Source organism: Nicotiana tabacum, chromosome 24, assembly GCF_000715075.1.
Source record: "Nicotiana tabacum cultivar K326 chromosome 24, ASM71507v2, whole genome shotgun sequence".
NCBI classification, from domain to species: Eukaryota; Viridiplantae; Streptophyta; class Magnoliopsida; order Solanales; family Solanaceae; genus Nicotiana; species Nicotiana tabacum.
The window spans coordinates 27390550-27462638 of NC_134103.1; the positions used below are offsets into that span (position 1 = coordinate 27390550).

The 72089-nt window shown below is 36.4% G+C and overlaps 1 protein-coding gene across 1 annotated transcript in view; it reads left to right on the forward strand.

Annotated features, from left to right (window-relative positions):
* The window catches only part of LOC107794645 (protein NRT1/ PTR FAMILY 2.13), a 9993-nt gene extending 8424 nt beyond the window's left edge, over window positions 1-1569 (forward strand). Inside the window, exon 4 of the mRNA XM_016617161.2 lies at window positions 672-1569. Coding sequence (XP_016472647.1) covers window positions 672-1554 — 883 coding nt within the window. The 3' untranslated portion in view covers window positions 1555-1569. The remainder of the gene's footprint in view (window positions 1-671) is intronic.
* Window positions 1570-72089: the final 70520 nt, after the last annotated feature.

Consider the following 72089-nt stretch of genomic DNA (forward strand, 5'->3'; position numbering starts at 1 on the left):
CTCCCTTTAACCAATAAGTTCAGGTAATGCATCTCCTCTAATACAATTCGTTTAATACTTTATTTAATTGATTACCTAGATTCAGCTTTTGAAATGTTTTAAAAATATGTAAGTTGTTAAATTGATGTAGAGTAGAAGAAATCTTGAAGTGGACATTTTTGCTAATTAGTACCTTTCATTTGCTAATTTATGAACGTATCAAATTCTCAAGTAACCAAAAACTGGAAAATTATACTTTTGGCTTCTAATTCAATATGTGCACGTCTTTGTTTTCTGCGCTGTTTCCATTTAGGACACGTTTAGAATTTTGGATGTTTCTGTTTAGTTGGAATATTAAAGTTGGTTAAATGGTGGACCGTATACAAAATTGGAATTATGGTAAGTTAAACGTTCTGTTCCAGAAATTGAGGAAGACTATCTATATTAACTATTTCTAAACTAAGTATAATAGGAAAAACAATAATTATCTCCAGTGAAAACAGAATTATTGATACTATTATTAGACTACCTGAAATCCAACTAGTATAAAGTAACTAATCTGCTATGGTAGGTTAAATTATACTAGGACATATAACTTAAATTTGACTTATTAAGGTAGCATATTTTCTTTCAAAGTTAAAATTGTCCAAATTAAATGTTGTAAATTCTCACTTAATACTATTTTCACTCAGGTCTTTGAATAAAGCGGCTATAGTGATGGAGGGTGAAATTAATACTAATGGTACTCCTACAAATACCTGGAGATTATGCAGTATCCAACAAATAGAAGAAGTAAAATGTCTTCTAAAAATAATCCCAGTTTGGGCAACAGGTATCATATGTTTCACAGCCATGGCACAACAAGGCACCTTCACAATGTCACAAGCTCTAAAAATGGACCGTCATCTCGGCCCCAAGTTTCAAATTCCAGCGGGTACACTCTCTGTTATATCGATGATCACAATAGGTATATGGTTACCAATCTACGACCAACTCATCGTTCCATCCATTAGAAAAATCACAAGAATTGAAGGTGGAATCACATTGTTACAAAGAATTGGAATTGGGATGGTTTTTTCAATTTTGTCTATGGTAGTAGCAGGGCAAATTGAGAAAGTGAGAAGAAATTCAGCTATAATGCATAGTAGTGGAGATGGAATTGCACCTATTACAGTAATGTGGTTAGCTCCACAATTAATACTAATGGGATTTGCTGAGGCTTTTAACATTATTGGCCAAATTGAGTTTTACAATAAGGAGTTTCCTGAGAATATGAGTAGTTTGGCTAATTCTTTGTTTTCTTGCACAGTGGCTGGTGCAAGTTATTTAAGCAGGTTTTTGGTAAACATTTTGCATAATACTACAGGGGGACATGGACATCCAGATTGGTTAACTAAGGATATTAATGAAGGTAGAGTTGAGAATTACTACTACCTAATTGTAGGATTAGGAGTGTTGAACTTGTTCTGGTTCATATACGTTGCTCGTCGATATCAGTATAAGACTAGATTAGAAGTTGATGATGGAATTAAGCCTTATTCTGAGGTTCATGAACTTGAGGAAATGAAGTATTAAGCAACTTGTGGTTAGTTGCAATAATAGAGCATGTAGCTACTTGATTAGTATATAGTAGTAGTTAATTATAGGTTATGCCTAAATGTTCTAATTGGAGAAGTTCAGATGTTATATTTGAGTAATGCATGAACATGTACATATACGAGAATAAGGTATAAAATTGATCTACTTATTAAAAAGTATGATCTGCTTTTGGCATACTATAGTTGCTTATTCATTTTCTTTTATTTCCATTCTCCTTTTGATTATTGAATTATGATGCATAAATTCGAAAATGCTACTGCAATGAATAAACGGTTGCGTAAAATGTATCTAAAAAGAGTTATGTTATGATATGATTTAAAGTCATACGTGTTTGAATCTTAGCATTCTTCCGTACATTCGATCGAGGTAAAGAAGGTACAGTGTTAGTATTAAAATTTAATATCATCTTAATATTTTATTTGATTAGCAAATTTAGTATAAGTTATCCCGGGATTGAAAATAGTACTGGAATAATTTATACTTTGTAGATGGTGGGTAATTAGTGTCGGGATAACTTATACTTTCTTCTTAGAAATTATACAATTGTCATTTTTAATACAACATACCAAACCGTGGATAAAAAATAATATCAGATTAACTAATCTCAGCATAATTTATCCCGACATAAGCCGTATTCAAACCAAACGACCCCATGATGTACCATTTAAAACAAAAAAAATCAATTATCAATAATTTGATACATCAATTTGGCAAGTTTGAGTTCTAATAAATTACAAGGAAATCCTCCCCACCAATACAAAAAGAGATAGGTCACCTTTAATGTTTTGGACAGGAGGATAGAATGCTGGTGGAATTTTTTTTTTTATCTTTTTGTCTTTTAGATTAAATTGAACTTGTAATAATGGGACTTGGAATAACAATCTGCACAATGTAGTCCGTATGAGAGTTTTGTTCGGGGGGAGATTTTTCTCTCAATTTTTTTTATACTTTATTTTTTCATATGTAATCAATTTACCAAACCTCGTTATCATATTCTCTTATAATATTTTTTATTTTTTCATAAAAAAATTAATAATGGGACTTGGAATTTTGTAGCCGCTAATTTAGTTCTCTCTATGATGTAAAAGCATTTGTTCAAGAGAACAAATCTAGTATTATAAACATCCGGAGGTGTGCAAATAAATGTGCGGTATTTTTCGGCAAGTAAAGCCACAAAAAATAAAGTAAATCACGTGATAATTTTCATGGGTAAATTTCACAAATAGTCATATAACTATGACTTTTTTTCACCGAGGTCATATAACTTTATTTTAAGTCTAATAAATAATTATCCAATTAAAATAGAAAAATATGAGTATGTATATATATACACACACACACACACACACACACACACACACACACACACACACACACATATATATATATATATATATATATATATATATATATATATATATATATATATATATATATATATATATATATATTCGCCTCTTATTTTTGGGAGAGGCTAAAAATATACTCATATTTTTTCTATTTTAATTGGATAATTATTTATTAGACTGAAAATAAAAAATAAAAAAAAAAACTTAAAACAAGAAAATACTACACACACACACACACACACACACACACACACACACACACACACACACACACACACACACACACACACACACACACACACACACACATATATATATATATATATATATATATATATATATATATATATATATATATATATATATATATATATATATATATATATATATATATATACTAGTATCTATAAATTTCGGACAATCGATTAATTTTATATTTTTTTCTTAAAATAGGAATGACTCAACACACCCTGACTGAATGCACATATACGTAAGTTAAAATAATGCCAAAAGTGAATTTTCCATCCATAAAAATTTAGTTGGGAATGCATGAGATTCTAACAAAAAAATAAATAAATAAATAAATAAAGGTATAATTAGAGAGCATTTGAAATAAAATTGATATCAATTTGAATAAAATTTTTGATAAGAAAAATAAAATATGGAAGCATCATGTTTTGAAAGATTTACTATTCACTTTTAGTGTTATTTTAATTTATACATATGAGTATTGGGTCGGGTGGGCCAGGACGGGTTGGGTCGTCCCTATTTTAATTGGATTATTATTTATTATACTGAAAATAAAAAATAAAAAATCACAAAATACGAAAATATTACTGAAAAATTACATTTTCCGATCACTATGATTTTTGTGTGAGAAAACATAGTTATATAATTTTGATAAAAATAATTCATAGTAATATAATTTTTGTGTGAGAAAATATATGATCATTTGTGAAATTTATCCTAATTATCAGATATGCTCAAGAAAATAGAATTTATTATCCTAGTTGATTTACGCCACGCAACGAATGAGAAATATTAAGAATGTTTTTCCCACTGTACCAAAAAAGACTTACGGGCAAGACTTATCGTTGTGTAAAGATTGCTAAGTGATTTTAACTATCATCTCCTCAATAATTGATTGATTTTATCTTTCGATTTCCATTTGACAATCATTCATTTCACATTCACCTAGGTTAAGGATTGTCCCTTTTTTTCTTTTTCTTAAACTGCTCAAAATCACAAGTCACGCTATCTCAACCAGAAACAACTTGACAAATTATGTTTTATGCAAAGGAGAGGCGACTTAAAATTTTTAATTTGATGGGTTCAATCTTTATATTTTTACTATTGAACCCGTTGTACATTAATAATTATGGGTTCAAAATATAATTTTTATTGAGATTTTGAATTTTATATATATATATATATAATCATAATGTGAATGGAGGCCAAATTGCAAATGAATGAGACAATCACTATTTCTCTAGTGGTTTGTTTACCACACAAAGTAAAGATGATATTGGCATGCATGCCTTCGTATCTAATCAACTTTAGTTTGTACTTTTGTAACTCTTTTCAAGTTCACGTTATCTCTTAGTTCATTGCCCCAACCTCTCGAGAAACCTGCAAATTTCTAACCACATTTTTTAACTGTTCAGTCTTTCATAGTACACTTTCTTTCCAAAATTATTTCACTTTGACTTCTCATATTACCTAACACGGTTCCACGCCTGTTGATGTTCCAGTTTTCCTCCTCCTTTCGAGGCCTATCCGAAAAATAAATTAAATATTTTTTGATCGTGAATACTTGAATTGGTTGTTTGCTTTCAAGAATTTAGGCCGTTCATATTATTCATATATTTTATTCTCATTTAAAATTTTCGCTTCTTCTGTATTTTAACAACTCTATGTTCTGCCTAATCACTTTTCCCCAATATTATTTTGGCCTATCTCTAACCCTCTTCAGAACCACCAAAGTCAACCTCTCACATCTCCTAACTAGGACATTTATACTTCCTCTCCTCACGTGTCCGAACTATCTCAACCTCGCTTACCGTATCTTATCCTCTACCCGGGCTACTCCATCTTTTTTCTAAATAACTTCATTTCTAATCTTTTCTAACTTGGTATGCCCGCACATCCATCTCAGCAACGTTTTTCTGACAATTGTCCTTTTTTTCTATTTTTTTCAGCATCTCTTTTTCTTTCTAGAAACATCTCAATGACTCTCCTAAGTTTCCTATTTCAAATTACTCCCTCAAACTTTTAGTATATACAAACAAGCTAGAAAAATCAGATGGATGGGTAAAACAAAATTTTTTTTGTTGCTTCTGAAGACATTTTTATATATTAACTAGTCGTTACAAAATGTGACTATTCTCTTCAATGTCTGATTTGAAGGATTATTAACATAGCAGTTATATACACGGGAAAATAAAACGTAGTAGTGTAGCATTATTAATATTATTATACTCATAGTTAGACAAAATATCGGCTACAATATTAGCTTCTCTGAAGACGTATTGCACGTAAAAATAAAATAATCAACATATATTTTAGAGTAGAAAACGTATCGTCTAAAATCATATGGTACGTACTACTTTGGTTTCATGGAAAGAGGTGCTTTTGTTTATTGCATTTGGCACTATTAAGTGATTAGAAAATATTCTTCTCAAGCCTGCGTTTTTCACTTGAACTCTCATACCGTGTTTCCAAAAAAACAAAATCACAGCCGCCCCACTACTTCTTGAACTAACCAATTGAAATGCAATAGTCTTTGCATTTGGCTTTCAAATTTGTCTCTAACTTGGACCACTGAAACTGAAATCTTCGAAAGCTTTTGACCAAAATTTTCTTATTAGTCTATGTCTACATCAAATTCCAGTAGGTTTTTGAATGTTATTGTGTCTTTTTCGGGTTTGCTTACTTTGATTTCCTGAAAAACATCCTTGAAAAAGTGGCAATCATATGCTTGTTTAATGAGGATTGCACATGATGAGGCTCATAATTGCTACGCTGTTTTCCAATTCTTGATCGTGTCGTTTCTTTTTCTTAAACGACACCATAGAAACTGGAATTTCTTTAGTATATATTACTCTATGTGCATGAATTCAAGTTAACTAAAATAGTGATTTAACACTATCATTACAGTTTGGCGGCTTGTAAAATTTACAGATCAGCAAAACAGATTTGTAATAGACTAATTGTTCCGGAATCTACTAAAGAGGAAGCACTTCTTATTAGAAGTTTTTCCATAAGCAAAATTGAGATCCGAAATCTCTCATTATGAATCCTATCACACTCTTTTATGTATCTATAATTGACTTTTAAATTAATAATAATTCAGGTTGTAACCAATTGCAATTGAAGCAATCGTTCATGTTCTATAGAAATTTCTATGATCTTAACGTCAAATTAAGAAAGTGATGATTTGTCACGGGTTCTTGATCTTTTCTACCCCCTCCTCCCCGAATTTAGGGGGAGTACGTATATATATCAATTATCCAAATTTAAAAACAAAATGTAAGTTAAATAATTAGCACTAAATTAACAAAATGTGAGTTAATTAATTAGCACTGAATTCTAAGTACTGAATGGACCATATTAATGAAGTAGTATAAGCACAAACTTTAGGTGACCGATCGAAACAAGTTGTGCTATTTATCTCTTTTTCTTTCTTTTAGGTGACTGATCGAAACGATTATTTACTACGATTAAAAAATTAGAATAATCACTAGAAGTTAAACCAAGTGAGTGAAACCGTGAACTACATACGACAAGAAGAATTAGTAAAAAAGTATAACTCAATTGTGAAGGATAATTATACAGCAAAAACTTGATGATAAATTCTACAAATTCAATATATAGTTTATATACATAAAAAATTTAATATATCTATATAGTGTAATTTTTTGATAAAAGCAAACTTGTCAGCAACTTGATTATTCTCGTTGCAGTCATGCATGACGCACGAACAACAACAATAACAATAACAACACCAGCAGCAGCAGCAGCGCAGATGGCATTCCTATTTAGCACAAGCAGGTACAGAGTTAGAATATAGTTTAATTTTTCGATAAAAGCAAACTTGTCAGCAACTTGATTATTCTTGTTGTAGCCATGCATGAGGCACGAACAACAACAACAGCACCAGCAGCGTAGATGGCATTCCTATTTGTCACAAGCAGGGGCAGAATTAGAATATCAATTCCTAACTCGGCAAAAACTTTCAATGAAAAAAATCCGTAAACGCAACATACTGGCTCCAACTCTGATAAAAGGTGCATAATCTCCATTGTGTTAGTATTGACTTTCAATTGAAAATAAGCCACTGCAGCAAATCCCGTAGCTTGGTTAATTGCTAATGTGATGTTTGGGTTACAATATTTTTGTTAGAAACATCATCATTTCTGGCAAGTTACTAGGGAATCTTACATAAATGTCACAAATAAGTCCTAACTTACCAACCTCTAGCCATTAATCATAGACTTACCAAAATTAGCCAAACAAATATAAAAATTAAAAATCCAAAAAAATAAAGTTCTTTCTCTTCAAGAATCACATGCAAAGATCTCATTCCATATTTTTAAGCGCGAACAAAAATAATCACATGCAAAGATCTCATTCCATAATTTTAAGCGTGATCAACAATATTATATGCAAGACGGGAAGGAAATTCATGGGTGAGGTAGCAAATAAGGTGATGAAATACAAAATAAATATATACAAGATTCCAAAAGTCTAAGCAAAAAAAAGATCTTTTTTCAATGGGTATAGTTGAAATTCATTGAAAACATATAGATGAGTCAATATACAAAATTTGAGAAAGATTGGAGGTGATTTGGACTGATTTGGTATCAAAATTCGTAGTTAAAATCGAGTTCAAAAAATACTTCTGTGACACATGTATCATGCATGTATCTCACACACAGGTATACATGGATATACATGTGATACATATTTAATACAAATATGATACATATGTGATACACAAATGATAAACAGTGTGATACACATATCATCTTGTCTATGTTCATCTTCTACTTCAAATTTTTGTAATAAGCTACTCATAAATGGACATTGCTGGTAATTTTCCAAGTTACTAAGCCAGAGATGCCAAAGGCCCAAGGAACTAAAGAGATTCTATGTTAGAAAAGAATGAGGCAATTTCACTTTTAGCCACTCGACTGAAACTTTTGACAAGTTCTATCCCACAAATCTATTATGCAATTTGAAGCCAAAAACTAATTATAATAGCTAGCCAGTGAAATAAAAATCGCAGTAGTCGCATTCTAAACCCATGTCAAGTATTTCAAGTGATTTTTTATCTTAGAAATCCAATTTACACTAATTAAAAATATATCTTCAGTCTAAAATAATGTAAAGTATAAAACTATTTCAGTCAAATAAGTTTTCAATTACACAAACAGAACAATTCGGTCAAAAGTCCAAAAAGCTGGTGAATTCAAAAAAATAAAATATTTTTCAAAAGAGAAAAACTTACTTAAAAACTCAACTCAAGAAGAAAAAATACACATAGATAACGAGATTATATATGTGTGAGTGAGAGAGAAAGAGATGTACATTTCACAATGTATACAAGATGTACTTTAGATACACAAATATACTCGGATACACTCAATATACACAAATGACACACTGTCAAACTTAGTATACATTGCATATATAGCTTTAACATTGTATAACAATGTCTTTACAACTTCTATATAAAATTTAATATACAAGTACCATATATATATAACTTTATATGAGTGTATATACATTTTTTATACAAAACTATAACTTTATACCAATTGTAAGAATTAACTAAAAGAGAAAAAAGTGTAAGACTGAGAATTCATACAAAAAATTTATTACAAAAAAGAAGAAGAAACCCAACTGTCATCTCCACAACCATCAAACTTCTTCCTATTATACACAAATTACAATCCCCTTTTTATCATTTACAAAAAAGAATTACATTTTTAGTGATCCAATCTAGAAAAATATAATATTGCATAGGCAAAAATATCCATGATATAAGAAGAAGAGGAAGAAGGTGATTTATAGATTGTACACGTACTATACATATTATACACTAGTATAGTGTGTCTCGACACTTTTTTTATACATTGTTGAACAATATATTTTTTTATACGCTTAAAATATACAATATGCTTGAAATACACTAAGAATACATTATCAAACTCGGAAAATACTGTATATAAAACTTTTAACTATAAATATACATCTTCTATATACATATTACAGTTTATATATAATTTTTATACAAAAATACACTTGCACAATATGTATCAATCCTGTATAAATTATGTATATAATTTGTATATACTATATATAACTATTATATAGTATATATACATATTGTGTAGTATATATACACTATATAATCATGTATAAAAAAATTCAATATACGCTTTGGATACACAAACACGTTCGGAATATACTCAATATACACAAAGTACATTGCCAAACTTAGGATACAATGTATATACAACTTTTATACATAGCATAATAATATACATATAACTTTTATATAAAACTATAATACAAATTATCGTATATATGTACAACTCTATATATGTGTATATAAAATATTTAATACATTGTATAATTGTGTGTGTGTGTGTGTGTGTATATATATATATATATATATATATATATATATATATATATATATATATATACAAAATTACATATAAGTATCATCCAACTACCCTATTAAATCCAGACCCACTATCGGGGTGTTATTACTTTTAGACCGCGCCAAAAATTAATTACATCTGGTAGTCGAAAGAGTGTATAAAATGGTATAATTTTTGTATATAACATACAGACTATATATATATACAAAAAATATACAGCTTTTATATATTTTTCGGCTATTATTTTTACAGTGGCTATACGGTGTCATTTTTCCTCATCGGATACTCACTGTAAAAGATTTTCACTCACAAAATACTATTATGACCCGAAAAAGAAGAAGAAGAAGAAGAAGAAGAAGAAGAAGAAGAAGCAACAGCTTGACTAGAAAACCCCACGGCTTTTGCTGCCACTCTTGTATCATGCATCGTAATTGAGTAAATCTTTTTAAGAATTGAATTAAAAATTTTGTAATCTTTCTATGTACTCAAACAAGCTTTTTCAGTGTGAAATAAAAAATAAAGAGAAAAAAATATAGATCTGAAATGAGAGATAAAGAAGGGAAGGAAAATGAAAAAAAATAACCAAAGAAAAAAAAAAGGAAGACGAAGAAGATAGAGAAAAAAAGAGGGTGAGAAAGAAAGAGGATATGAATGAAAGTGGTAATGAGAAGAAACATCTGTGCATTGGATAGAATGAAAGAAAGATAAAAAGGCTGAAATAAATGTGCTCTTGGGAAGAAATGCATTGGAAATAGACAATGGCTACAAGTTACAAATAAATTGGGCCGGAAGGCCATTTCGGGTCAGTAATGAAAACATGGGCTAATAAAATCTTTGATTGGCCATAGAGTGTTATTTCCTCAAAGATGATAAATGCATTGGAAAAGACAATGGCTACAAATAACAAATAAATAGGCTAATAAAATATTTGAGTGGCCATACAGTGTTATTTCCTCGAAAAGAATCACGTAGAAAATTTAGGCCCGAATAAGGTGTATTTGCCTCTGTCCAATATGTTCAACAGTCTGATGAAGCTCAATGTGGGTGAGAGAAAGTGTAATTAATAACCCATTATCCAAAGCAATAAAATATGAAAAACAAAAAGTAAAGAACATACTTGTTGCTGACCCAAAAAGAATTGTGTTACCCAAATTTTACAAAATATTGTGTAACGATCCGATCGGTCATTTTGAGTTTCAGCGTTCGTTCGATGGCTTAAGCTACGAGTGGCTCCATATGATGTATGACAACTGCATGTATGGTTAGTTTCGTTGTTCGAGAGGTTCGAGATTGATGTGAAAGAATGATTCTCAATTTAAAAACTTTAAGTTGGAAGAGTTGATCAAGATTTGACTTTTGAATAAACGACCTCGAAATCGGGATTTGATAGTTTCAATAGATTTTACAAAATAGAGGGTTTTGGCTCTATTTGTCAAAAGCTGGCAATTTGAAGGATTAGAGAATTTATAGGTTTGACCGGAAGTTGACTTTAGTATTATCGGGTTCCGATTGGTGTTTCGGGACATGTTCATTGGTTAAATGGAACTTGTGTGCAAGGTTTTATTGCAATTCAGAATGTCTAAATGCGATTCGGGCGCGTTCAACGAAGTTGGAATTTAGAAAGTTAAGAGAAGGATTTTGATCTTCGATTCTTGGCTTTGATGTTATTCGTGGTGAGCCCTTGGATACGTTTAGATAAGGTATTTGGACTTGTTGATATGATTTGATAGGCATATGTATTTTTTTTTGTAGACTTTTGGGAACTTGCACATGACCTATATGATACACTTATATATGCACTTTTGAATGACTATTGGTCATGACACTAGTATTTTGGTAACTTTGGTGAATGATTTGACTATTTTGAGGGTGTTTATGCCCAAGTCTTGTAATATATTAAATTTGATATACGAATTCAACTTATGAAAAATGATTGAAGATTTACTAGTTATATTTGAGATTTGGAGTTGAGTTTTATGCTTAGTATTAGTTTTGAAAGGTGTTGTATGAAAACGTATTCTTCTACTAAGTGTTTGATAAAGCCTGTTTTGAGATAAATTAATAAGGTGCTTTTTTTAATAGTTGTATCCTTGTATACTAACAAGGAAATTTTAATGAGAATTTTAATATGGTGCAATATTACCTTTTAAAATAATAGCTCACATAGGCCTATTTACACTAATAAAATTACAGTAACAATATATGTTATATAAGTTTTATAAATTACTATTAGTAAATTAGTTAATTATTAAATTAATTTTATTAAGTGACATCTTCCCTAGAGGTTACTACAGGAAATCATCCTAGGAAATGGTCCTATTGAATAGTGGGGGCAAATTAGAACTTAATATATTAGAACTTAATATATTAGAACTTAATTCTTACAAGACCCGATAGTCTCGGGCATAAACACCCCCAAAATAGTCAAATCATTCACCAAAGGACACCTGACGCCCGTCTTTAAGACTTCTAAAAATCAAAATTTAACTCATTTTTCATCATTTTTAAGTTTGAGCTCGGCCTAGAGGCGATTTCGAAGAGAAATTTCATCCCCACTTCATAAGTTAGTATATTTTAACTTGTTTTCTTCCATTTCTATCAACACCCATTGATTTATAACATTTAATCTAAGCTCTTTCATGATAGAAATTAGGGATTTGGGTAAATTAGAAATTTTTTGTAAAATTGAGATTTAGACCTCAAATTAAGGTCGGATTTCAAAAATAATCACATAATCGGGCTCGGGGATAAATTGGTAATTAAATTTTAGTCCGAATCTCGGATTTTGACCAAGCGAGCTCGGGGTTGACTTTTGTTGACTTTTTGAAAAAGTGTAAAGATCTTTGCTTTATTTATTGTAATTGATTTCCCTAGCATTGTTTGATGATAATATGGTTAAATTCGATTGGTTTGGAGGCGAAATTTAGAGGAAAAGCCCCGGTTGAGCTTTGAGTTGATCGCGGAGCAAGGTAAGTATTGGGTCTAACCTTGATTTGAGGAAATTAGGAACCCTTGAACTATATGTTATGTGAATTACGTGTGTAAGAGTATATGCGAGGTGACGAGTGTATGTAGCCGTCAAAATAATTATTTCCATGTCTTTCTCGTATTTCATTGATTATCTCAATCCATGCCTTAACTGTTACATGCTTTAATTGCTTTCTATGCCGTAATTTGTTACTTGTCATTAATTATTCTTCTATTAAATTGTTCATTCCTTCTATGACTCTGTGATTAATTTGCTACTTGCCTTAATTGTCTTACTTGCACACCTTAATTATCACGTACTTGACTTGTCTTATTGCTTTTGTATTATTTGTAGCATTCTTTAGATTAGTACATGGTTCCTTTATTGCTTTGCTTTCATATTCCATAATCGTAGAGGTTATTGTAAATTGAACTATTGGATTGATTACGTTTATTGAAAATATTTTTGGATCGGGTTATACGCCACAATGGTTGTGATATGGTGGAATAAGGGAGGATTTTGATATTGATTATATTGATATGGTGGGATCGGGTTGCGCGCCGCAACGATTGTGTACGTAATACTTGATATTGATAAATTGTGAAATAAGGGAGGATTATGACATTGATTATGTTGATTTTGTGGGATCGGGTTGCGCGCCGCAACGGATTTTTATATGTGTTTCTTGATATTGATGAATGATGCTATGGTGAAATAAAAGAGGGTTGTGTGTGTACGGCGGGATCGGGTTGTGCGCCGCAACAGATTGTGTATGTTGTATTCGTTGTTGTTATTGTGTTGGGTTCAAGCCTTGTTATATGAAATTATGAGATCGGTTATTCTGGGTTCTCTGATTGCGAGGATTGAGCTCATTTTCATAAATTAACTGCTTTACCGTCATTTCGTGTTTTCTTCCTTGTTATTATTATTATTACTGCGTACAGGTTATTGTAAGTGACCCACCTTAGCCTCATCACTACTTCGTCGAGGTTCGGCTCGGCACTTACAGAGTACATGGAGTCGGTTGTACTCAATACTACACTCTACACTTCTTGTGCAGATTTTGGAGTTGGTCCTAGCGGTGGTGATTAGATTGCTCGGATCCAGCGCTTGACGGGGAGACTTGAGGTACAGCTGCACAGCGTTCGCAGCCCTGAAGTCCCCTTCTATATTACCTTAGCTGTTTATTTCGATTCAGACTATTATTTGTAGTACTCTAGACACTTTGTGTATTCGTGATACCAGTTTTGGGATTGTATTTGGATATCGCCGTTATTTTAGTTTATTTACTCTATTTCAGTGTATTCAGCTTATTGGTTTTCATTTGATTTGAATTGTTAAAAATGGCTAATAACTATATCTAAAAGTTGGCTTGCCTGGCAAGTGAAATGTTAAGTGGTATCACAGGCCCGAGGGTGAGAATTTCGGGTCGTGACAGGAGGAGCTTTAAAAAAAAAGGAGTGAGCACAAAATGAAACAAGTAATATTTCTTGATGAATATTGTTACAGATACAATGAGCTTTTATAGTTACATGTCGATCTAAAAGATAAACATTATCTCTAAGTACAATAATAATTTAAAATTCAAAATTTATATTACATATTTATCACGCCCCTCAAGCGATGCATGGTCTGAAAGAATGCGGAGCTTGTTGCGCAAAAAATAATAATCGCAGTGAAGGAAGTGCCTTGGTTAATAAGATGCAAGTTGATCTTGACTAGGGATATAATGAACGCGAAGAATACCAGCGACAACTTTTTCACGAACAAAATGAACATCAATCTCGACATACTTGGTATGAGCGTGTTGAACATGATTTTGTGCCAAATATATGCTGCTAATATTGTCACAGAAAATTGTGGAAGGTGAAGAACAAGAAACATTAAGTTCCTTTAAATGAGAATGTAACCATATGATTTCGGCAGCCGCGTGAGCAACTGCACGGTATTTAGCTTCAGCACTTGATCGGGAAACAACATTCTGCTTCTTGGAGGGCCATGAAATAAGATTCGGGCCAAGGAATATACAGTAGGCCGAAGTGGATCGATGAGTTATAGAGCAACCAGACCAATTTGCATCACTATAACAGTGTAAATTCTCAATAGAACCACTGGGAATAAATAAACCGTGACTCAATGAACCATGCAAATATTGTAAAATTCTTTTGACGGCAGTATAATAAATGTCTAAGGAAGAATGCATAAATTGAGATACTTGATTAACTGCAAAGGCAATGTATGGACGGGTATATGTCAAGTATTGAAGACCACCAACAAGAATTCTATAAAGTGTGGGATCAGAAAAAGGGAAAGAATCATCCGAATGTATTAGAGACTTAGGAGAAAGAAGAGTTGAAACTGGTTTGGAAGAAAGTAAATTTGCACGGCCAAGGAGTTCTTTCACGTATTTGGTCTGAGATAGAAAATAACCTTCATCAGGAGCAGTTATAGAAACACCAAGAAAATAATTAACCAATCCTAAGTCATTTATTGAAAATTCGGACTTAAGAGTCTGAATTAAAGATTGAAGTAAAGTAGTAGAAGAGGCAGTGAGGAGAATATCATCAACATATGGTAGAAGAATAGCAATGTCTGAGTTATGTTTATAAATAAAAAGAGATGGATCAGACAAGCTATTTTGAAATCCAGTACTTAGAATAAAAGAAGTGAACCGATGGAACCATGCCCTAGGGGCTTGCTTTAAGCCATAAAGAGCTTTGTTCAACCGACAAATATGATGAGGAAATTGTGGGTGAACAAAGCCAGCAAGTTATTTCATGTATACCAGTTCATTAAGATTTCCATGCAAGAAGGCGTTCTTAACATGTAGTTGATGAACATGCCATTGCTTAGATGCAGCAAGGGCAAGAATAGTACGAATGGTTATTGGTTTCACCACAAGACTAAATGTTTGATCATAATCTAGTCCTTGTTGTTGTTTGTAGCCATGGGCCACAAGACGAGCCTTAAAACACTCTAGAGAATCATCAGATTTTTGTTTAATACGATAAACCCAACGACAACCAATAACATTGGCAGTAGGTGCTGCATGTACAAGATCACAAGTGCAGCCATTGCACGTCTCCAATGAGGTAATTTGTGAGCTTTCATAAAAGAAGTTGGTTCAGGTGAAAGTGATAAAACATTGCACGTCTCGCATGTTTGCTTGCGAGTTATCATGTGATATGTTTTAGTATTAGAGGAAGATATGTGTGGAATTTGAGGTTGAGAAACAGAAGAGTTGCGCTGAATTGGAGATATGTTGGTAGTTGTAATGGGTGAACGTGAGATGGTATGGTTAGGGTGGATGAAGGAGTGACTTGTCCAATATTTGGAGGAGAATCAGATGCATTACGTTGTTGCACAATTGAAGTAGTGTTAGGAGTGTTTTGTCCAGTTGGCAAAGAAGTTTGATGCCTTCTAGAAGAATCAAAATTTTAATTTGTATTCCTAGAATTTATCAGATTAGGAGATAAAGGATGAGATAAGATAGGAGGTAAAGTAGGAATAGGAGAAAAAATTCCAGCATTTGTAGGAGATAAGAAACGGGAATATTTTTTAATATCTCCATGCTGAAAATTAGGAGATCCGGTTGAGGTTAAAGAAGGATTAATATTAATTATAGAGGGAAGCTTAAAAAGAGTAGAAGTGCTAGATTCAGGTAAAGTTGAGAAAATAAGATAAGGATAAGTAAAGATATCCTCATTGAACCTAACATATCTAGATAAATACTCTATTACTGGAAGGATCAAAACATCTGTGTCCTTTGTAGTTAGATGGATAGCCAAGAAAGATACAATATTTAGAACGAGGACTCATCTTAAAACGAAGCTTAGATGAATGAAGAATATTTAAAAGATGGACAGCAGTGTGCAGGGCTTCAATCCTGAATCGAGAGAGAAGTGATGCTTGAAATAATAATGAACGGACCATATTTAAAATAGTACGATGCATGCGTTCAACTTTGCTATTTTGTTCCGCAAAACGCCATTATCATTAAGGAATGATCGAAAAGCTTGAAGTTTAACAAACTGAGCAGCCCCGTCACATTGAAATGCTTTTAATTTTGTAGAAAACTGGGTCAATACTTAGGCATAAAATTGCTTAAATGTAGTGAAAGCATCAGATTTATGCTTGAGAGGAAAAACCCATGAAAACTTCGTGAAATCGTCATGAAATAAAATATAATATCCGAAATCTAGTAAATGAAAGAACATGAGAGGTCCAAATATCACTATGAATTAACTCAAATGGAGATGTAGAAAAAGAACAAGAATCCATAAATGGCAATTTTTGGTGCTTGCCAAGTTGACAAGCATTACATAAATTGTCTAAACCTTTAAATGCAGAACAAGGTAACTTATTGACCCAAATTAAACTAGCTAAAATAGTTGAGCTTGGATGTCCTAAACGACGATGCCAAGGATTTGGAGAGACATGTGAAGCAGTAAGAGCAGGACGACGAGTTGCAGCAAAGCCACCAGAAGAAGAAGTAAGAGCATAAAGTGGTCCAGAACTATTGCACCGAAGGAGAGGCCTCTTTGTCTTGAGTTCAATGGAAAAACCAAAAGGATCAAATTCCATAGAACAATTATTATCCGAAACTAATTTACGAACGCTTAGTAAATTGGTAGAAATATGAGGAACAATTAAAATATCTCTAAGAGAAAAAAAGAGAATCAGAAGTAGAGAAAATACCATGTCCAGTGTAGGAAATAGGAAGTTGAGTTCCATTACCCACAACTACACGATCTGAGCCATTATATGGAGTAATAGAGAATAAATTGGATGTATTTGGAGTCATGTGAGAAGATGTTCCACTGTCCACAAACCAAGAGGCATCACCAGGTGAAGAAAATGAGTAGTTAGAACTAATATCTGAGACAAAGGCCTTAGAATTTAGAGAAGGACAATCACGAGCAGTGTGGTGTGGCTGATAGCAGAGTTGGCAGTAAAGCGTCACATTATTAGGTTGAGATGGATTGAAAGCAGTAGGATAAGAAATTAGAGGAGGACCTAAGATGGAAGGAAGATGGGGACGAGGAGTGAACTGTTGAGGCCCAACATTAAAAGATTTGGTATTATTCCCTTGAGTATATCGACCTCGACCTCGACCACGTCCACCATTAGAATGGCACCCACCATTGTTATGACGACCATGACCACGACCATAGGGAGTCGATTGCTTAATTGGGCAGTGGTGGAATTATTCGAAGTAGAATTAGAGAGACTACTTAATTGGGCTTCATGAAGGATAAGTAGGGAGCGTGCTTCAACAAAGGTAGGAAGAGGAACACGAGTAGAGATAGAGGTGCTCACAAACATCTAAAGTTAATCCAGAAAGTATTTGTAGAACAAGATCAGATTCAGAGATTGGATTACCTGGATTACCTATGGACGTCAACGCATCTGCAGTGGATTTGAGATGATGGACATATTCATTAATTGAAACCTTTCTTAAGGTTATGAGGCTGTAATATGAGTTGAAGTGTTCGAGAACTAACTTGATCACGGAATAATCGATCGATTTGAAGCCACACGTCTCTAGAAGTGAGAGAATGATTTGGCTTGATAATAACTTGAACAATGGAGTCAAGTTGAATTTATTGTTAAAAGGAAGGGTTCTAGATGGAGTTACCATCATCATGAAGAATAGTAGGCTCAGGACAGGGAAAACATCCATCAATAAAGCCATAAACACCATGACCTTTGAAGACGGGTAAGAAAAGCTCTCTTTGTAACATATAGTTTGTATAGTCAAGAACCAAAGGGACAAGATTTTTAATGTTTGAGACGGAAATAGCAGAGGGAGAGGATGGAAGAATGGAGGAAGCATTATTGATGGAGGCTGGGGAAGAAGGGACTGATTCAGTAGAGGTGTTGGAAGCCATCATAAAACCTAGACTTCTGATACCATGAAACAAGTAATATTTCTTGATGAATCAATTGTTCTGTATACAATGAACTTTTATAGTTACATGTTGACCTAGAAGATAAACATTATCTCTAAGTATAATAATAATTTAAAATTCAAAATTTACATTACATATTTATCATAAAAGATTATAAAAATAAGAGACTAGTAGCTGCTAAGAACAAAAAAACGCAGCAATATTTATTCTTCTTCCTTACAATTTTATCACACAAAAACTTCATCAACTCACATCATCTTCACCTCCAAAAGCACCATGTAAAACCCCATTAAAGCAACCCTTTAATCACCTTAAACAACTCAGCCAAAAATTAGCCCAAAAAATATTCAAATTCCAGACCCAAAATAATCCCAAAAAGTCGCTGAAAACCAGCTCCAAATCCAACAAAATGCAGCCGCGAAATTACCAAAAACGCAGCTGAAACTAGCTGCAAAACAGTCTCAAAATGACCTGCCGAACTCCAATCAAAAACACCACAAAACAGCCCGGTAACAGCCCCAAAATAGCTCAAACAACTGTCCCAAAACCAGCATTAAACCATGAAAATTCATCACCAAAAAGCAGCAAAATCAGTTGTGAAACTGCTGAAAAAGTCAGCCAAAAACACCCTCAAAACAGTCCCGAAACACCCCCAAAACAGCCCATTTTAGCACAAAAATAGCAGCTCTAAATGTCAAGTTTGTCGTCGAGTTTTCGTCGCGATTCCAGTCTCCAATTCAGACTTGTGTGTCGGATTGTGTTTCTGCTTTCCAAGTGTAGGCCTTTGAAGATTTTCTTAACTTTTTCTGCAATAAGGTTGGCTCATTCCCTTTCTTCACTGATGTTTTAACTTCAATACCACACAAGAGGGGGGCGATTTGTGTGGTATCCAATTTTTTCGCGTGCACAGATTATAGAAGGACCTTGTTCTTCTATGTATTTTTTATACTACTATTGCGGAATAATAAATGCAGAAATTAAAGAGCACAAGTATTTTACGTGAAAAACACCTGGCTCAAAAGGTAAAAAAAACCACAACCTACTTCCCAGTAGGATTTTTCCAAACTCTCCATTAAATCACTGAGCCAAAAACTGTATTTACAAAATACTTTTGTAAATCTAGGATTAACTCTAATCCCATTGTGGCACACAACCTCTAACTGTTGCGACAATTTCAAGTTAACTCTAACTTGAATACTCTGAGTACCTATTACAATTGCCTCTAGATAAAGCTGAAAGATATAATATGAAAACACCTACTACAATTGAACTAGAATAAAAGACAGACACTTGGAACTGGTTCTTCTATCTGGTTCATGTAGCTTCAGGTTCGCACACGAACTGCTTGCAAAATGCCTTGCTATTTTGCTCTCAATTTACGTTTAACTTCTGCTTTTGTGCGTCCCATTCAGAATGAGAACATCCTGCAATTTATAGAGTTAGTAAAGTAGAAAATAACTAGAGTTCTAATGCTACTCTTCCTTGGTGGAAGAGTTCTAGTTAATCTCAACTTCTAACTCCTTCCTTATCTTGGATAATGTTCTCGTTGAGTAAGGAGTCATTCTCCTTATTAATTATGCAATCTTTTCGATCAGGAGATATCTATTATTATGCCAGATTTCGTTTATCTCCTGCATGTGCATCTTACGTGCTTTGAATCTGCCTGTGTCTATGCCTACCAGTGATGGACCTGGTTCATCCCTGAGTTCCTTTATCAATCTTCAAAACTATTCTTTACTTGGGCCAATAAATTCCCCTTTTTTGATGATGACAAACTCTGTTCTTCCATAAGCTTAGGCCCTGTTTCAACTTAGCTCAACATCAACACAATGTTAAAAATATTTTTCCTTTTTATCACTTATCATCAAGGACCAGGTTCATTAGGTTATAAACATCACTATTCAAAGTGTAAAGCACAACCTTTTCCCCCCTTTTGGCATCATCGAAAAGATACATAAAAAATGTGAGATAACCAGATTTTAAAACTTACTCATGGCCAATGGGGCTACTTCAAATGAAATCATGGATTAATCATCATAGATCAAGCTAAGAATTTTAACCATCAAAGAAATATAAACAAACAGTTAGAGCAAAAACAGTGAATTTCATTGACGATTGATAAGATTCTACCACAAAGCATAAGAAGAAATAAAAATACTGAAAATATGAGCAAACAAAAAAAAAATCCCAAACTGGGTCACTGAAAGGTCTACACTGGGCTGGGAGCTTAAGGCTTGGAAGAACTAGGGGCTTGGTTTTTGGCTTGGAGAAGTTTCAGCATGTCTTGAATAATTCCATCATTCTTCTCCTTTTCTCTTGCTAGTTCAGTTCTGAGAGCATATCTCTCAGACTTTACCTCAGCCAACCTTTTCTTCAGCCTCTCAATCTCAGCATCCTTAGCTCCACTTTCTTGCACCAAGGCTCGTACCTTGCTATTTACTGGTACCTTCTTAGATGAACCAGGTTCTTTAGGAGTGCCATGGACTTCATAGTCACAAGCAGGCAGCGTATTTGCCCCAAACTAATCCTTGCTTGTACCAACCTCCATTTCTTCTTTGGATTATAACTTTCAGTCACTCTCGTCAGTAGGTCTGTGAGGGTTTCCTGTTCAGATGAAACAGGTTCATCTATATTTTTTCCAAGTTGAACCAGCTCTTCAGCGGCTTCGCCAGACCCACTTCCCCCTATTTTATTTACACTCTCCTCTACTCCAGCAGATTTTTCTTCCCCAAACAACCATTGCACATGTGTCTTTGGTTAAACTCACAGGAGTGGGTGAAGAATCAACCACTATTTTACCCTTCCCCCTCACAGCACTTCGAACACCCTTGCTCTCTTTTTCTTTTTCTCTTTCATTTTTACCACCAATTCCTCCAGACTCTGTAGTTTCAACACTTGCTTTGGACCCTACTAGTACAAACCTATTCTCCAAATTTGTTCTCTCCCCACAACAACCTTGAGAGCAAGCATCTTTACTCTTTTCTTAGAGGTTGGGGTGGTGGAAGGGATGATAGTGTGTGTGGAAGTCTAATCAAACTGAATTTCAGTTTTGAAAAGACTTTGGAGTGTATCCCTAGAATCTAGGTACTTCAATTCGGTTGGGACTCTTTTGAACAGAACTGGTTCACTTGTAACGGATAAGTTCAAAAGGAGTTTGGAATTAAGTAGGACTCTGCTCATGATCCAAATATTATTATTTCAAATTATACAGAGTGTAGAAAATATACTGTATTATCTTGATGAACCAGGTTCTTCACTGATAATTCTCTTGTGTAAGTCTAAATTTGCCAAAATAGAGAAAATATCATTAGAGATTAATGAGTCATTTTAACATATGGCACAAGAGTATACTATTGAAAGTATGAGTCTGAGCAAAAATTAATCTAATTATATACACATTTTCAGATTTTCTAACCAAAACCAACAAAAAAAAAATTTCAATTTTGTTTTGAATTCTGAACTGATCCTTTTAGGTGATCTTAATCATCCCTAATTCTAACCTGTTCCTTTCAAAGTGATCTCTACTTAGGGCTTTTGTGTAGATGTCAGCTATTTGCTTGTTAGTAGCACAAAATTTCACAATGATCAACCCTTTTTCACAGTTATCCCTCAAAAAGTGATGCCTAACATCTATGTGCTTAGTTCTCTTGTGATGAACCGGGTTCTTGGTCATACTAATTGCACTAGTGTTATCATAAAAAATATAAATACAACCAACATCAATTCCAAAGTCCATTAATTGTTGTTTGACCCACAACAATTGAGCACAACATGAAGCAGCAGCAACACACTCAGCTTCAGCAATAGATAAGGCCACTGAATTTTGCTTTTTGGTGCCCCAAGACACAAGACATGAGCCAAGAAATTACTATCTTTTGGATACCATAGATAGAGATCAGTGGTGCCTTTTAGATATCTCAATATTCTCTTGACAACAGTCAAGTGAGACTCCTTTGGATTTGCCTGAAATCTTGCACAAAGGCCTACACTAAAAACAATGCCAGGTCTAGTAGCAGTGAGATAAAACAATGAGCCTATCATTCCCCTATACAACTTCTGATCAACAGATGAACCAGGTTCATCTATATCCAACTTTGTAGCTGTTGCAATAGGAGTGTCAATTTCTTTAGAATCTTCCATTTTAAACCTTTTAAGCAACTCTTTTACATACTTCTGCTGATGAATCATAGTACAATTTTAATTTTGTTTAATTGGTAAGCCTAAAAAGAAATTAAGCTCACTCATCATGCTCATTTCAAATTCACTCCCCATTAGTTTAGCAAACTCTTTACTTAACTTATCAGTAGTTGCTCCAAAGATTATATCATCAACATATATCTGAACTACCAAGAGATCTTTACCTTTTTCTTTCAAGAACAAAGTATTGTCAATTTTACCTCTCTTGTAGCCATGCTCAAGCAAAAACTTTGATAATCTTTCATACCATGCTCCTGGCACCTGCTTGAGCCCATAAAGTGCTTTGTTAAGTTTGTACACATGATCATGACTCTCCTTGCTTTCAGACCCCGGAGGTTGTTTGACAAACACTTCTTCCTTTAAATAGCCATTGAGGAAGGTACTCTTGACATCCATCTGGTGGAGGGTGAATTCCATGTAAGCAGCAAAGGCTATAAGGAGTCTTATTGCTTCCAACCTTGCAACTGGAGCAAAGATTTCATCGTAGTCTATGACCTCCTCTTGGCTATATCCTTGAACCACCAATCTTGCCTTGTTCCTTTTAACTGTTCCATCTTCATCAAGTTTGTTTCTGAAGACCCATTTTGTGCCAATTATTGATCTGTCCAAGGGTCTTGGTACCAGATGCCAAACTTGACTCCTTTCAAATTGGTTGTGTTCATCTTGCATTGCATTTACCCAGTCTGCATCCTGCAAAGCCTCAACAACATTTTTAGGTTCAATAAGAGATAAGAAAGCATCAAAAGCACAAAGATTCTTTAATGAAGATCTGGTTTTGATTCCAGAGGTTGGATCAGTAATTATGCTCTCAATGGATGAGAACTTTGATACTTGTAAGGTTTCACAACCAACTGGTTTCCCTTTGATGTTCCTTCAGTCTTTTGTTATTGTGGAACAAGTTTATGGACAGGTTCCATTGAGGTTTAGGAATCATTTCCTCTTTGTTCTGTTCCCCCTGTCATGTTGCTCTGAGTGGAAGAACCTGTTCCATCACCTGTTCCTTCTTCCAGTGCTGCTTATGTCTGGGCAGTGGTTTTATTTAAGTTTCTTACCAGTCCAATTGCTTCATCATCATGTTCCTGTCTCTCAGAAAGAATGTTAGTTTCATCAAAAACTACATGAACACTTTCTTCAACACACATAGTTCTTTTGTTATAGACTTTATAAGCTTTGCTATGTGAAGAATATCCCAAGAATACTCCCTCATCACTTCTGGGATCAAACTTGCCTAGGGAGTCTTTACCATTGTTGTGCACAAAGCACTTGCATCCAAATGCCATAAGATGGGATATATTTGGTTTTATCCCTTTAAGTAACTCATAGGGAGTCTTCTCTATAAGAGGTCTAGTCATGCACCTATTTATGATGTAGCATGCAGTATTTACAGCTTCTGCCCAGAAGCTATGGGGCAGTTTACTAGAAAGAAGTATAGTCCTAGCCATATCTTCAAGTGTCCTATTCTTTCTTTCAACTACTCCATTTTGTTGTGGAGTCCTAGGAGCATAAAAATTATGATTTATGCCATGCTCATCACAAAATTCAGCAAATTTAGCATTTTCAAATTCAGTGCCATGATCAGACCTAATTGATGCAAGTTAATTACCTAGTTGTTTCTGAGTTTTTCTAACAAAAGAAGTGAACATGTCAAATGCTTCATCTTTAGATGTTAAAAACAATGTCCCAGTAAACCTATAGTAATCATCAACAAGCACCATTACATATATTTTACCACCTCTGCTTAATGTTCTCATTGGACCACAGAGATCCATATGGATCAGTTCCATTATCCTAGTAGTGCTACCACTTTCTTGCATTTAAAAGAGGATCTTACCTGCTCCCCCCTTGCACAGGCCTCACAAACTTTGTCTTCCTTGAACTCGATGTTAGGCAGCCCTATCACCAGGTCCTTGGAGACTAATTTGTTGAGTTGACTCAGACTTGCATGTCCGAGTCTCTTGTGCCAAAGGAGGGGATCATTGACCAACACATTTAAGCAAGTGAGTTCATTTTCTGACAGTGTGGATAGATCTACAATATATATATTGTTCACTTTTTTCCCTACAAAACAATCTTGTTAGTGGTAAGATTAATCACAAAGTATTTTGTAGAGGTTAATGCTACCAAGTTACCTCTATCACACAGTTGTGATACACTAATTAGACTGTATTTTAGGCTGTTTATCAAATAGCCATTCTCAATCGAGTGAGAGTCAGTCTTACCTACCTTACCAACCCCAATGATCTCACCTTTCTTCCTATTTTCAAAGGAGACATTACCTCATTTGAGGTCCTCAAGTGAAAGGAACTGGTTCTTGCTTCCTGTCATGTGCTTTGAGCAGCCACAATCCATGTACCATATTTGGCTGTTCCCCTTCACTTGGACCTGCAAAAGGAAATCAGGGGTTAGTCTTAGGAACCCAAACTAGTTTGGGTCCCTTTCTATAGGCAAAAGGATGAACCAAATTCTTTTTAGCCCAACCTAACAGCCTATTTTTCCCTTGAACAAACTTTTTATTCTTTTGACTAGCCTTTTCTTTTGCAGTGCATTCACTTTTATAGTGACCAGTCTTACCATAGTGTGTGCAAATTTTGTTCTTAGGAAGTGTGAGATACTTGCTTTTGGGATCCCATTTAGGTGGCAGATTCCCATAGCCAATTACTCTTCTATTGCTACTGTGATGTTCCTGTAGCCATGACAGTGTATCGGAGGACCTGTTCCATTTACAAGTTCTGCCTAGTTCATGCTTGACCTTGCCTAGATCCTTTGTCAAAATTCTTACCTGCTCATCCTTCTTATACAACTCATCTTTTAGTTTACCTACATTTTCTTCTAGAGTGAGTTGTGTGCAATCAGCTGTCTTCTTACTTGTTCCTAATTTCAGTTTTAGGTATTCAGATCTAAGTTCTAGGACATTTGATTCAAATGCATGAACCTGGTTCTTTAGTGCAGTATTTTCACTTACAGTCTCACTAACTCTAAGTTCCAAGTTCTTACACTTTGCTTTTAAAATCACACATTCCTTATACAACTGTTTCTTTTCATTGTTTATATCCTCAGATTCATCAATGAAATCTAGAAGTAACTCAGATAGCCTTTCTTTGGACAAAAATTTAATCTTGTCTTTTAGATGGATTATACTTACTTCAGATTCCTCATCGGATTCTCCAATTACCATAAGTGCTTGTTCATCTTCATCTTCAGCATCTGAGTCCTCATCTGAGCTTTCTCCCCAAAAAGCAACCATAGCCTTTGTTGATCCTTTGTTCTTCTTGGGATGAACTTGTTCCTTCTTTCTGTTTCTTTGTTCACCTCTTTCCTTCTTCCATTCAATTTCCCATTGAGGGCAGTTTTTGATGTGGTGATCAGTCTTCCCACACTTGTAGCAGGCCTCATTGGTCTGTTTTTCAGGAACCCTTGGTTTGTTGTAGCCTCCACTTCTTGAAGAACCCTTTCCTCTCATTAGGTACTTCTTGAAGTCCTTTGTGATCATAGCCATTTCATCATCTTCTAGATCAGAACCTTCAGTGATTCTGAGTGCTAGGCTTCTTTCCTTATTGGGTACATCCATCTTCATGGTTTGCCTTCTAAGTTCATAAGCAGTGAGATTTCCAATTAGCTCATCCAACCTAAGAGTGGCAATGTTCTTTGATTCCTGAATGACAGTGATTTTGCTCTCCCAAGTAACTAGCAGAACCCTTGTCAGAATCTTCTCAACTCTGTCTTCTTCAGAAATAATCCTTCCAAGAGACTTGAGTTCATTTGTCAGTGTGGTGAACCTTGTATACATCTCCTGGATGGTTTCCCCTTCCTTCATGGTGAAATTATCATATTGAGAATATAGTAGTGTTCCTCTGGACCTCTTCACTTGAGGTGTTTGGGTCACTTGCAAATTGTCTTAGATTTTCCTTGGCAGTGGTACAACTTTGTATTCTACTGTACTCATCTGGACCGAGTCCACAAACAAGCCATTTTTTGGCTTTAGCATTCTTCTCCCATTTCCTCAAGTCGTCAGCAGTGCAATCAGCTCTTGTTTTTGGTACCTCTTCTCCTTCGGCATTTAGCTTCATGGTAGCTAGTGGACCATCTGTGACAATGTCCCATAGCTCATAGTTTTCTCCTATGATGTGATCTCTCATCCTGTTTTTCCACCAAAAGTAATACCGGCCGTTGAAGAGTGGTGGCCTAGTAGTGGATTACCTTTCCCAGTTTCCAGGTGGTGCACTCCTCTTGATCTTCTCCTAAGGTGTTAGCTCTTCAAGGATAACCTGTTCTGATACCAATTGATGTTTTAACTTCAATACCACACAAGAGGGGGGTGATTTGTGTGGTGTCCAATTTTTGCGTGCACAGATTATTAAAGGACCTGGTTCTTCTATGTGTTCCTTATACTACTGTTGCGGAATAATAAATTCAGAAATTAAAGAACACAAGTATTTTATGTGAAAAATACCTGGCTCAAAAGGTAAAAAAACCACGACCTACTTCCCAGTAGGATTTTCCCAAACTCTCCACTAAATCACTGAGCCAAAAACTGCATTTATAAAACACTTTTGTAAACCTAAGATTAACTCTAATCCCATTGTGGCACACAGCCTCTAACTGTTGCGACAACTTCAAGTTAACTCTAACTTGAATACTCTGAGTACCTATTACAATTGCCTCTACATAAAGCTGAAAGGTACAATATGAAAACACCTACTACAATTGAACTAGAATAAAAGACAGACACTTGGAACTGGTTCTTATATCTGGTTCATGTAGCTTCAGGTTCGCACACTTGAATCACACACGAACTGCTTGCAAAATGCCTTGCTATTTTGCTCTCAATTCACGTTTAATTTTTGCTTTTGTGCGTCCCATGTAGAATGAGAATATCCTGCGATTTATAGAGTTAGTAGAGTAGAAAATAACTAAAGTTCTAATGCTACTCTTCCTTGGTGGAAGAGTTCTAGTTAATCTCAACTCCTAACTCTTTCCTTATCTTGGATAATATTCTCGTTGAGTAAGGAGTCCTTCTCCTTATTAATTATGCAATCTTTTCGATCAGGAGATATCTATTATTATGCCAAATTTCGTTTATCTCCTGCATGTGCATCTCACGTGCTTTGAATCTGCCTGTGTCTATGCCTACCAGTGATGGACCTGGTTCATCCCTGAGTTCCTTTGTCAATCTTCAAAACTATTCTTTACTTGGGCCAACATTCACTATTATATTTTCTCCATTGTTCTCGTTGTTTGTTTGATTTAAAATATGATATTTAATATCCTTGTGATCTGTTGAGCTTATTTTTAAGCTTGTTTGACCAAAGCATATGAATATGTTTTAACGTGTATGGACTGCTAAGATCGTTAGGCCATGGGTTGGGACAAAGCATTGCATGAACTTAATTACTAATGGGTTATTTAGGGAATACTTGCGTGAGCCGTATGGTTTGGGGGGAAGTGCATAATTAGTCACTAATTAGAGATGTCTTTACTTTTTAGCCACTGTTTAAAATATATTTACTTTTTAGCTAGTGGTTAATAAATTTTTACCTGCCCGAACGAAAATACCCTTGTGCTAGACGTGGGTGTTGTGTAAATATTAAGGACATCGTGTCCTTAACTTCATGCATGCTGTGTAAATATTAAGGACAAAGTATCCTGTATTTGCACCTTCCGTTGTTAAACTTTAGGACATCATGTCCTTAACTTCATATGTGCAGTGTAAATATTAAGGACATGGCGTCCTTAACTTCATGTGTGCAGTGTAAATGTTAAGGACATAATGTCCTTAACTTGTTGTATTCGCACCTTCTGTTGTTAAACCTTAGGACCTCATGTCCTTAACTTCATATGTGCAGTGTAAATATTAAGGACATGGTGTCCTTAACTTCATGTGTGCAGTGTAAATGTTAAAGACATAGTGTCCTTAACTTTATGAGTGTTGTGTAAATATTAAGGACATGGTATCCTTAACTTTATGAATGCTATGTAAATATTAAGGACAAAGTGTCTTGTATTTGCAACTTCTATTGTTAAACTTTAGGACATCATGTCCTTAACTTCATATGTGCAGTGTAAATGTTAAGGACATAGCGTCCTTAACTTCATGTGTGCAGTGTAAATGTTAAGGACACCATGTCCTTAACATTTACACACTTATGAAGAAAGGGTAAAAATATCTTTTCGTATTAATTTTAATAGAGTGGTGGCTATTTTTGCTCAGCATTAAAAATACTGGATAAAAACTAAATACCATATTAAAAAGTGGCTATCCCACGCCATTTCTACTATGGTTTGTTTGAGAATTAATTTAGGCCTATGCGATTTTAGATAGTGGGCCATGGTTATTTTCTTTTATGCCCATTAACTAATAGGGAAGTGACCTTTTCTTTAATTGCTACACTAGCCTATTACTCAAGAACTTAATAAGCTAGCTCATATCTCTCCCATAATTAATTGCAAATACTTTTCATAACTTGGAGGGGTAATTGATCTTGTAAATAATTCTTATACTTTTCTACAATTCTATACATAAATCATGGTCTCGCAATAATCTCAAATATAGCAAAGAAACAAATCATATATACGTTAGAATGCTTACACACGAAGTGCAGAGTGTAGTATGAGTACAACCGAATCTATATCGTGTCAAGATGTACCTGGATCTACACACGAAGTGCAAAGTATAGTATGAGTACAACTGACTCCATGTACTCAATAAGTAACAAGACTAACCTTAGGCTGAAAGCAGTGACGAGCTCAAAAGGATACAATCAGAACCAAAATAATGACAACACAGATATAACAAGGAGAATGATAGTAATAACTTAGGGAAACTTCTATATTCAGCTCGTTCACAGTACAAAAATTTAGGCAGGCTTTCAAGTTCAACAATTTAAGTACAACACTGATAAAAATATGTCAAGTACAACTAGCTTAAGGAATGTTACGTCTCTATGCCTACATATCAAATATACATGCCAAGTGTAATTCACAGTGATAATCTCAGGTACTCACACTCTCAGAGTACTCAATCTGTCTTTCTCAATTTCTCACTCATCACACACAATCACTTAGCACTGTACGGGTGCCTGGCATCAATGCCCCTCACCAAAACACGTGTATATAAACCACTATGCCTGCGCTCAATGCTGGTATGTCAGACTCACGATGGGCGTATCCTGCCCAAGCACTAATATAAAGCCTATATGGCCTACTGCGTCGTGCAACCCGATCCACAATAATAAATAAGCCAATAAAGCCTGCTTCGGCGTGGAACCCAATCCATAATAATAATAATAATAATAATAATAATAATAATAATAATAATAATAATAATAATAATAATAATAATAATAATAATAATAATAATAATAATAATAATAATAATAATAATAATAGTAATAAAGCCAATATGGCATGTTGCGGCATGCTGCCCGATCCCCAATAACACACAATACGGCTCTCAGGCCTACCTCAGTCACCAGTTTCTCAAGTCTCAAGGCTCACAACCTCTTACTACTTAGCCCAAACAATAATAATATGTGATGTAACAGTGAATGATGACAGAGATTAAGATATGATATGCAAATGAATAAACATGACTGAGTGCATAATTACAGTTTAAGAAAATAACTCAACAATAAAAATAACCTCAACGAGTCCCAACAGAATAAGTACATAGCCTAAACATGATTTCTAACATGAATCACGGCTCAATTAGTCTAGCACGTAGAAATTACATGGATAAAACAAGACTTGATATGAATACAGTATAAAATCCACCCGAATTATGATTACCACAGTGCACGCCGTCACGCCCCTCACCTAACATGTGCATCACCTCAAAACCACCCACATAATATGTTTTCCATGGATTTATACCCTCAGTTCTAAGTTTAGAAGTGTTACTTACCTCAAAGTACGCAACTCAATGCACCAACAAACCCTTGCCTCGCAAATCGGCCTCCGAATGACCCGAATCTAATCACAAATAACTCAATATAATCAATACAAGCTATAGGAATCGATCATATACGATAAAGCTAAGTTCTTTAACCAAATTCAAAAAGTCAACCCCGGGCCCACGCCTCGAAAACTGGCAAAATTCATAAAATCCGAACACTCATTCAATAATGAGTCCAACCAAACCAAAATCATTTAATTCCGACTAAAAATCGACCCTCAAATCCCCAAATCTTACTCTCTAATACCTAGTCCAATATCCCCCAAATTTTACCTCAAAAACACATAATCTATGTGGGAAAATCAATAGGTATTAAATATTAATGATCAAAATTTGCGTACCTCTTGAATTGTGGTGAAAGTCCTCTCAAAAATCGCCTCTAGCCGATTTCCACAAGTCCAAAAATGAGAAAAATGCAACCCTTCGAATTTTAAGTTCTGCCCAGCAAAACTGCACTTGCGGTCACGATCTTCGCTTCTGCAGAACCGCTTCTGCGGTCACACGTCCGCATCTACGAAAAACACTTAACACCCGACCAGCCGCATCTGCGGCCACATTCACGCACCTGAGAGACCACTTCTGTGGCCCCTCGCCCGTACCTGTGCATCCGCACCTGCGGATCACCTCGCGCATCTGCGACCAAGGCCAAGTTGCCTCACTCTGCACCTGCGGACCCCTCATCACAAAAGTGCTTTCCCTTCTGCAAAATTTCTAACACTTTTGCGGACCTCACTACCTCCTCTCCATTCTGCACCTTCAACCATGGCGTCATACCTGCGGTGCCGTATCTGCGGCCAATCCCACCACAGGTGCGAATGCACTAGATGCCTGAAACTTCACCACTTTCCCAAAGTATAACCAAGCTCCGCCAACCATCCGAATCACATCCGAGGCCCCAGAGACCCTATCCAAACTTACTATCACATCCTAAAACATCATATGAACTTAGTCGAAGCCTCAAATCACCTCAAACAATATTAAAACATGAATCGCGCCCCAATTTAAGCCTATTGAAACGAATGGATTTTCAACTTCTAAAATCAATTTTGAAACCTATCAAACCAACTCCGATTGACCTCAAATTTTGTACATAAGTCATAAATGACGTGACAGACCTACTCCAACTCTTGGAACCAAAATTTGAGTCTGGTATCAATAAAGTCAACTCTCGATCAAACTTCTCAACCTTCCAAACCTTCAACTTTCCAACTTTCGCCAATTCAAGCCAAAATGACCTACGAACCCCCAAATCAATAATCGGATATACTCCTAAGTCTATAATCCTCATACGAAGCTATCAGAACCATCAAAACTCTATTCCGGAGTTGTTTACATATAAGTCAACATCCAGTCAACTCTTTCAACTTAAGCTTCCAACCTTAGGACTAAGTGTCCCAATTTATTCTGAAATGTCTCCGGAACCAAACCAACCACCCCGACAAGTTATATAACTACAAATGAATATAGAATAAGTAATAAATAGGGGAACGAGGCTACAATACTCAAAGCGACTGATCGGGTCATTACAACTATTGATAAATATTGATTACTCATTGATTTTTATACCTAGTTTGTGTGTGTTTGAGGTAGAAATTGGGAATTTTAGACTATGTTGTTGGAGAGTAAGAATTGATGATTTGGGGGTCAATTTATGGATAGAATTGGATGAATTTGGTATGGTTGGACTCGTAATTTAATGGGTATTCGGATTTTGTAAATTATGTCTGGTTCTGGAGTGCAGGCTTGGGGTTGACTTTCTGATTTTTGCTTAAAGACCTTAGCTTTATCTTTTGAAATTTTTTCTTATAGCTATTATTGATAGAATTAAGTTGCTTTGGCTAGATTCGAGTAGCTTGGAGGTCGATTTGCGTGGCAAGGGTATGTTAGAGCATTGAGTTGTGCGCTTTGAGGTAGGTAAGTAACACATCTAAACTCGGATTTGAGGGTATTTAACCTTGAGAACTACGTCATATGAAAGAAATTGGGGTGACGTACGAGTTAGGTGACGGGCGTGTGTGTGTGCACCAGTGTGTTCATGGTTTGGGGAGGCCTTTAGGCTATTATCGGGCTTGTTGTTATCATATCATGTTATCCCTATGTTTCCTCTACTTGTTTGATTATTTAAAATGTGATTCATGTTAGACATCATGTCTAGGCTAAGTGCTAACTGTTTGAGACTTGATAGGGCTATCTATGTTGTTTATGAGTTTTATACCTTATTTGCACACATGTTCTTAGTCATGTTACTATATCCATGTACGATATCTTTATCTTAGTACTCCTTATTTGATTCTTCATATGTTGTTGATATCGCTTAAGGGTAATACTGTTAAATTGAGTATTTGGGATATGTTTATCTGAGACTTGAATGGTAAATGACTGGGTTTGTGCCCTAGAGTCGGTTTGGTACTGATTTTGAGGTGATGCGTACGCCAGGCCCATATTGGGCTAAGTGTTATTATTTTGGGGCGACGCGTGCACCGGACCTCAATATTGGGCTAAATGATTATGATTAGCGCTTGGGCAGGATCCGCCCCTCGGGAGTCTGACATGCCAGCAGTGGGTGCGGGCACAATATTACATATACATGCTTGATGATGGACAGTTATGCCAGGCACCCATACAGTGCTAAGTATGAATATTTTTGACATGTATACTTGACATGTAGGCATAGAGATGTACTTTTCTCGTGCTAACTGATAATTGACCTGCTTTATCTGTGTTGGGCTTAAATTTTTATACTTGTAAGCATGCCTAAATTTCTGAAATGTGTTCAAGCTGAACTTGGTATCATTGAACTACTGTTTTTATGGGTTATTCTTTATATTCTGAACTATTATCAATTATTGGTATTGACATTTGACTATTGTCCTAAGCTCGTCACTGCTTTCAACCCAAGTTTAGTGTTATTACTTATTGAGTACATGGGGTCGGTTATACTCATACTACACTCTACACTTTGTGCGCAGATTCAGGTACATCCGGTCGATGAGGTTTTCAGACTTGAGTTGTTTCTAGATTCAGGTACATCCGGTCGATATAGCTGCCATATCGTCCGCAGTCCTTGAAGTTCTCTTTCCATTATCTCTATCTTTACTGTTTTTTCTATTCAGATAGTTGTAATAGAGGATTTTGTTTGTATCTTGTTATTCGTAGTGCTCGTGTACTCGTTGACGTCAGATTTTGGGGTTGGTTGTAGTAGCATTTTGGCTTTATTCTCAGATATTTTTATGATATTCTTTCGTTGTTGAGTTATTAGACCATATTATTTTATTTTCATTGATATCATATGACTGGTGGTTTACCTAGCAGGTTAGGTTAAGTGCCATCACGACTGGTGAATTTAGGGTTGAGACAGTTTAATCTTAACTTGGGAGGTACTATTCTCAGTAGTTTTCCCCTATAATCCATTACGATGTTAGGTTTTAGTTATTGTATAAATTCTTAAAGTTGTTGCAAATAAAACTACAAAAAACAAAAAGTTAAATTCGAAAGTTGGTAAGATACGGACGACTTCAAAACTGTCGTACATTACTATTATAGCTCATTGAATTTACTCTTTTGTTACTGTGTAGTAATCTATTATTGATCCTTCGAATAAATCAGTAAGTTATGAATGGCTTCAAATATCGTTTTAGTCCACTGTAATCGTAATTTCTCTCTAAGGCGCTCATGATCTCGGCGGAGAAAGCTACACGGTAAGTAGTTAGCTGAATTTTCAGATTTTTCTCGCAAGACTTCCAATTACGTATGCTTTGATTTCATAGTAATTACTCTCTTAACATTACTCAAAACCACAAATGGGAGGTAAGGCCGCCAAAAATTTGAAATTTAGCCATTGGAGTTTACCAAGGCGGTAAAAAGAGGTATGGAACAACACATTACACTCCTTCCTGTAGATGAAATATTGTTTATTTCATTCAATCCATGATTCCATGAACACTAGTAGATGCTAATTTTAATATTTTTTTAGTTCTTCAATTTAGATTACTAAAAGTTTTTATTATAGATTTTGGTAATTTCATTTAAATTCAAAATATGAGAATACCGGGAAGGGGAAAAGGTTAATATATGTTGTATTGTGATCCATGAAAGATTTGGGGATAGTAGAAATTATATGATTGTTCGCCCTTGTACCTTTTTGAAATTGATTGTTCATGTACTCTTTTTGAATGACCACGTGTTTGCAGCTGGCACAATCTTCTTCTTGGACTTAAATTCTGAAGGGTAAAAAGTTATTTAGTAGTAATTCTCTCTGGTATGACCTTTTTATGTGATGATGATCGCATTGTAGTATAGGTAAACTTTTTAGGTTTCCAATTGCTTCCTTTGGCAGTATATATTGCCATTGGCTACTCTTAGACTTTGATGTCCTTATTGCGAGTAAGTCATGTCTTCAGGGGACATGGTTATATGAGTCATTTAATTCCATGAGGAATTGAAATGGTCTCTGAGACTAAAAATATTCCAGAAATAGTCAGTAGCCACTATGCCATTATAATCATCTCATAACAATCTCATCCTAGAAAAATAAGCAGCAACTAGTGCCTTGTGTAGTTGTACTCATCTCCTTATGTAATTGATGATTTCTTTATCCATTTACTTCATCAATCCTCTCTCTTAGATCATTCCTTACCGGGCCAGAGTTTGATGCGTATGCAATTCGGCTCAACAACTCCTGAAAAAAATAATCTGATGATCCATGAGGGGACAATGACATTGCATCTCTCCCATTGCTTGTCCAACACTGGACCAACATGATTCTTCACGCAAGATAGTGATAGTACTGAGAGTATTGGATTTTATGTGAAAAAGGTTGTAATCCCATCATCCATGATCAATTTAAAAGATTCTCCAGTAAAGGTTAAAAAGGAAAAAGATTAACTCAAGATCTCAATAATACTTGCTAAAAGTGTGTTTGCAATATTGGCATACACTCAAGTTCCATCAACTTTTCAACACCAATCAAAACTGATTGCAGAGTATCTAGAATGCATGATTGCGATCAACTACAGTCAAATCTGGTGGATTCTCCATTGTTGTCTTCTTCGAGCTTTTTTGCGTTTCCAAAAAGAAATCATAAAATTCACTACTTGTACTCCTCAATATTCACTTGGATAAACTGAATTACCATTTGTCATCCAAGAACTTGATCGGAAACAGGAAGCATGAGAAGGTTAAACTACCTGTCGGAAAACAAAAATTATGAAAATGTTCAGAACATATGCATAGAATTTTCATAAAATAAGTACTGCCATATTTACGTCACTATTTTTCTTGAAAGCCACATCTGTAAATGTTTAGATTGATTTTTTGTCACTGTGTAGTGAAATTTATACCATTTTGCTTGATATGTAATTATTATAGGAAAATAAACCCATCAAAAAGAAGCGATGGTGCTAACTAGGAGGCTATTGGAACCATCAAAACTCCATTCCAGAGTCGTTTGCGCAAAAGTTAAACTCCGGTCAACCCTTTTCATTTAAGCTTCCAACATGAAATCTATTCTTCCGAACTAATCCCGAAATACCTGAAACATCAAAACCGGCGATTTACACACGTCATAATACATAATATGAAACTATTCAAGACTTCAACTAGTTAAAAGGAGCGTAAATGTTTAAAACGATAAGTGGGGTCGTTATAGCTTCGGAAAAGATTACAGATGCTATTGCTGCTACTACAGAAATGTTCATTTGTAATAACTTTACTGTTTAAAAAATCAGAAATAAAGAGGAAGTGTTCTGCCATGAATTTATTATTTACTTGGATAGACAGAGACACACACATATACATGTTCTCACTTTTATTTATTTTCTAATTGATTTAGAATCTTATTTTTTGTTGACTTAGTTTTCTTCCTTTTCTTTTTGGATTTTCTTCAACTTTTAAATTTTACAAAGAGTTCTGTCAAGATTCAGGAATTTATTTCAGTTCTATTAGCACTCGAATGTAGTGCATAATAATAAAGGGTTTTCGAATCGTGCACGGATTAGGTTAAAGAAGCTAGTCCATGAGAGACGGATGCGGGTAGGTAGCTGTAATACAGGATGTTTGACAGGAAAATCGATGAAATTAGTGGATGCCTTAAAAAGGAGGAAAGCTGATATCGCATGCCTACAGAAAACTAAATGGACAGGGCAAAAGGCTAAAGAGATAGGCAACACAGGTCATACCATTATGTGGTGGGAATTATTGTATTTTAGGATCGATAGGAACAAGAATGTGGTGGGAATTATTACAGAATCAAGACTTAAGTATAAGGGTGTTGAGGTAAAGAAAGTTGGGGTTAGGGCATGAAACTGTCACGACCCAAAATCCAACTAGTTATGATGGCACCTAGCTCAACCTGCTAGGTAAGTCAATTAGCAACAATCCAATTCAAATGAGATTTACTCAGAAAAATAATAAAAATAAACTGAACTTTTATACAAAGAATTTTCAAGGACTCGTAGTACAAATCATGAGCTTCTAAGATTTAGCGTTTACAAAGCTAGTATGAAGTAAATACATCATCTGTTCGAAATGTACATAAACAGATTTTCATAAGTCTAAAGCTACCATGAACAAGAGGCAGTTATAACCGGAATGCAGGTATATCTTCAATGCTAGCTCCTGCCATACACAACAACATCAATATCCAAAATCTGCACGCAAGGTACAGAAGTCTAGTATGAGTACAACAGACCCCATGTACTCAATACGTAACAAACCTAACCTTAGGTTGAAAGCAGTGATGAGCTTGGACAAACAATCAGAGTCTAACACCAATAGCCAACATCAACTCATAACAATATAATGAAAGTAGTACAAGAAACAACTCAAAGATATGATGCTCAGCTCGTTCACAGTTACGGCAAAATAGGCATGTTTTCCAAGTATAACAGTAAAATCCAAATCTTCCAACGGAATAACCAAAATATGAGTAAGTCAGAAATCTTTGATTTTTTTCTCAAAAATTTGCAACAACATATAAGATGTTCAAATAACAGATAGCATGAGGAAAGTACACCTTTATGCCTACATGTCAATGTGCGTATGAAATCATTAATGTCACAAAATCGTGTAGCATGAGGAAATGTATCTCTATATATGTATGTCAAGTATGCATGTCAAATGTAATGCGTCACAGTCATGAACTCATGTACTCACACTCTCAGAGTACTCAATATCACTGTCTCATACTCCTACTAATCAAGCTCAGCCACTCAACACACTCAGTCACTCAGCACTGTACGGTGCGTACTGTGATGCGCAGCCCGATCCCATCATGAATCAATAGAACATGCGTTCACTGTTGGTATGTCAGACTCCGGAGGGGCGGATCTTATCCAAGCGCTAATAAGTAAAAATTTTGACTACTTATTAGTGTCTTTTAGCTTATGTTTTAGTCCAAAAGTATCTAATTATATTCCCGAAAACTGATTAAATATGCCTACCTATAGGAATATTGGAAAATGAGCTACTACAATGAAATCCAACTTAAGGAGGAGTGATCTGAACAAGGACAAAAATCAGGCACAAAATGCGAACCGCAAATTTCTATCTGCGGCCACGAAATTAGGTCAAGTTTTAAATATTGAAGGTACTGTAGCCATTTTCCTTTACTCATTTAGGCAACTTTAGCTTCCTTTGGTGATTTAACATTGCATTTTTAGCTTTTAATCTTGCAATATGAGTTTTATCATCTTTTCTTCTCTATTTTCCTCTATACCCATTAAGAGTAGCTAGATTTTTAGCTAGGGTTGTGAACCAACCATAGTGTATGAACCTAATGGGTATTTGATTTATGGCTTATTTATGGTTGGGTGTTTATTATTTAGCCTTGTTCTTGCCTTTAATTGTAGAATTAATGGTTGCAAATATTAGTTTATGCCTATTTGACTTGGTCTCTACTTGAGAAAGAGAGACTTAGTCTAGAAAAACTTAGCTAACAAGAATTTGGGATAAAATCAAGAGATTGATAGTCCCAATTAAAGGGTTGAACCTAGAGATAGTAAAATCCGACTTGAGCATTTTATCAACTATTTTGTTCAATACCCATTTGGAATTAAGAAATCAAAAATGAGCAAAATCACTCTCTTACCGAGAGGTATTGAGTGGGTATTTGAGTGTTGATTTCTATAATACATTCCGACCAAAAAAATAAGCTTTAAAGTTTACAACCCGTTAGGCAAACACCTAGGTAAAGATCATACCCCTAGGACTTTTTATATATTTGAAAACCATCCAAAAACAATATTCTCTAGTTTTATATCTTTAGAATTGTAATCCTTAACGTAATTTTAGAAGTAAAAACAAAACCATATTTGTGGAAGTGCAACCAAGATACTTCACGTGCTTTATCCAAATATATACCACTAATATCATCTCAGCTCCCTGTGGATTCGATCCCGACTCCTTGTTGGGTATTATTATTGAAATCGACCATTTCACAACCCCAAATAGAGGTGTGACTTGGACGAGATCAATTTTTGGCGTCGTTGCCGGGGAGCATAAAAATGAATTTAGCTATATATTTGGTTTTGTGTGTAAATTATCTTTTTTTCTTTCCGTGTTACTAATCTTTTTGGTGAAACTATTGTAGGTGAAACAATGACTCTCAACAGCAATGATCCTCTCGAAAACATGCCTTTGGGGGATGTGGACGTGGAAGATGACTAAGTTGAAGAGGTTCCTCTTGAACCTCAAGCAAATAGACGAGGCCGACCACCTCAAGACAACGTTCCTGTTGCACCCCCAAATCCACCAAGAAAGGCTCCACACCGGGTGTTGCCGAATGAAGGGTATGAAAGTGCCATAGTCCCACCCCAGATTAAGGAGGGCAACTTTCAAATCACAAATGTTATGCTCACATTGCTAAAGCAACGGGGATTCTTCACCGGGGCTCCGAATCAAAATGCGTACAAACACATGAAAGGGTTTGTGGACGCTTGCTGGGGAAGTAAATAGACAAACGTCTCCGAGGATACTTTAAGGTTGAGGCTATTTCCTTTCTCTCTTTGGGGGAAAGCCTTGGATTGGTTAGAAAAGTTGCCAAACCATTCCATCCATACATGGGATGAATTGGTGGAAAAATTTATTTCCAAGTTCTTTTCTCCCGGGCATATGACTACTCTTAGAGACGAGATTTTAGCATTCAAATAAGAACCCAATGAACTATTGCATGAAATATGGGAGAGGTACCGAACTATGGTGAAAGAATGCCCAAAACATAACATAACGAAGGCTATGATTCAATAAATTTTCTACAGGGGGATCAATACTACCAATCAATGCGTGGTCAACCAACTTGCCGGTGAAAATTTCATGATAACTCCATATGCGGAAGCGTGTGAGATCTTAGATGAAATGGCGGATACTTCATAGGCATGGCAATGTAGAGCAAATGTTCCTCAAGGTGATCCAAACGTGATTCACCGACATAAAGAATTGCATGATCATGGGCAAGCAATTGCCTAATTGACCACCAAAATGAATCAATTAGCCAAGTCTTAACTTCAACAAGTGCAAGGTCTTAAGAAATTCAATTCAATAGAGGGAGTTAATTTGATGGTAAACAGGAGAAGGCAAAAGGGTCCTCAAGTGCAAAACCGTGCGGAACATTATGTGCAAGAAGATAGTGGGTTTGATCAAGATAAATCTTACACTGACCAAGAGGAGGAAGTACAATATGTGAACAACGTCCAAGGGCAAAGAAATAACTCTCAAGGCCCGAATCAACAACAATGGCGACCTCATGGTAATCAAGGGAATTGGAACAATCAAAATAACCAAGGGTATTAGAATAGTCAAAACAATCAAGGAAATTAGAAAGGTCAAAATAACCAAGGCAATTAGAGCGGAAATAGTCAAGGATATTAGGGAGGCAACAACCAGGGGGGTGGAACAATAACCAAGGAAATCGTGGGTCGGGCTTTCAAAGAGCCCTGATGTATCAACAACCGAGCAACCCGCCTCCTTATCCTTCCCATGGTCCAAGCTCTTCCAACAATGAGATGGGACGAATTGAGAACATGTTAAAACAAATGATGGAGAAGAATGCCGACTTCAATGCCCAACTAGCCTCTCACAACACTTCAATTCGCAATTTGGAAGTTCAATTAGGGCAAATCTCGCAAGCTTTAAACACTCGTCCTAAGGAGGCACTACCAAGTGACATGGTGGTGAACCCAAAGGGTGGGAACAACACGAGACATGTCATGGTTGTTACTACAAGAAGTGGAAAAGGTGGGGATGCACCAACCTCAAGTCAAAGGAAAATTATGGATGATGAGCAAGTGGTACAAAAAGATGAGATCCCGAACAATGTGGTGCAAGCAAATGATGAAGTAAGAATTGATATTGATGACAATGTGGAGAAGACTCAAGAGAAAGTGAACCCGTCCAGGGAGCACATTGTTGACATACCGAAATCGGTAGTGCCAAAGGCTAAGGCACCAATACCAAGTCATCCTCCTCTATATCCTCAAAGGCTTGCCAAGAAAAATGGCGAGAATCAATTCAAAAAGTTCATTAACATGATGAAGAGTCTATCTATTAATGTACCATTGGTTGAGGCTTTGGAACAAATGCCCGGTTATGCAAAGTTCATGAATGAGTTGGTGATAAAGAAGCAGTCGATGAATTGTGAAACTATAAAGATGACTCATCAAGTGAGTGCAATTATGCATTCAATGGCTCCTAAATTGTAAGATCCCGACACTTTCACAATCCCTTGTACCATTAGAAATAACGACTTTGCTAAAGCTCTTTGTGATCTTGGGGCAAGTATTAATTTGATGCCCTATTCGGTTTTCAAGACTTTAGGAATTGGGCAACCAAGACCCACATCTATGAGATTACAAATGACGGATCGTACCATGAAGAGACCGTTGGGTATAATTGATGATGTGTTGGTTAGTGTTGATAAGTTCATTCTCCCGGCATATTTTGTTATTCTTGATTGTAAAGTGGACTATGAGGTGCCGATTATTCTAGATAGACCTTTCCTTGCTTCTAAAAAGGCTCTTGTTGATGTGGAATCCGGTGAACTCACTTTCTGGGTGGGTGATGAAAAGGCAGTGTTCCACGTGTGCAAATCTATTAGGCAACCGAATAACAATGAAGTATGTTCGTTCGTGGACTTGGTGACCGATATAATTATTGATGATACAAGTGCCACGATTAATGTGGGTGACATGTTGGAGGCCGTGTTGCTAAATTTTGATGATGAGGAAATTGATGGCTTCATGGAATGTGTAGATTCTTTGCAAGGGATAGGGTCATACAATTATGCACCTCGAAAACTTTCCTTGGATCTTGAAAATAGAAAAATGCCTCCTACAATCCTTCAATTGAAAAGCCTCCTATCTTGGAGTTGAAGCCATTGCCTCCACATCTCAGGTATAAATTTCTTGGCCCTTATTCTACTTTACCGGTTATTCTTTCCTCTTGTTTGACTAACGTGCAGGTCGACTCTACATTGGCGGTGCTCCACAAGAGGAAGAAAGCTATTGGGTGGACTTTGGCGGATATTCGGGAAATAAGCCCCGCATTTTGCATGCGCAAGATTAATTTGGAGGAAGATGCCAAACCATCCATTGAACATCAAAGGATACTCAATGAAGCAATGCAAGAGGTGGTCAAAAAGGATATCAAAAAGTGGTTGGATGCCGGGGTTGTCTACCCTATTTTTGACAGTTCATGGACTTCTCTGGTGCAATGTGTTCCGAAGAAGGGGGCATAACTGTGGTCACCAATGATAAGAACGAGTTGATTCTAACAAGAATGTTGACCGCATGGAGAGTGTGCATGGACTATCGAAAGCTAAACAAAGTCACGAGGAAAGACCATTTCCCACTACCCTTTCTTGACCAAATGCTTGATCGGTTGGTTGTCCGGGCATTCTATTGCTTTCTAGATAGATATTCAAGCTACAATCAAATCCTTATTGCCCCAGAAGATCAAGAAAAAACAACCTTTACTTGTCTCTATGGCACTTTCGCTTTCAAGCAGATGTCATTTGGCTTATGCAATGCACCAGCAACTTTACAACGGTGTATGATGGCGATCTTTATGGATATGGTAGAGGATTACCTTGAAGTCTTCATGGATGACTTCTCAGTAGTCGGGGATTCCTTTGATGATTGCTTGACAAATTTGGATAAGGTCTTGGCAAGATATGAAGAGACGAACATGGTGTTGAATTGGGAGAAATGTCATTTCATGGTCGAGGAGGGTATTATCCTTGGCCACAAGATTTCAAAGAAGGGTATTGAGGTCGATAAGGCGAAAATAGAGGTGATTTCTAAACTTCCACCTCCAACATCCGTGAAGGGCGTGAGAAGTTTTTTGGGTCATGTGAGGTTCTACCGGCATTTCATAAAGGATTTTTCCAAGGTGGTGAACCCCTTGTGCAAGAATTTGGAGAAAGATACTAAATTTCACTTCAATGATGATTCCATGAGAGCATTCGAATTGCTCAAGTTCAAGTTGACAACTACTCCCATTATCACCACCCTGAATTTGAGCATTCCTTTTGAGCTCATGTGTGATGCTAGTGATGTGGCGGTTGGAGCAGTTTTGGGGAACGTATCAATAAGATCTTTAATATAGTCTACTATGCTAGTAATACAATGAATGATTACCAAGTCAATTACACTGTGACCGAAAAAGAGCTCCTTGATATTGGTTTTGCTATGGAGAAGTTTCACCCGTACTTGATGAGTACAAAGGTGATTGTCCATACTGATCATGCGGCACTTCGGTACCTTATGAGCAAGAAAGATTCAAAGGCTCGGTAGTGAGATGGGTGCTTTTATTGCAAGAGTTCGATCTAGACATCCAAAACCACAAAGGCAGTGAAAACCAAGTGGTAGACCAATTGTCTCGCTTAGAGGAGGAGGGGAGGCTATATGACGGCCTTGAAATCAATGACTCCTTTCCCGACGAGCAACTTCTAGCCATTTCAATGACCGAGATGCCATGGTTCGCTGATTTAGCAAATTATCTTATGAGTGGTATTGTACCGGATGAGTTCTCTTCAAACCAAAGGAAGAAGCTCAAACGGGATTGCCTAGACTATTATTAGGATGAACCGTACCTCTTCCAGATTTGTACTGATGGCGTGATTAGAAGATAGGTGCCGGAGGAGGAACAAGTTGAAATTCTTGAGGCTTGTAATTCTTCACCCTACGGTGGTCACCATGGGGGAGCAAGAACGGCGTCCAAAGTGTTGAGTTGTGGATTCTATTAGCCTACTCTCTACAAGGACGCAAGTGATCTAGTCAAGCATTGTGATGAATGTTAAAGGGCCGGTGGGATTTCAAAGAAAAATGAGATACCCCTCACCACCATCTTGTAAATTAATATTTTTGATGTGTGGGGTATTGATTTCATGGGACCATTTGTAAGCTCTGGTGGGAACACCTACATTTTGGTAGTTGTGGATTATATGTCAAAATGGGTTGAGGCCGTTGCTCTACCTAACAACGAAGCTAGAAGTGAGGTGGCATTTTTGAAACGGAACATCTTCACAAGGTTTGGTACACCGCGGGACATTATAAGTGATGGGGGGATCGCATTATCGCAACAAAGCTTTTGATACCTTGGTTAGCAAGTATGGTGTCACTCACAAAGTCACGACCCCTATCACCCTCAAGCAAGCGGACAAGTAGAAGTCTCCAACTGGGAGATCAAGAGTATTTTGTCAAAAACAGTGAATGCCAACCAGACGGATTGGTCAAAGAAACTTGATGATGCTTTATGGGCTTATAGGACGGCTTATAAAATACCGATTGGGATGTTTCCATACCGGTTAATGTTTGGGAAAGTTTGTCACCTTTCGGTGGAACTTGAGCACAAGGCCATGTGGGCTTTGAAGAAGCTAAATCTTGAGTGGGATGTCGCCTCCAACTTAAGGGTGGCATAATTGAATGAGCTAGATGAATTTCAGTACCATGTATATACAAGTTCATCTTTATACAAGGAGAAGATGAAGTACCTCAATGACAAGTACATTCGGAACAAAAAGTTTAAAGAAGGTGATCTTGTGTTATTGTTCAATTCTCAGTTACGGATGTTTATGGGAAAGTTGAAGTCTAAATGGAGTGGCCCGTTTGAATTTGTGAGTGTTACACCCTTTAGTGCATTGGACTTGAAGAATAAAAACGATGAAGTGTTTAGAGTCAATGGTCACCGGGTGAAGCACTATCTGGGAAAAGTTGGTGATGGCCACGTAGTGGCAGTGATTCATTTCAAGTGATTGATGGTAATTTGCGTCGTATCGCGACGTTAAATCAGGCGCTTCTTGGGAGGCAACCCATGTTTCTTTTTATTTTCCTTTTTCTTCTTCTTTAGATAGGTCTTGTTTTGTGCTAACTGGTTTTGAAGTGTGTTGCAGGAATGAGTGTGCTTTGCGGGAACTATGCTCAGGAAAAGTGGCTAAGTGTGAAAAAGGTGCAGACCGCACAATTTTGAAGGCCACATCAGAAAGGGATCTGCGGCCGCACAATTCTGGTTGCGGCCACACAAGTGGAGATGAGAAATTGCAAACTCTCTGAAGTTGTGCATGTCAGAGAAATGGCCAAAGTGCGGCGGCACAAGGAAATGTGCGGTCCGCACAAAAATCTGCGGCCGCACTCAAAAATGTGCGGACCGCAGATCATCAAAAGGGTAATTTGTAACAGGTAACGGAGTGCGGACCACACATAAAATTATGCGGCCGCACTCAGCTCTTGAGTCCTTTCCCTAACCGGCCAACTATAAATAGTTCCTCCTCACCACTGTTCGAACTTTACAAACACTGAACATTTGACACTAGGTCAAGCACAGTGCACTCAATTAATTCAAGCATCTCACTCTCATTTCATCATCTTTGATTATTCCTTGCATCACTACATTACTGGTATGTTCAATTCATCATTAAATTTTTCAATTTGCTTAATTTTGTTCATAATTAGTTTAGTTATTTTTAGCCCTAATGTCAAAATTCATCATCGTGTCAGCTTAAAATTGTATGGGTAACTTCCTATTTGCTAATTGGGGGATGGGTAAACTGTGTATCATGTCTAAATTGCCAATACCATGTCTAAATTGTGCATGAATTGAGAAACCCAAAGTGGCTACCATTTATTTTTGAATTGTGCGGCCACACAAGGAATTGTGCGGTCCGCAGATCATTAGGCTAGGGCAAATATTGTGCAATGATTGTGCGTACCGCACTAAAAATTGTGCGGTCCACAGAAATTTAACCGCGGCTGCAGAAAAGTGTGTGTGGCCGCAAATCGATCAATTATCTGACTTCAGAGAATTATCATTTTGGAGCTTGCAATTGTGCGGCCGCACTCAACATTATGCGGACCGCACTTCAATTGTGCGATCGCACTTAAAATTGTGCGGACCGCAGAACTATCAGTGCGGCTGCACTTCCAAAATTGTGCGGTCTGCACAAGCCCATCTGCGGCCGCACCCAAAAATGTGTGGACCGCACTTCCCCTAACTGCATACTGTTTGTCTACAATTGTCTAATACTTTGGATTTGAACTATAATTTATTCCTGTTGCTATGTATTGCAGACAATAGTTAGGTCACGGGGATGAGGTGATACATCCAAGGGGAGGGGTGAACCCTCCCGACGCCGAGGTAGGGGTACCCTACCACTCTCCGTGCAAAAAGTGGTATCTAAAACCAAGATAGCAGCCGCTAGAGATCTTCCATTTGACTTACTGATGGAGACAGATCCATCAGTACCAGAAGACCCAGCAGCACCATTAGCACCTGTGGCACCAGCTGGCCAGTCTGAGGAGCCAGACCTTTCTGCCCACGCTACTGAGGCGGTGCTATAGATGTTTACCAACCCAGCTACTCCCCGAGCAGAGGATGATGAGATCCAGTTGTAGGAGCCTAAGGGAGGTGATGCTGCTATTAACACTGAGACCACATAGGGAGTCCTCTCTACTCTTTCTCTTCCTTGTTTTCATTTTGTTAAGCATTAAGGACAATGCTTATTTTTATTCAAGGGGTGGAGTATATTTTGATTTGACATTTGACATTGGCCTGTAATAACTGATAACATTCTCTTTTTATTTTTATTTTCATTATGTACATATTCTTCTCTCTCTATTGATGTATATATTCTCTTTCCCTTTCTCAGTTTGTATATTCATTTATGCTTTCAGCAATTTACTTCATAGCTTCTTTATTTTGTTTTCTCGGTATTCAATGTTTAGTCTAATAGCTTCTTATTTACTTTAATAGCTTCTTTTTAATTTAGTAGTTTCTTTTCATTTTTAAGTGATCAATAAGCCTTTAGTTTTCTTAATGCCACGGTTTTTTCCAAAGGTGGTTTTTGTGTGAACCGGGTGACTCTTCCCAACGATGGATGGCGTGACAACCTTCTTAAGGGATTGAGTTTGTTTTTGATGTTTAGGTAAGAACAGTAGTAATAATGAATAAGAAGACCAAATTGAGTCGAACTAGAAGAGTCAAGCATGCTTCACTTGGTACCCATACACTTAACTACATGCTTATGATTAAAAACAAGTTCTTGGAAAGAAATAGCTCTAGTTAGTGACCTTTTAACTCTTGTATTGACTTAAGCAATCATCGAGTGGTTTAGTTGAACCATTCGTGATTTTCAATCTCGAATATGGTTGTTGTGGGCCCTCGACTCTATCCTCTTGAACAATCCAGCTGTGTGAGAGGTGAGATATTTTGTTGCAAGTCCAAGTACCCGTGTGAATGGTCTAGAACTTGCCCCGAATGTGTTTCTAGGCAAAATTCTAAGTTTTGCTTGGCTTGAGAAGTGATTGTAGGCTCTCCTTGACCCGTTTTGAAATTTTTCATGACCCACCAATGTTGTTATCCCTAGTCAACCCTTTTGAGCCTAAAACCTTTCTCATTTGATAACCATGTTACAAGCCTTTACCCGTTTTGTAGTGACCCTCTCTTGGCACCCGAGCTTTTCTTAACACTCTTGAGAAACAATTGGCTAAAACATAAGTTTGGGGGAGAGACGAGAAATTTGAAAGTGGTATCAAGGTACAAAAAGAGAAAAAAATGAAGAAAAGGAAAGGCAAAGAAAAAGAAAGAAAGAACAAAAGAAAAAAAATGCAAAAAGAAAGTGAATAAGTTGAAGAGTTGAAGGGATTCAAAGAAAAGCAAAAATGCAAAGCATGGTAAAAACAAAGAAGGAAAAAACAAATATCATGACCAAGAAAGAGTGATGTTAAGTCTCTCTAGTTCCCCTAAGGAAAAAGAAAATGACTCAAAAAGTCGGCAAAGCATGAGCCAAAAAGAGAAAATGGAGTACTTAAGGAAAGATGAACCCGTTCTATTCTAACATTTCCTACCTTAGTCTAAAAGCCTTCATTACATTCCGAAAAAGCCTTACGTGATTTTCAAGCCGAGTGAACTTACATTAGTGGTGATTTACATGAGGGGAAAGCATATAGTACTTAGAGCCGTACTTGTGATATTCTTTTGAGAGAGATGAGAGAACTTTTCACAAATCCTTGAAGTGAATGCTACATTCTTAAGTAAGATATGCTAACGGAGAGTAGAGGAGGAAGAGTTTGGGATCCACAATGACCTACATGAAAGAGCAAACTTCCTTGATGAGTAAAGTCAACTCTTGATGCTCTAGTGTCATATTAGAACTACTTGTGCTTAAAACTTCAAATCATTGCCTTGTTATAATTCATAGGTTTTGTGGGTAATTGTTGGTCCCAATTGATGTGTGTTTGATTCACCTTAGATTAGTTGGAATAGCTCTTATCTTGTGGAAGTGGGAATTACCTTATTTGCTTGAGGACAAGCAAAAGCTTAAGTTTGGAGAAGTTGATAAGTAGGAATTTTGACTACTTATTAGCGCCTTTTAGCTTTCGTTTTAATCCAAAAGTGTCTAGTTGTATTCTCCAAAACTGATGAAATATGCTTACCTGCAAGAGTATTGGAAAATGAGCCACTACGATGAAATCCAACTCAAGGAGGAGTGATCTGAACAAGGACAAAAATCAGGCAACGAAGCTCAAGTGTAAACCGCAGATTTCTATCTGTGGCCGCAGAATGTGAAGGAAAATCAACAAAGCCCTAGTGCAAAGTGCTGACCGCATAATTATTGTGCGGCCGCAGAAGCTACATAAGAGCCCAAGTAAAGAGAGTTTCATTTCAAGCTCAAGAAGAAATGCAGACCGCACAATAATTGTGCAGCCGTAGAAACAGCTATGCGATCGCACTCAGGAAATGTACGGTCTGCAGAAGAGCCCAGTGCGGCCGCACCCAGAATTGTGCGGATCGCAGAACATGAGAGATGCGGCCGCAATCCAAAATTGTGCAGCCACAGAGTCAACTCCTGTCAAGATCTGAAGAAAAGTGTGGACCGCACATATAATTGTGCGGTCGCAGAACCTCCGAAAGGGTAATTTTGTCCGAAAATTCTATCTTTGTATAAATAGACTACTTTCACAAAATTAGGTCAAGTTTTGAATATTGAATGTACTGTAGCCGTTTTTCTTTACCCCCATAGGAAACTTTAGCATGCTTTGGTGATTTAACATTGGATTTTTATCTTTTAATCTTGCAATGTGAGTTTTATCATCTTTTTTTCTCTATTTTCCTCTATATCCATTATGAGTAGCTAGATTTTTAGCTAGGGTTGTGACCCAACCCTAGTGTGTGAACCTAATGGGTGTTTGATTTATGGCTTGTTTATGGTTGAGTGTTTATTATTTAGCCTTGTTCTTGCCTTTAATTGTAGAATTAATGGTTGCAAACATTAGTTTATGCCTATTTGACTTGGTCTCTACTTGAGAAAGAGATACTTAGTCTAGGAAAACTTAGCTAATAAGAATTTGGGATAAAATCAAGAGATTGATAGTCTCAATTAAAGGGTTGAACCTAGAGATAGTAAAATCCGACTTGAGCATTTTATCAACTGTTTTGTTCAATACCCATTTGAACTTGAGAAAGCCAAATTGGACAAAATTACTCTCTTACCGAGAGGTATTGAGCGGATATTTAAATGTTGATTGCTATAATACACTCAGACCAACAAAACAAGCTTTAAAGTTTACAACCTGTTAGGCAAATTCCTAGGTGAAGGTCATACCCCTAGGACTTTTTATATATTTAAAAACCATCCAAAAATAATATTTTCTAGTTTTATATCTTTAGAATTGTAATCCTTAACGTAATTTTAGAAGTAAAAACAAAACCATATTTGTGGAAATGCAACCAAGATACTTCACGTGCTTTATCCAAATATATATACCACTAATCCCATCTCAGCTCCTTGTGGATTCGATCCCGACTCTTTGTTGGGTATTATTATTGCAATCGACCATTTCACAACCCCGAATAAAGGTGTGACTTGGACGATATCAAGCGCTAATATAATTTGTTGCGACGCGCAGCCCGATCCCATCGTGAATTAATAATACTTGTTGCGGCGTGCAGCCCGATCCCATCATGAGTCAATAGTACTTGCTGCGACGTGATGTGACAAAATCGGCCCTCGGCCTCACTCAGTCATCAATCTCTCCCGTCTCTCGGCCTCACAAATCTCATGCCAATCAGCCCAAACAATGATAACATGATGTGACAAAAAATGATAACAGAGACTAAGATATGATATGCAAATGACAAAATATGACTAAGCATGTAATTGCAATTTAAGAAAATAACTCAACAGAACAATAACCTCAGTGGGTCCCAACAGAATAAGTATATAGTCTAAACATGATTTCTAACATGGATCACCACTTCAATTACTCTAGCACGTAGGAATTTCATGGATAGAAGCAAGATTAGGTAACTGCACACTACCACAGAATCAACCGAGTCATAATTCACACGGTGCATGCCCACACACCCGTCACCTAGCACACGGGTCAACTCAACACCAAAACATAACACGTATATTTAGGGATTCATATCCTCAGCACCAAGTTTAGAAGTGTTACTTACCTCGAACAAGCCAAATCCAATACCGAGCTAGCCAAACCATACTCTAAAAATGCCATCCCGCACGTACTAACCTCCGAACGACTCAAAACAAGCCAAAAGCAACTCAAGAACATCAAATAATGCCAAAGGAAACAAACCCAATTGATAAAGGTCGAATCTTTAATCAAAAGTCCAAAGTCAACCAAAAAGTCAAACCCGGACTCGCACCATGGAACATGACAAACTCACAAAATCTGACAACTCATTCAATTACGAGCCAATCATACTAGTTTCACTCAAATCTGACTCTGAATCGATGCTCAAAACTCGAAAATTCACTATATGAAATCTTAGACAAAACCCCCAATTTCTCTTTTGAAATCATCAACCAAATGCCAAAAACGATGATAGATTCATGAAATATAATCAAAACTGAGTAGAGAATACTTACTCCAATCCATATGGTGAAAATCGCTTCAAAAATCATCTCAATCCGAACTTCATAGCTCAAAATATGATAAAATGGTTCTAACCCTCGAAATGGAATTTAATAGAGCCTCCCCAGTTATTACACTTCGCGAACGAGGACAATCCCACACGTTTGCATAGAACAAATTCTCACCAGCTGAAATTCCTCTTACAGAAATGCAACATCACAGTCGCGAACGCGATGGTCAATCTCCTAGAGCTACGCGATCGCGTTCCAAACACTATGACCGCGAAGAACAAAAGCTTGACATCCTCAGGCTCTCCTTCCCTCTACGCGAATGCGTCGCTAGACTCGCGAACGCGCAGAACAATTGCCCCAACCTTCGTGAACGCGTCTCTGGACTTGCGAATGCGATGAGCCATCAAACAACACTATGCGGTCGCGATCCACTCCACGCGGTCACAAACAAGGAAGCCAGATGCCCAGAACTCAGTAGAAACCATCAATGCCAAAATGAAGAGAAAAGGTCCGAAAATAATCTGAATCATGTCCGAGCTCCCCGGGACACCGTCCGAACATTTCAACAAGTCCCATAACCTAGAACGGACCTACTAGGGGCCACAAATCATGCATAACAACATCGAAACGATGAATTACACCTCAAATCAAACTTAATGAACTTTCAACTTCCAAAACTCGTGTCGAACCATATCAAATCAACTCCGAATGAACTCAAATTTTGCGCATAAGTCCCAAATGACATAACGAAACTATTCCAATTCCCGAAACTACAATCCGAATCTGATATCATCAAGTCAACTCTCAATCAAACTTATGAACATTCGAAATCTTTAAATTTCTAACTTTCGCCAATTACTGCCGAAATCTTCTAGAAATATCCAAATGCAAATCCGGGCATATGCCTAAGTCCAAAATCACCATCCGGACCTAACAGAACCATCAAAACTCCAATCCGGGGTTAAATACTCAAAAGTCAAACTTAGTTAACTCTTCCAACTTAAAGCTTCTTAGTTGAGAACCATTCTTCCAAATCAATTTCGAATAACCTGAAAACCAAAACCGACAATTCACACAAGTCATAATACCTCATACTATGATGCTCAAAACTTAAAATAGCTGAACATAATGCAAATGCTCAAAATGACCAGCTGGATCATTACAGAGACAATCAATGTTCTTAGTTGTCTATGCTCCAGAAATTGGATTAGATGCATAAGCTAAACTAAATATTTGCAGCCAACTTATCTTTATTGGGGGAGATCATGCATAGGAAGTCAAGTAAGGCATGAAACAAGAAGGTCACATAATTCTACAAGGCACAATTAATCATATAATTTACCCCCGAGCATGATTAACCTTAGCACATGCATATACGCTCGTCACCTCATATGCATCACCTTCGCATGTAGCAAACAATGGCAATTAGTAGGAACAATTCTCACAATAAAGTTAAGTAAGACACTTACATCAAACAAGTCCAATCGATATACTAGAAGCGACATCCCGCTCAAATCATCCTCCGAGCGGTTCGAAACTAGCAAAAGAAACTCAAAATCATCAAATAATGCCATAGGAAGCAAACCCAATCGATAAAGGTCGAATATTTACACATTTACCTAAAGTCAAACAAAAAGTCAAACTAGAGCCCGCACCTCATAACCCTACAAAACTCACAAAATCCAATAACCTATTCAATTATGAGTCCAACCATACTAATTTCACTAAATTCTGACTCTGAATCGATGCTCAAAACTCAAAAATTCACTTTATGAAACTTTAGACAAAAAACCCTAATTTTTCTTTTGAGATTATCAATCAACTGCCAAAAATGAAGATGGAATCACAAAATATAATCAAATCCGAATAGAAAATGCTTAGCCCAATCCATGTGATGAAAATCCTCTCTAAAATCGCCCAAATCCGGGCTCCAAAACCATGTGAGAAAAAATGACTAAATTCCGAAATAAGTAAAAAATGAAGAAGTTTTTATAGCTCGAAGCAAATCCAAGATGACCTCAAAACTCACATTTGATGAGCCCAATATAATCCTTACGAGATTACACCCAAGATAGCCTATTGAATCACTCGATTTGGCCTTAAAATGAGGGAGATGTGATATTTTGAAGTTTTAAAGGAAATCTGAAACATTTAAGAGACAAAAATGATATTTTTGTAATTTGTTTGCATGAGAAAATCAGCAACAAAGAATTTTCGTTTTAGCACTCAAAACTCATTCGGAATCTCCCGTACTCAAACCATATATGTATTTCGATCATAAAATAGCTACGAACCTACTCGCGCACTCAAAATACCGAAAAGAGGTCATCTTGACCCGATATTGACCGTGGTCAAACTCTAAATCCTTAACTTAAATAGTTTCTCAACCAACGATCCAAATCACACCCAAGCCCCTCAGGACCTCATTCAATCATACTAACAAGTCCTAAAACATGATACAAACTTATTCAAAGCTTTAAATTATATCAAATAACATAAAAACCATGAATCGCATCTCAAATCAAACTTAATGAACTTTTGAACTTTCAACTTCCAAAACTCATGTCGAACCATATCAAATCAACTCGGAATGACCTTAAATATTGCACACAAGTTTCAAATGAAATAACAAAGCTATTCCAACTCCCGAAACCAAAATCCTAACCCGATATCACCAAATTCAACTTCCGGTCAAACTTATGAACATTCCAAACTATAAATTGCCAATTCTCGCCAATTAATGCTAGAGCCTTCAAGAAACATCCAAATGCAAATCTGGGTATACGCCTAAATTCAAAATCTCCATCCGGACCTAATAAAACTGTCAAAACTCCGATCCGTGGTCAAATACATAAAAGTTAAACTTGGTCAACTCTTCCAACTTAAACCTTTCTAGTTGATAATTATTCTTCCAAACCAACTTCGGATCACTTGAAAATCAAAACCGACAATTTAGACAAGTCATAATACATCATATGAAGCTACTCAAGGTTTCAAATAGCCGAACGGAATGCAAATGCTCAAAACGACCGGTTGGGTCATTACAAAAATAAAGTTAAATAAGAATAGCAAGAAATCATAAAAAGAAGTAGAAAAACAAGGACACGAAAAGGAACAGCAAGGCAACAATAAGCAAAATAATATACTCTTATGATTATAACAGAAGTGATGAAGTGGAAAATGAATTCAAATGTGTGTTCAAAATACACGTTTAGCAAAAATGGGGGCAAAGCTAAAAAGAAATGATGCTTCAATTCAGTGCTTTAGCGGAGGTTGGAACTAGAAACCCTGGACTTATTGTGAACCCATTTGACCGTTGCTCTGCAACTTCTGTTTTTGTCAAGTGGGTTCAAGTCTTTAGTATTTACCTCTTTCATATATTTTTTTGGGAAATTCGCAAGTAAAAATAATTATTTTTTCCGATAAAGTGGGTTCAATTGAACCCCCTTCGTACAAGGTGGGTCCGCCCCTATTTGAAGGGAAACCTTTTCATCACTGACTTCCTCTTCGTAATCGAGGACTACTGTGGCATGCTCGTTTGGTGTTTTTTTTATTCTCTTCTCTTGAGTCCCGGCCGAGGAGGAACATCTCATCTTCTGTTTCTTATCCTTGGGTTGGGGACTCCTATAAGAGGCACCCTCACCAGAGGCTCGAGCAAATCGGGGCACCGGTGTTGAGGGCATCCTACAACACTCTCCTGCCCTCCACTGGTTCATCAAGAACATCAATATCGGGGCACACAACAGAACCTCTCAGAAGCCTTATACAAGTAAAAAGATAATTAAGTAAATTGCTCTTAAACTACTGAGATATAAAAAATAAAAAATAAAAAGAGGAATGTTTCTCACCGTGATTCTTAGCTCTCCACTCGTACTTGGGAGCCATTTCTTTCCATCGACGGAATCTGGAGTTGTAATATCCAGGATTTTCTGAACCGATCGGTCCAAGCCGTGAACCCGTGGTGGTTCCCAACAAGTAGCTGAAATGAAGGAAGACAAAAAACTCAGCAAAGCAAGAAATTGTCTTTTTACGAAGAAAGGAAACAAATATCCGAAAACTTATGGAAAAGATTCCACAACTCAGGAAAAGCTGGATTTCGGGATGTTGTCCCTGGTAGCAATAATGACGAACTGTTTCATCTATCCACGGTCGTTGTCATCGTCTACACTGGTGATAGAGGCGTGGTAACCATGCTTGCTAAAGTTTAACATTCTCCCACGGAAAATCTTGGGTGAGTAAAGGTTCGTCATATGTGTAAGTGTGAGGGTTTTCCCGGTCTCAGTACACAATTGATGAAGACAGGCCACCGTCCACCATATATATGGGCCTACTTATGCTAAGAAGACCTGGTACCAGTGAAAAAATTCTAAAATTATTGGGGTCAAGTCCTTCACTCGACCCAAGGTGAAGGGACCCAAAGTAAAGAGATATGTATAGATATACATAAACCCCTCTCTGGAGTAGGTAACTCGCTCTACCTTATTTGAGGCGAGGATTTCGACATTGGAGAAGTTGCAGTCCTCCTTCACAGTAGGGATACAAGAAGGACGAATGGAGGAGAGGTACTAGTGAACTGGCCAAAACTTGAGGCTTGGAGAGTTTGCAGATGCGGTTTGTTCTTGAAGATTGGATGCGGTGCTGAGATGGACTAGTATGATGGTGTTAACAGTTGGAGGTTCAAACTCAATGTCAATCTCTTTGGCTTTTTTTTTTCCGGCCTCCATCAAAGAGAAGACCAGTGTTTCTGAAGGAAGCAATATAAGAAGACATGGTGGTAAAAGATCGGTAAAGATGTTCTTACTAAGAAAGTTGAATATTGTAAAAAAGCTCTAAGGAAATTCAGAGAAAGAGAAAGAGTTGTGGAAGTAGTGAAAGTGAAGAAGTAAAAATGATGAGAAGCGGAGAAGTTATAGAAGGAAAACATCGTGGTCAAGATTACCTCAAAAGCCGACGAAAATATTTGTTGAATCACGGGGCAACACGTGTTCGGGATATTAAATGCGAGAAGACGTGTGTCCCTTCAAATGTTAGAGATTGTTCAGGAACTTTCCCGCCAAGGAAGAAATCTTCATCTTCTTTCCGGTAACACTGAGTTGCGTCACCCGAGTAGAGGGGACTATCTGTATGGAGTGAAATTGATTGATAACCGGTGGTTGAATGATAAAGTAACACGTGGAAACACTACTATAAATCCGGTAAAAACCGACCAACTTTGGTCAGTAATGGCCAATAACCGTCCAAACGCGATCATTTATGTGTAGACAGTATTTTAGGGGTCGAAAAGGCATACCGACCAAAGTTGGTCGGAAATTACCGACCAACTTTGGTCAGTCAATTAAATTCAAAAAAAAAATATTGCAAAAAAAACCGATCAAAGTTGGTCGGTTTTTTCCGACCAAAGTTGGTCGATATTTTAATTTTGTAATCAAAAGATTCACCATCTGGTAATCGAACGGGGTCTGTACTGTGGCAGGATACTATTCTACCACTAGACCATTCGTGCATTTTATTTTAAGACTGTCTTTTATTTGATTTATACTCTTTAATTGTATTTTCGCACGAAAATAACCGACCAAAGTTGGTTGGTTTTATTAAAAAATAAATTACCGACCAAAGTTGGTCAGTTTTTTAAAATGACCGGCCGAATTAACCGACCAATTTTGGTCGGTTTTTTAATATTAATTTTTATTTATTTTAATTGAAAAATCGACCAAAGTTGGTCGGTTGCTTGAAAAATAAATTTCGCGAGACTCAAAAATAGTTTTCCGCATTTTTGCACAAAAGAAAACCGACCAAAGTTGGTCGATTTCGTAAAAAAAAAAATTAAAAAATAAAATATTTTGAAAAACCGACCAATTTTGATCGATTTTTTGGCCGGTTTTTTTACCGACCAAAATTTGATTTTTGCCGAATTTTTAGTAGTGAACCAAGAATATGTAAAAGATGAGTAAACAAATAACTAGCACCGGGTGCGCAATATGTAACCGGTACATGATGGATCCTGAAGGAAGCAAAAATGATGGTAAAGATTCATAGGCTCATCGGATAACATTTAATGAGCAGTTGTTACAAAGAATATCTACATTCAAAGCCAGTCGTTATGCACCCATCAATGCCGTTTTTATTCTCATTCAAGAAAAGCTTGATTTTAAGATCTTGTCTCCCTAAGGATGGCTATAAATAGCAAGATTAAAAACCTCTTGTAGCACATGAAACATTTTGCACATAAAGCTTTATTCTATTATTATATGCTCAATCTAAATAGTTTTATCATTGCTTTATTAGTGCCTTTATTTTTGCTTTCGAAAAGACCGAGTTTGGAATTAGGCTTGTTATCTCTTTTAGTTTCAGTCGCTAATATTATTTTTGTTCTTATTTCTTTATTATTTTTGGATCAAATCGATTCGTTTGTCTATAAAAAAAAATCAACTGTACCGTTTTGCGGATAAACAAGGAGTGACAGGGTTACATGCACTTAGGAGTATTTAATTGAATCCTTCTTGTCAGAAAGTTACATTATGTAAATAAGAGTAAAAACAATTTTTGTATATGTATAAAATTTTGAATTTCCTTAACATAAGAGAAAAAAAATCTAAGTGTCATATTTTTTTCTTTTTTTTGGAGTCCCTTCACTAGAATTACTGGCTCGTCCTATAAACTTATACATGATTCTAAACCTTAAGTTATTACTCGAAATAAATACACATTCTTATGTGCGTCTTCAACAAGAGGAATGTGGCATAGTATTCATCTTGAATGTAATTGAACATCTTTTCTGAAGAATTTTCTATGTATTAATTAATTGGTTTCTCTTTCTTCGATTTTGCAAAAGTTGTAATTCGATTATATATTACTACATGATAATATGGAACATTCCGTACACATGGATACTGTAGTTTCTAGCAAGAATTGCTCGGTTCGAGTTGCCATCACACTTTATAGCCACCAAAATTTAATAAAATAGGAAGAACCTAAACTCGACATTATAAATGAATCCTACTAAACAAAATCTCGATTTGTTTCATTTGATTTCCAACTAAATCACAATAAAGGACAGTCTAGTACACTAAGCTCCCGCTATGTACAGAGTCCCGGAAAGGGCCAGACCACAAGGGTTTATTATACGTAGATTTACCCTGCATTTCTGCAAGAGGCTGTTTTCACGGTTCGAACCCGTGATCTCGTAGTCACATGACATCAACTTTACCGGTTATGTCAAATCACAATTAATGATTGTTGCGACCAAACACATTCACTCAAGTATACGTGGTCGTCAAGTAATAGAGTAGTGAGTAGAGTGTCATTCCCACAGAGACATATGATTAACTTTTGACTGCTTCAAACTCAAATAACTTATCGGTTCAAGAGATTTCTCATAAAATATGTAAGTGACTAATTTACTACCTAAGAGACTATCAAGCAATGAAATAACTAGAAATCAGCCACAACGCTTAAGTAGTTTCGAATAAAAATCATTAGGAGAGAGTATTTCAGGGTCATAGGCTAGCTAACAATCATGTTGCGTTCTTGGCTTACAATGACTAATTGATTTATCTGGATTATTGAATGACAGGGTTGATATTTTTCATAAGAATCTGTCGAGTTCTTATTCTCCTATTTGAGCTAACTTAATGCCTATATGTCTATGGAATTAAGACTAACAAGAATGCATTTACACTTCCTGTATTTCCACCAAGCAAGGCAATTAGGTATATTTCTATCCTAATTGTGAATCTGTTTTCCGATGCCCGGGTTCAAGAAATACCCCAAATTAGCATAAATCATTTACACTTCGTCCCAAATCATGTCTGAATGATTCCTACACATAGAAATACTCCAAATTAGCATAAATTATTATATTATACATCCGAAATCTACGAGACATGAGCATAATGTGAGACAATATACATCAAAATATGCTTACATTAAGCCGAATATCAACACCCCACACTTAGACTCTTGCTCGTCCTCGAGCAACGGACTACATTAACATCCCAAAATGTATCTATCACTATGAAAGAGCAATTCACAATTAATTCAATCAAACACTCTACCTTTTGACTATGGTTGATACCGGCAATTAAGCATGAACACACGAATTTCACACTCTTCCCGTTTTTAAACTAGCCCAAGTATACACAATGCTATCCAACCAACTCAAGCAACCTCTCCACAACTACCCTACCTCAAGAGACGATTTGTTACCACTAAGCATCCTCGGCTTACCTACTCACCCAACAAAAGAAGTGTACAACATCACCAATCCATCATGAGACCAAGTGCCCTCACCACAAGCAAAAGAGTGAATATAAAAGTAGCTCATACATTCAAATATGCCATTGAACATAAATTGAGGACATCACACAATTGAATAAAATTTACTCCCTCTCACAAAGAATTCGTGTGCATCCCGTGGTCGTACAATAAGCTTGCCTGTAGTGTACATCTCTACCCCCAGCCCAGCGCTTCATGCTGGGCTTGGCACTGGGGGGGTGTGATGCTTCTGTAATGTGCACCCCATGCAGCATGGGGAACTGTCCTGGGAGCCCGTTCGCTATTTGTTTTTTAATATAAACAAGCCTTAATCCGAGCATTCAATACATACATTATACACACCCCACACTATTCCCGCCTATAATTTTTATAACTACAAAGAGAACGAAACTAGTCTACTCTGACTAAAAGAAAACAAAAAAAACTAAGCTACGAAAGCATTAAAAATTGGGTATCCTCCCAACAAGCACCTGATTTAACATCGCGGCACGAGTCAACACGCTTTCAAGCATCGGCTAAATCCATCGAGGTCTTATGACGTGCAATGTCACCACCCCAATAATGTTTTACTCTCTGCCCATTTACCAAGAAAGTACCACTTGAGCTCGTATCACACAATTCCACCGCTCCATGAGGCCTCACACTTACCACAACGAAAGGACCTGCCCATCGAGACTTAAGCTTTCCAGGGAAAAGCTTTAACCTCGAATTAAATAAGAGAACCTCTTGACCTGGCTCAAACTCGCGATGATGGATATGCTTGTCATGCCATCTTTTGGTCTTTTCTTTATACAATTTGGCAATTTCGTACCCGTGCAATCTAAACTCATCAAGCTCGTTGAGTTGTAAAAACCTCTTCTCGCTGGCTAAGTCTATATCCATATTTAGCTTTTTAATCGCCAAATAGGCTTTGTGTTCAAGCTTGACGGGCAAGTGGAACACCTTCCCATAAACCAACTTATATGGAGATGTACCTATGGGGGTCTTGTATGAAGTTCGATATGCCCATAATGCGTCGCCCAACTTTTCGGCCCAATCCTTCCTATTTTCACTTACCGTTTTCTCCAGAATCTGCTTCCCCTCTCTGTTTGACACTTCCACTTGACCACTCGTTTGGGGGTGATAGGCGGTGGTAACCTTGTTCTTAACTCCATACTTTGCTAGAACATTATTCATCAATTTGTTACAAAGTGAGTACCTCTATCACTTATCAGCACCCTTGGAGTCCCAAAGCGTGTGAAGATGTGCTTCTTTACAAAGTTTACCACTACCGTTGCATCATTAATAGGAAGAGCAATAGCCTCCACCCACTTAGACATATAGTCGACCGCTATCAAGATGTACCTGTGACCATTAGAGTATGGGAATTGTCCCATGAAATCAATCCCCCAAACATCTCGTGCTTCTTCGTGATTGTTCAGGTTCTTTGGCATAAAAGCATCTTAAACAATTTTGGCCAATAGAAACCCGATTGCAGAACTTTTTGGGGTTCTATCCCCACTGTGATGACCTTCATATGGAGAAGCATGACAATCATGCAATATTGCATTCATCTCTTCCTCAGGGACACACCTTCGTACCAACTGATCTGCGCACTGCTTATATAAGAATGGCTCATCCCACATGTAGAGCCTCACATTATGTAGAAATCTTCTTCTATTATCGGTTGTCAATTCTGGTGGTGTCACCCCACTTGCAATAAAATTCATGTAATTTGCATACCATGGGGATTTACTCGAGGTGATTGCCAATAACTGCTAATCCGAAAATGTTTTTTTTATCGACCCCCCCTCCCCAGCCACATGGTTCCGATTTTCTAATCTGGACAAGTGATCAGCCACTTGATTCTCTGTTTCTTTTCGATCTCGGATCTCCAAGATGAATTTTTGCAAGAGGAGAACGCATCGAATTATCCTTGGCTTGGCGTCTCTCTTTTCAAACAAGTACCTTATAGCTAAGTGATCTGTGTAGACGATGACTTTGGTTTCCACTAGATAAGATCTGAACTTGTCAAATGCCTACACCACTGCAAGCAACTCTTTTTTAGTAATAGTGTAGTTCATCTGGGCTGGATTCAGAGTTTTTCTCGCGTAATAAATGGAGTGAAAAAGTTTATCTCTCATTTGCCCCAGAACAGCTCTGATTGCTATGTCACTTGCATCGCACATCAACTCAAATGGTTGCGCCCAATCCGGGGCAATGATAATTGGTGCAATCACCAATATTCCCTTCATCTCCTCAAATGCTTTCAGACATGCATCATCAAACTTGAACGGGATATCTTTCTCAAGAAGCCTGCACATAGGAGAAAACATTTTTGAAAAATCCTTAATGAAACGACGATAAGAACCTGCATGGCCCAAGAAACTGCGAATGCCCTTGACGGATGTCGGTTTGGGCAATTTTTCAATCACCTCCACCTCTGCTTTTTCCACCTGCAAACCATTTTTGGACACCTTGTGCCCCAAGACTATACCTTCTCGTATCATGAAATGACATTTTTCTCAGTTTAGCACCAAGTTTGTCTCTTCACACCTAGCAAGCACTTTATCAAGGTTCATTAAACAATTATCAAAAGAACACCCAAAAACAGAAAATTCATCCATGAATACTTCTACAAATCTTTCAACCATGTCAGTAAAAATGTAAATATAGTTTTCTCTTGGTCCTCTGGGGCTATAGCAATCTGATTATACCCTGAATAGCCATCTAGGAAACAGTAGTATTCCTATCCAGCTAATCTATCAAGCATTTGATCAATAAAGGGGAGGGGAAAGGGGTCTTTTCGGGTGGCATTATTTAATTTTCTATAATCTATGCAAATTCTCCACCCAGTGACAGTTCTTGTAGGAATCAGGTCACAATTTTCATTAACCACTACAGTCATCCCCCCCTTTTTAGGCACATATTGAACGAGGCTTACCCATTTGCTATCAGAGATTGGAAATACAATATTTACGCCAAGCCACTTAATCACTTCTTTTCTTACCATCTCTTTCATGATTGGATTTAGGCGGCATTGTTTCTCTACACTTGGCTTGTGCCCTTCCTCCATGAGGATTTTATGCATGCAGAAAGCTGGACTAATGCATCTAATGTCAGACATCGTCCACCCAATTGCTCGCTTGTGCTCACGTAGCACTCTCAACAGCTTTTCTTCCTGTAATTTAGATAAGTCAGAAGAAACAATAGCAGGTAAAGTATCAGAACCACCCAAATACGCATATTGAATGTGAGGGGGCAAGGGTTTAAGTTCCAATTTTGGAGATTCTTCAATCGACAGCTTTGGAGGAGGCCCACTTGGCCTATTTAGGGGCTCAAATGGGTTTAATCCATGCATGTAAGCACATGATGCATCTAGGATATGCATCACCTCCTCAACCTCGTCATCAATCTCCAAGTTATCGAACAACATGAGTGATTTCTCTAGAGAATCGTCTAGATATATACTCGTGTCAATAAGTTGCTCATCCACCTCCACAACAGATATCATAGAGAGCTCCTCATAATGGCGGGGAAGTTGGATTGCCTTATAGACATTAAAAACTACTTCCTCATTTTCCACCCTCCTAATCATTTTTTCCTCTCTCACATTAATAATTGTATCACCTATAGACAAGAGAGGTCGTCCCAATATGATTGAAACTTGTTCATCAGCCTCATAATCTAGGATAATGAAGTCCGCGGGGAAGATGAATTTCCCAATTTGCAGCAACACATCTTTAATCTCTCCCTCAGGGTAGGCTATAGACCTATTAGTTAGTTGCAACATCACAGTGATTGGTCTTGGAGCTCCCAAACCCAATTGTTTGAACAAGGACAAGGGCATCAGATTTATGCTCGCCCCCAAATCACAAAGATCACGACCCACGTCGATATTATCAATCCGCACAGGGATGGTGAAGCTTTTAGGATCCTTAAGCTTTTGAGGAAGCTTGTTTTGGACCCTTGAAGTGCACTCCTCAGTAAGTGTGACTGTCTCAAATTCAGTCAATATCCTCTTGTGAGCCACTATATCTTTGATGTACTTAGCATACTTTGTAATTTCGCGAAGTATATCCACCAATGGAATATTCAATTGAACCTGGCTCAACATGGAGAGAAATTTGTTGAATATGCGATCATCATTCTTCTTTTGCAATCTTTGGGGGAAGGATGGTGGCGGCCTTGCAGCATTCACTGGCTCTGAACTTGCGTCATCTTTCCTTGACTCATGTGTTGCCTTAGGAATCAACTCCCCCTCATATATAGGCTTGTCCTTTCTCTTCTTTGGCACTTCTTTTAATTCTCTCTCGTTTCTGAGTGTAGCTTTATTAACTTGAGGGTTTTTCTCTGTATCACTGGGAAGAGCGCCTGCAGGCCTAGTATTTTGATTTGACACTAGCTGCCCCATTTGTCTCTCAAGATTTCTGAAATCGGTCCTGAGTTGTTGATTGTCAAGCAACAACTTCTTCAACAAGTCATTCGTACTCTCTTCTATTTGCTGGGGTGGCTTTTGAGGTTGATTAAAATTTCCTTGGGGCCTATAATGATTCTGAGTCGGCTGATTTTCACCCCAGGAGAAGTTATAATGATTCTTCCAATTTGGATTGTAAGTGTTCCCATATTGTGCATGCTGGTTCATCGGGCCTCTACTTTGTTTCTCCGCATAATAGATAGATTCAGGATTCGTGGGGCACATGGCACTCGTGTGACTGGCACCACATAATTCGTAGCAAGTCATCATCTGTTGTACATATTGCATCTGTTGTGTTTGGTGCATTGTCATTCTATTCATCTGATTTGCCAATTTTGCTATATCTACTCTCATGGCTGGGAAGTCATCAAGCTCAAGTACACCGGCTGCTTTCTGTTTAATTGCTCTTCTTGATTCTCCATCCCCTTGCCAATTATGATCATTAGCAGTGAAGTTGTTTAGCAAGAGCTGGATTTCACTATACGGCCTCGCCATGCAACTACCCCACAAGCTGAATCAAGATTCATCTTTGATGTCTCGTCTAGACCATCAACGAAAGTATGACCCAATACCCCATCAGTCTGACAATGATGCGGGCAGTCTCTAAGTAGCTTCCTGTATCTTTCCCAAGCTTGACGAAGAGTCTCGCCATCCCGTTTTTTGAACCCAAGAATCTGGCTCCTCGGTGACTTTGTCTTCTTAGTGGGAAAAAACTTGATTAAGAATTTCCTTGCTAGATCATCCCCAAGTGTGGATTGAGTTCGCATGCTCATTTTGCAACCATTCCTTAGCTTCCCCCAATAGTGAAAAGAGAAACAGTGTCAGCCTGACATAGTCCTTGGAAACGTTTGGATAATTGTTAGTGTCCGTAATTTCCAGGAAGTTCCGAATGTGCCTCTGCAGGTCTTCATGAGATAGACCAACATATTGCCATGTGGACTAAATCAGTTGTACTATGTACTGTTTGAGTTCAAAGTGACACGTGATATCAGGCTTCATAATAGCCTGATTCATATTAGCAAAATTAGGCCTTGCATCTTCTATCACCGGACGCTCTTCATTACTTTCCATCTCTATTGGTTGTGGTTGAAATACGATGTTCAACTCTCTTTCTATGCTAGTTTTAGCGTCGACTTCCCTCCTTACTCTGTGAAGTGTTCGTTCAATCTCAGGGTCAAGAGGAAGGAGGTTGTTTGCGCTTCTACTCCTCTGCATTAAAGAGAAGATCATGCGTTAACACAAACAAGATAAACTGAAAATTAAAACTTGAACAAATAACTAATAGAAGCTTAACTCACACAAGTAGTTAATTTCTAAGTCCCCGGCAACAGCGCTAAAAACTTGTTGCGACCAAATACACTCACACAAATATACGTAGTCGTCAAGTAATAGAGTAGTGAGTAGAGTATCGTTCTCACAGAGACTTATGATTAACTTTTAACTGCTTTAAACTCAAATGACTTATCGATTCAAGAGATTTCTCATAAAATATATAAGTGACTAATTTACTACCTAAGCTATCAAGCAATGAAATAACTAGAAATCAACCACAACACTTCAGTAATTTCGAATAAAAATCAGTAGGGTAGAGTATTCCAAGGTCATAGGCTAGCTAACAATCATGTTGCGTTCTTGGCTTACAATGACTAACTGATTTATCTGGATTGTTGATTGCCATGGTTGATATTACTCATAAGAATCTGTAAAGTTCTTACTCGCCTATTCGAGCTAACTTAATGCCTATATGTCTATGGAATTAAGACTAACAAGAATGCATTTACATTACCTGTATTTCAACAAAGCAAAGCAATTAGGTATATTTCTATCCTAATTGTGAATCAGTTCTCCGATGCCCGGGTTCAAGAACTTGCTCTGTTTAATTCTATATGCAATCTAGAATTTCCTCTTTCGAGTTCAACTCTAGATTCGTAGATAGTATTTCACTGTCAGCTACTCAGCAAAATAATTAAAAATAAAATTAAATAAACAACCCAATATGATAAAATCCAACTCGTCAATTTAAACTTCAAACATCAACATTCATGTAGCACCCATGACCCTAGAACAATAGGGTTCTTAGCCACTCATGTTCATACAATCATCAAAAATAATATTTTCAAACATAAAATCAATGAATACTAGAATAAGAATGGAAGAATTGATCAAATCTGTACTCCCGAGTGTTTCGTACTTTTGCTTCTCTCTCAAAGTCACGTCATCTCTCTCAAAATAGGTTTAGGTTGGCTTTTATATGAGCTGGGGTCATTTTGGGGTCGAAATAACCGAGTCCTAGTCGAAATAGGACATGTTCACATTTTGAGCGTCCAGGGCAGCATGGGGCGCTGGCCCTGGCGCTCAACTTTTCTTCATTCTGTTTTGTGCGCCACAAGTAGCGTCCCACGCTGCGTGTGGCGCTCAACTGGGAAATTTCTCCTTTTCTTCCTATTTTCGCTTCAATTCGAGCACTTTCGTTTCAAATCGCTTCCGAATGATTCCTACACATAGAAATACCCCAAATTAGCATAAAACATTATATTATACATCCAAAATTTATGGGGCATGAGCATAATGTGAGGCAATATACATCAAAATATGCATACATTAAGCCGAATATCAATGATAACGGGGTAATGTTGAATACCGAATGAGTTGAGGCACTAATAAAGCTCGTTGTTGCTAAAACAGACATTGGGGGACTCCTCCCTTCTATATCACGCTAGCTGAGAACCTTCTCCAATATGGTATCATCAAAGTTAAACTTTATATTAACCTTGTTAACCTCATCATCATCGGATATCAAATACCCTTGATATTCGTTTCCGAAGAGCCAATTCCAATTCAGTTTTTCCCACGATGTAATTTGCTTATTAAAACGCTTTCTTTCTTCTAGGGTTAAAACTTGAAAGAATCCCAAATTATGGTGTAAAGATAATTCATAGACTAACTCTATTTCTCTCCGGGAGTTGGTTCCTAGAGTTAGAATTCGACTTTTGTAATAATAAACATAAAGCAATTTGTATTTTTCCGTGAAGATCAAATCCTAGAACGAAATTAAAATAAGGAACATCCCAGCAACAATTTATTAGAGAGGATGGCAGAGCCTTCGTCTCCCCTGTTGTGACATTGTATAAGTAGAGTTGAGACTTACGTTTACAACAAACAAGGCCATTAAAAAGATTTGAGCAGATATGGATCCCTGATCTTGTGTTTGAATAATAATGAGGCGCCAGTTGCAAAGAAAATTCCTTTTTTAGTTGTAATCTTGGGAAATTGGATAATATGGAAGTGGCCAGTGGGTGGCAGATAATATGGGAGAATCCCCAATTGAAACAAGAGGTGGGTGGCTGAGGGACGAGCATGAGAACAAGCGATGTGGGATTTGATAAAGCAGGAATCATGTCGTATCAAAGTGTTTCAAGCTTTACGGACAGTGACGGATCTAAGATCAAGTTACTGACAAGGAAACATAAAAAAAAAGAAGATAAAACTAAACAAAAAAAGGAACAAAGAAAGTATGTAAAAAAAGAACAAAAGAAGAAGAAAATCTGTATTGGAGAATATGAAGAAAATATCAGCGAGAATGAATAATAAAATAAGAAGCTCTAAGTTAAAACCAATTAAAAGTAAAAGTCAGCAAACTAATAGGAAAGACTATAAAGAAAATACAAAAAGGGAAAAGAAAATTTTGTAATGAAAAGAGGACGTGAGCTCTTATCAAAGGTAGTGGGGGAATCAAACCTGCAAGCTTGTCCAAGCATGCACCGCACCTTCGAATCAATCTTCCAACCAAAGCAGCCATCTAACCTTTTGAGTAATGCGTGCCCCTGAATTTATATACTGTATTTATGAGAAGTTTCTATATAAGCATATAAGGTTCGCATCGAGGTTATTGGGCGCTTGAGCACTCAAAACACTATATATAGATCCGTCTTTATTTACAGATACGCTTAAATCGCACGAGAGACTTTGCGGGGAGCCATATCAGTATCTCGAATACTATGTCATCTCCAAGTTGAACCCTAAAACCATGATTCTGCTTCTTCTTCATTGGTCGCCGTCTTATTTGAGTACTTTTTGTTGATAGTTTTGTGGTAGTGATTGCAAGCCCACTCAATTTTATTTGAATTTATTCCATGTTCCTGCTGGTGGAAGCTCAAGCTACTCCCCTCTTAGAGCTTGGCCAAGCTTCTGCCAAAAGTAATTTTTTTTTTTTGTAAAAAGAGTACTTTTTAAAAAATATAATGTGTTTGACCAAAATAAAAAAATACTTTTGGCCAACAACAGAAGCAGTTTTTCTGCTTTTGGAAAGAAGTAGAAAATTCTAGCTTCTTCCAAGAAGCAGAATCAGAAGCAGAAAATTAATTTATTCAAGACAAAACTATCCTCACCATAAATATATATATATATATATATATATATATATATATATATATATATATATATATATATATATACACACACACACACATATAACTTTTCTACCATCAGATACATGAATCATGTAAACTTTTCAAATTTGTTTTTTGTCTTTTCATTTGTTTTTGCTTCTTTCGCTTGGATAGTTCTTTTTTTCTTTTTCTTTTTCTTTTTTCTAATTTCTACCATTATTTTAAAAATTAAAGATATCAAATACATGAATCATCTTGTAACTTTTCAAATTTATTTTTGACTTTTCTTATTTTTGAAATGCAAGACAAGTCTTCTACTATTATGGAGGCGTTGCGTGATAGAATTAGAGATGAAATTATTGAGAAATATTATCATGTGTGAGTGACTTTGCTTATTATTTCATAGTTGATTATCAATATATAGTAATTTATGGAATAAACTTTAAGTCATCGTGTAAATAACAAGTAATTATACTAAATAATATTATTGCTTTGGTATAACTATATATGTTACAAGGATTTAAATATTTAGTATGTATATTTACTTTATATTTATATTTTAATTAAATTAAATTAAATTAAATAATAATAACAGTCTCTTATAATAAATATTTAAATTTATTTATTTTTTAAATAATTATAAAACCTTGGTACTATCCTTTTTGGTAATTTGACGCTCAAAAGCACTTTTTATAAAGATTGGCCAAACACAATTTGTTTATCAAATATTACAAAAAGTACTTAAATGAATTGGCCAAACATTTTTTTTTTTTCAAAAATATTTTTGAAAAAAATATTTTTCAAATAATTAATTTTTGACAGCTTGACCAAACGGACTCTTAATCTTCTCTTACTCCTCCACATTTATAAAAGAAGTTGAGCCGACAGAGAAAATAAGAGGAAATTAGCCTAGTATTACTTTTATTTCCATAGTTTGATTGGTTTCCGTGGTCATTTTCCAGTTCTATTAACATTTGGCAGTACATTAATTGCATTGCCACAAAGGTAGTGTACCATAAGTCTCCATATTTCCATGGTCTTTTTCCCAATTCTACTAATATTTGGTTATAAATAACTTGGTAACCTATAGGGTTAGCCAGGTTTCACTATTTGAGTTGGATTGTTACTAGGGTTTTAGCGCAAGTTCTCCATATTTGAGCTGGATTCCTAATTTTTCAATATTAGTAGTATGAAACTATAATGGAGAAAAAAATTCGAGTAAAATATTATGAGTAACAGCGTCATATGAGAGATGTTTTGTACATCTAACCTGTTGGTATACTGTGTTCGAAATCAGAAAATCAGAGAAGGAAAAAATGTTAATTCAATAAACAAAACATTAAATAATTCCGAGCTCACAAGTTGCTTGGGTATTCTTAAGGAATTTAATTCTCTCACTGTTGTCCAAAGTTATGGATTAATTTCTCCCAAGATAAAACGGAATAACTATTCTGTTATAGCGGTACTACAAATCACCGAACTTCAGCGAACTAATTAACAAACGGAGCAAATCACACTTGACACTTATATTTATTTGAAAAATAATACAACAATGTAGAAAAGAGGGGAGAATTTTTCAAATTTTCAATGTATAAAAAATGAGGCTAAGCCTCTAAATTTATAGACAATGAAAGGTGTAATTCAAAATGTGCCTCTTCCATTTCCCATTCACACCCTTCAGGAAACCTAACATGACTTTCATATGATTACTTTCTTTAATTTCTTGTTGTTACTCTTCAACAAGGGAATGTGGCATATATTCATCTTAAATGTAATAGTGATGACTTTTCTGAAGAATTTGCTATGAATTAAATTAATTGGCTTCTGATTTGTCAATTTTGCTAAAGTTCCAATTCAATTAAGACATGGTAATATGGAACATGCCGTACTCATGGATACAATAGTTTCTAGCAAGGAGGATTGATTTGGACAAACTCGAAATTTAAATCGAAATTCGAATTTTTTGGATTTTTGGTTTGGATTTTAGGTTAAATTTTTAAATTTTTTGGATCTCGGATTAGATATTGGATTTGGTACTTCAGATTTGTGGATATCCGAAAATCCGTAATTTTTATACTTTATATTTAGTCAATTATCCATATGCCAATAAGAATAAGTTCAATCACGCATTATCTCGTATATTTAATACTAATTACTAAGTTAATATCAGAATACTTTCTGGATGGACATAGTTTTACTATTGTTACTTCTTATCGGCCTTATTATTGTCTTTGTTGTATTTTCTTGATAATGATTTCATTACTTGAATATTTTATTGGGATGATTGCAGTGAGAATGAGGAGCTTTTTAGGTAATTTAATATGGATACTTTATTCTGATGTTTATTTTTGTAAGAAGAAGAAACATCTAAACTTATAGACTCAAAACAAAAATCCGAATATCCAAACCGACCTTAAAAATCTAATCCAATCCGAACTTATTTGGATTGGATTTGGATTGTCATTTATTTAATCTGATAATCGAATATCCAAATCGAAGTTTTTATATTCAATCTGAATTACAACGCCTACCCCTACTAGAAAGAATTGCTCTATTCGAGTTGCCATCACAGCTTATAACCACAAAATTTAATCAATAAGAATATGTTGAAGAGTAGGAAAAATCAAAATCTAACATTATTAGTTGCAGTCCGCAATATGAATCTCCACCGACCGTATTTCTCTATTTAAATGCATTTTAAATTAGTGTTATACTAAATAAAAATAAAGAGTACGAGAAGTTCTCTATATTTTCTGCTGACATAAAAAAAATCTCTAATAAGGCTTCCTAGAAACTAAGCAAAATCTCGATTTCTCTTATTTATGTGATTTTCAAACTAAACATCAATAAATGGTAATGGGATAATGTTCACAACAAATCTGCTAGCATGTTTTTAACTAAAATGTTTAGGGAACATCAAAATAGTTGGGGAAATAATAAAGCTCCTTGTTGCTAAAACAAACTCCAGACATCTCTTTTCTACTTCAGGTAAGTAGACAATCTTCTCCAAATTGGTATCATCGGAGTTAGATTTCATAATAACCTTGAGATTTTCTCATTGGGAGGATTCTCTTCTTCTGGGGTGAAAGAATCCCAAATTTCTCCTCTCTCAAATCGAAGAACTCGACACTATCGAATGATACAGTCATCTAATAAAGTCGCCCATTGAGGAAAATACAATCCCAATTAGAATCAAAAGGAGTAGTGTTTAATTCTGTTTCTCTCCAGGAGTTGGTTGCTAGAGTTAGAATTTTAGCCTGCCATCTCCAGGTGGTACATTCATTTTGTGAATCTCTCAAAGATGTTAGTCTAGTAATTGAAAGCCTAGTTTGATACCAATTGTTAATTTAATACATCACTTATATACAAGAGTGGGGTGAATAGTGTATCGATCTCTTAATATTTTATACCGAAAATTCTCACGTTATAACCCGAATCAGGTTCTTCAACTGTTCTTGTAACTCCTGTAACAAATAAGTACTAAAAATAAAGAAGACAATTTCTTTTACGTGAAATACCTTCTTACTCAAGAGAGTAAAAATTACGACCCAACTTTGAAATTTTCCTCATAAACTTCACTAAAAACGAGCAATTTCACGTTACAAAAAAACTCTTTTATAACTTGCGATACTAACCTCAGTCAGTCAACAACCTGCAACCCATATGAATGCAGCTACACACTAAACTAATTCCTTAGTCTTGATATGAAAAACTTTCTTAGAAACAATCCTCACAAAAGTGCTTTTAGAATAAGCAGAATAAGGTTACAACTCAAAACACCTACTACAAAATCAATATAGCCTAAACTGGACTTGACTCATTTGTTGGAACTTGGTTCTTCAGTTTATCTTTCTCTTGCTCTTGCGATTTTTCAGCTTTTGTGTACGTTCTCTCAAAACTCTTAATGTAGGTGCGTGAACCTGCAGTAAATCAAATACTACACAAATATTGCACTTAAAAAGCACTTAAGA